Source organism: Nicotiana tabacum, chromosome 8 (assembly GCF_000715075.1).
Source record: "Nicotiana tabacum cultivar K326 chromosome 8, ASM71507v2, whole genome shotgun sequence".
In the NCBI taxonomy this organism is placed as follows: domain Eukaryota; kingdom Viridiplantae; phylum Streptophyta; class Magnoliopsida; order Solanales; family Solanaceae; genus Nicotiana; species Nicotiana tabacum.
The window spans coordinates 99,508,112-99,580,200 of record NC_134087.1 but is presented as its reverse complement, the minus strand read 5'-3'; the positions used below and the strand labels follow the sequence as shown (position 1 = coordinate 99,580,200).

The following is a 72,089-nucleotide window of genomic DNA, read 5'->3' as shown; positions in this document are numbered from 1 at the left end:
GCGGCAAGTGGACATCGGGGAACATACATAGATCCTTGAAGGCAATACTCTTTTGACCTGCCAACCCTTGCATGTTTTTCAACCGTTGTTCTAAGTTTTTCACTCTTTGGGTCATTTCTTCCTATTCCATCTTTCGGGCATGCTTCTCAATGTTTGCAGGAAGATCAAACAAGTACGAGTGGTACTAAGGAGAGTGGTACTGCTCTTGCTGGGTGGCAAATTGTGACTCATGACAGGGCTGTCCTTTGCTATTGGCCCATGCTTGATACATTTTGGTCATTTGCTATTTCAGTATTCTATTTTCCTCAACCACAGTAGACTCTTGTTGAACCCTATGACCCTGAGTTTCTTGAGCACTTGTAACAGCTTCGATATCAGTTGTCAATGACATTTTTCCCTTGGATCATGTGTTGCCAGCTTACCACAAACCGACCACCTCAAACTTTCTTTACAATTCAAAATAAAAGACACATTAGAATGGACTCAGTCGGTCCTTATTATTATCAACTATATTTTTTTGTTACCTTCTTTTCTTTTGTTTTTTCAAAATCATATGGTCGAACCTGATGTGGGTTGCCTACGTATCATGTGGGAACAAGAATCAAATCTTGCGTAGTTCGGGAAGATCAGGAATAAAGTAAATAAACTAACTTTTTTTGGATTTTGATTTTTTTTTGGCTTTTGGTTTTGTTTTTTTTTTGATTTTTTTGGAGAAATACTTCTAGGAGAAAAAAAATACATATTTTTGAATTTTGGTTTGAACTTTTTTGAATGAGAAGAAAATATTTTTTTTTTGTTTTTTGTTTTGGAATTTCAAAAGAAAAACTTCTACATAAGAATTTTTTTTTTGTATTTTGGACTTTTATGTTGAATTTATGAAAGAAATACTTCGAAAGAAAAGAGAAAATATTTTTTTGAATCTTGAATTTTCTTTTGAATTTTCGAAAGAAGAATGAAAATATTTTTGGATTTTGAGAGAGATTAAAAGAAAATATTTTTGTAATTTCAAAAATTGGGGTCTAAAAGGAAGACTTTCTAAAGAAGCAAGTACTGAAAAATATTTTTGGATTTTTTTGAAAATTGTTGTCTCAAAAAAAGACTTTTCTAAAGAAGGAAGTCGAGGAAAATATTTTTGGATTTTTTGAAAATTGGGGGCCGGAACCGATGAAGTTTGCCTACGTATCTCGCATTCGATGAGAATTAGACCCGCATAGTTCGGTCGTTTTGACATAACTGAAAAAAATATGATATTGACTCATTTTGAAATGACTATTTTTCCTTCTTTTTTATTTTCTTTTTTTTTTGCAATGCTTTTTTTGAAAAATTTCAGCAGAATTTCGGGAAAATTTCAAATACCGGAGTTTTCAGAACCGGGCTTTATTTCTGTTACACCCCGTAATATTACGTCGATATTACGTCCCGCAATATTATATTATGTTATGCTCTACAATATTATGTTACGATGATGTCACCCTCCGCAGTAATATATTATGATGATGTTATGTTCAGCAGTATTAAGTTACGACAGTGTTCTACCCAGCAGTATTAGATTACAGTAATGTCACAATTCGCAGTATTAAGTTACGACGATGTTGCACCCCGTAGTATTGTACGTTGAATTTGTCGTAATGTAATTGACATCAGTTCAAGTAAAAGATTATTTGGAGATTATAAGGATTATGCTATTTCACAAGCGATTAGTAAATTCATGAAGGTGAAAGGGGGAGCAAGTCAAAGAAAGTGAATTTTGTCCAAGTTTGGCATTTTTGGGTAAAATACGGCCCGAGCTAAAATATCTGGTATTTATGGATTAGTGCCATACAAGGTACTGCATAACCATACTAGTAAGGTGTATAAGGTATGTGAAAAGTAAGTAATATTTTAAGTAAGTGGGAATAATTCTCAATTTTGCGGGTAATTGATTAATTATCGGGTAACGGAACATTACCTATTTAATTAATAAGTGGTGATGGATCATTTGCACTCTTGGATAAGATAAGCTTGCCAAAAACATGGCAGCCATTAAATTAACAAATTTAAGTGACTAAGAGTCCAAAATGCTTAGGTGGCTACCTAAGGTTATGTGAGAATTTAACAAAAGAAGACTTGTTATAAGTCTTATTTTCCATTGGAATAAAGACTTGTCTTTCATTTGAACTAAGACTTGGACAAGAAAAGTCATAAACGTTCAATACAAAATAAGAATCCTATATACCATTTCCTAGCTTCAAATTGCTTCAAAAGCCAAGTTTGATCAAATGCTTCATAAAGAAGAAGCTTGATTCTTTCCAAATAATTCAATGAACTGGAGCTTGGTTCGTTCAAGGCTTCAAAGACAGAAGCAAAAATTCAATTCGATTTTGGGGTTCTAATTTCAATACACGAAGGTTTCCAACAAAAATTGTTAGAATCGTAGCAACGTAAAATTTTGCGGTTCCAAAAGAGTACGGTGCAATCTTCAAGAATATTATACGAAGTTTTCTTTACTCCAGGTATGTTAAGGCTATCCCTTCTTTCTTTTGCCATGATCCATATGAAACGAACAAAACGTGCAAATGCACAAATTTCATGAATGGCTCTATTTATAAAAGTATTAGAGGTATCTATGTTCTTGAATTTCCATGTGTCATAATATTCTATCATCTGTTCATGGGTCTCTGAAAAAAATACGAAAGTTGAAAAGAGTTTACTTTATGATATTGCTCAAAGACAAAATGGTCTTATGAAATTCCGAAAGATTTTATTAACATACTTTTCATGCATTTCATACATGTGCATAGACCCATGACCAGATGGCGTTATATACGCATATATATGTAAATATATGTATATGGGTTATGTGAATAGGTTACGGCGTTATATACGCACCACCACCTGATCAGTTGGTATATGATGATGATGTTGCCCGCATTGACTGAAATATTATTCAAACGTCGTTATATATGCGTATATATGTATATGGGATATGGGAAATGTTATGTCGTTATATACACACCACTACCTGATCAGCTGGTATACGATGATGATTTTGTCCATAGTGGCCGATATGATATGATGGGATGCCCTTAGAGGCTCATGATGTTATGAAACATGTACCTATGCACAACATGACATTCATACGCATACGCATGATGCTAAAAGTAATTTATGATTTACAAAGATATTCAGACTTACATGTTGAGTCATGTACGTTGTATGTCTTCCATGTCTCTTATGTATTTATTTATGTGCCTTACATACTTAGTACATTATTTGTACTGACGTCTCTTTTGCCTGGGGACGCTGCGTTTCATGCCCGTAGGTCCCGATAGATAGGTCGAGAGCCCTCCAATTAGGCTATCAGTTGGGCGGAAGATGTTGGTGCGCTCTATTTGCTTCGGAGTTGATCGTTTGGTTAGTATGATTTAGACATGTATTGTTAGGTATGGCGGGACTCTGTCCCGACCTTTATGACATTTATGTATTCTTAGAGGCTTATAGACATATGTCGTATATGTAAAAGATTGTAGGACCTATGTTTTGAGTTTATAAAGGATCATGTTGGCCTATTAGGCCCGTATGTCATGTGTATATGATGATGTAATAAGAAAGATACGTTATGCTGGTACTCAGTTGAGTGAGGTACCGGGTGCCCGTCACGGCCCATCGGTTTGGGTCATGACAAAAGTGGTATCGAAGCAGTTCTGTCCTAGTGAGTCTCCATGCCATGTCTAGTAGAGTCTTGATTATGGGTGTGTCGTGCACCACACTTATAAGCAGGAGGCTACAGGGCATTTAAGACTGTCACTCTTTCTTCTTACTCTAGATCGTGTGGTAGAGCTCACTTATAAGAATTCAAGTCTCGAGCATTTTATTTTATTCGTAATAAGATAACACCTACATCTAGAAAGCAGGTTGGAAAGAGAGATAATTGTGGAAGAGCTGAGTGAGAGGAATTGGATTATTGTATGATGCTTACGATAAGTAAATGTGAGGTCTTTAGTATATCATGGGTATACTGAAAGGTGTAAGCTTCCTGATAAGAACCCTTAGGGCAAGAATATCTATCCATCTTTATGGTGAAAGACAATGAGAGATTAAGAAGATAAATACAAGTTTCAACAAGCAGAAGAAGCAAGAAGAAGAAGGGTACAAGGTGCCCAGCTAATAAAGGTTAACAACATTTATAATTGAGGCAGAGGAACATAAGATTTTTGATTTATATTCAATAGTAACAGAGGTATGTGCAATTTGCCGTACCCATCTCAGTTATGCCCTATGGGGGCTAACAGGTGTAGTTTAAGAAAAGGACGGAACATCAGGACCTGGCTGAGGTTAGAGTAAACCAAAATGGTGAATGGATTATTTGTGTTAGTTGATATTTCCGAAAGATATTGCAAGTGTGCTAGTAGATCTCCTTGTGAGACTCCCAGATGGTACACTCTAAAATAGTGTAGCCAGATATGAGTACTACAAAGACATGCACTATAAGCCTTGCAGGGATGCATATTACCTTAGTATGGCTCGCGTCCCTAGTAAAGCAAGAACGTTAAGCAATTTGAAGAGCCACTGGATGGAGCAAAGGGAAGCTAAAAGCAAAAGAAGGTCTTGTTTGAGTTTTTAGAATAAAGTGATTGACATAAATGTTAGCGAGAAATAAGAAAAGAGTTAATGAAGTATAATGAGAAAGATGTGTTACATGGAGGACAACGGTAGATCAAAATATGACTATATTACAAAATCTATAGTCAAGTGAATGAAGAGACGAGAGGTGACAGTCCTTAGGACAACAAAAAAGTATAGGCCATACAGTCATATCCCCATTTCGAGAAATATTTGCGACTCTAACGTGATTAATAAAAGGAAAAGTTAGACCGTAGATAATAGAAATCAGTATGGACTGGTGAGTAAGATAAACTAAATATGAGCAAGGGACTGAGTGATTTGATAATAGTCAGCATCATGAGAATTTCAGATCGCGTTCCGGCAATAATAGGATGGACAACAGAAGAAGATTCATGAGAAATTCAGAGAATGGTCATTCAGGAAGACGCTTCCCTAAAGCAAGCAATGTTAGCAAAGTTAAGCTTAAAGGACTGTATGTACCAGTTACATTAAGTGTCACCCTCGCGAGTAAGGGAATTTGTCATCCTTTGTACAGAAGGATTGCCGCAAGGCAAGTAAGGATCATTGATGTTGAGAAAGACGCCAAAGATGAAGAGGTAAAACATCTATAGGATGGTCGTCATAGCTCAAACTCTCAGTACACCCCTAAAGAGGGAATATGGAGTGATGTAAATGTGACATTAAGTCAGAATTAAGTGGTTCTAATGACTATGGACTGGTAAAGGAAGAATGCGATAAAAATGAGAAAGTGATAAGATTGAACTTATCCAAATACTACAGATATGCTACGATTCTAGAACGTTATGCAAACGCGACGTCAAAGAGAAGAACTAAGGGCTCCTTCCCAAGATGTTATTGATAATTAAGGATCCAGTACGAAACATAAGTTAAAACAAAGCAAATAACCCAAGAAAGATTACGAGGAATATTGATATGAGAATGGGCCAACGAGTAGTTAGTAATTGTCCAGGAAGATCTTAGTTATAGCTAAACAGGCGGTTACAGACGAGTCATCAGAGCGTGTAAGATAAACATAGTAAAACCCAACATGGAGAATTCAGCCTCGGAGAATATCATTATAATACTTGAGATATATTCAAACAAGATTCGGGGTAGTTAAGGTATCATATGAGTGTTACGGGGATAAAAAAAGTGCCACTGGAAAGGCAGTCAAAATATCAGTTCAGAAGCAACCATATAAGCACAAGGGCATGAAAGTAAGCAACTACGGATGATTATAGGAAAGTAAGGATATCAAAAAAAAGGCCGTAATAAGCTCACAACTTTACGAGAGTCGAGGGTTCTCCCTAATACTACAACGAAAGACTAGCTGAGGAGATAAGAAAGAAGGCTTCAACCTAAGTGCAACAACCTAAAGAGGAAATGGTCGTGTAACAACAATCTCGCAACAACATTGTAAGCATTCCAAAGGAAATTGGTACCTATCGCGGCTAATGAACGGGAAGTAAGAATTAAAAGTAATATTCGATATCATATGAGTTGTATGAAAACTCTGGCAAGTGTGGCACTAAGATAAGCTAAGTATGGACGCAACAAGAGGCAGAAAGACCAGGAAAAGTAATAGCTTACGTTGAAAGAAAGCTAAGATGGAACGAAAGAATTATTTGTTCGATGATCCAGAATTAGTACGTTATGGATACACTCAAGATTTCGGAGCATTATCCAGGTAACATATTTGTTGACAGTCATAAAGCCATAGAAAACTCCGGTATAAGCTAAAAGAAAGAATTGAGCCCAGGGAATAGACAAAGGATTTAATTGTTAGAAGATTGTATCATGGATATTCCATAACACCCATGAAAGGCTAAGGTAATAACTGATACCATGAGCCATGGATTGGAAGATAGCTTAAGCCTACGTAAAGGCCGATCAGAAGGAAAAGGAAACTAAAGAATTACATCACCTAAGTAAATTAGGAGCCTGATTATTGGACCTAGAGAAATTATAAACGTTGTGCTTGAGAACATGACAGAATCACTCTTAAAATCAGATGTTTAAGAGAAATAACACAACAACCATAATATATAATGGCTCTATAAGGAATCCAGTTAGAAGAAGTACCAGCCTCATAAGAAGTCAGTACGATGCTCCCATCGGATTGTGTATATACCAGAGGTACGAGTATTATAATAGAGCTTCAAGTTATGGACGTGAGTTACATCCAGGTGGAAGGAAGGTCAGGAAAGAGATAGATGATACGATGCGCGATTTTAAGGTAAGTAAGGTAAAGGTGAACAACGTATGAGTTACTCATAGGAAGAAGATCGTAAATAGTCCATACTTTAGATAAAAGGCCCAGAAGCACGAGGATTCAATGTCCGAGAATGATAGCAGCATCTTCACCGGAATATCTTCCAACCTACAGTTTCTAAGTATCGAGAGGTCTAGTTAAGAGAGTAAATAAGAGTTAGAGATGATATGATATCTCGCTTGATGTTCAAGAATAACACAAGGAAATCTGTGATACAAGCACGTTGAAAGGAGGTTGCGAATAGTATAAATGGATATGCGTAAGTGGAAAATTAAAGTATGGTAAAGCGACAAGGTTTTAGGAAGTCGGGAATAAGGATAAGAAAGGGCGAGTGAGAAGGCGACGAGAATGGATAAGTCCTCACGATTAAGCCTATGAAAACAAGAAGAGCTAATGGTTTCTCTAAGGTATACAAAGCTCAGTATAGCCTGGATGAACTCAAAGGGGTCTAAGACTAATGGCATTTAGAAGAAATGGAATACTGCCCTAGTAGTAGAATGAGGTTGTAGTTGTGATGGATAAAGAATGACGTTTGTACTTTCGATTGAGTAATGATTTGAAGAGGATTTCACGAATTGTACGGGATTAAAATTAAAATAGCCACGTAAGGTAAGCCACACAAGAATGCTATGAAATACCGTTATGGGAGTATAGTATCGCCCTAGGTGGATCAGAAAAATCACTTCAAATATTTCACAATCAACGCAAGGCCCTAGTGATTACATAAGAGGTTTCAAGTTATCAACAATACATTGTAGATCAATATTGAGGTGAATCAACAATGGATGGACAAAAGTTACAAAGTATGAGATAAGATTAGACCGTCATTCTAAAGTTAAACAGTAATGAGGAAACATTAAAGGACTTAAATTTATATATATGGAATGAGCAACGAGAGTAAGCTGGGATATGGTAGCAGACCTCAGCCACGATAAACTAAAGTAAGAGTTATGGCAGTAAATTCATACGGATGGTTAAACGGTCCTATGCAATGAGATATAACAATATTTGTGAATTCAACCAAGTACCGAGCGAAGAACTTCAGTATAGTCATAAAGACCCAAAGGGACGTCTTATCAAGCTCTACATGTGAAGCCTAGAGATTAGGCACACTTACAAGATCAGAACTATACATGCTGCATGATGAAAGGTAGCAACGGTTACGAGATTGGAAGGAATCCGACTAAAAGTTGTGGTGTGAGAAGGAGGCCTATGGGGGGAATGTCCTAGACTTTGGACTTATTCACAGAACAGTCGCCTAGATAGCAAGGAAAGTTCTAAAGTGTTCAGAAGATATAAGTTAAGAAAATGATAAGAGCATTAGCGAACATTCGAGGACGAATGTTCCAAAGAGGGGAATGATGTTACACCCTGGAATATTACGTCGATATTACGTCCCGTAGTATTATATTATGACAATGTTATGCTCTGCAGCAATATGTTACGATGATGTCACCTTCTACAGTAATATATTATGATGATGTTACGTTCAGCAGTATTAAGTTACGACAATGTTCTACCCAGCAGTATTACATTACGGTAATGCCACACTTCGCAGTATTAAGTTACGAAGATGTTGCACCCTATAGTATTGTACGTTGAATTTGTCGTAAGGTAATTGACAACAGTCCAAGTAAAAGATTATTTGGAGAATATTAGTATTATGCTATTTCACAAGCGATTAGTAAATTCATGAAGGTGAAACGAGGAGCAAGTCAAAGAAAGTGAATTTTGTCCAAGTTTGGCAATTTGGGGTAAAATACGGCCGGAGCTAAAATACACAGTATTTATGGACTAGTGTCATGCGAGGTACCACATGACCAAACTAGTAAGGTGTATAAGGTATGTGAAAAGTGACTAATATTTTAAGTAAGTGGTAGTAATTCTCAATTTTGCTGGTAATTGGTTAATTACCGGGTAACGGGACATTACCTAGTTAATTAATAAGTGGTGATGGATTATTTGAAGTCTTGGAGAGATAAGCCTGCCAAAAACGTGGCAGCCATTAAATTAACCAAACTAAGTGACTAAGAGTCCAAAATGCTTAGGTGGCTACCTAAGGTAATGTGAGAATTACAAAACAAGACTTGTTATAAGTCTTATTTTCCATTGGAATAAAGACTTGTCTTTCATTTGAACTAAGACTTGGACAAGAAAATTCATAAACGTTCAATACCAAGTAAGAATCCTATATACCATTTTCTAGCTTCAAATTGCTTCGAAAGCCAAGTTCGATCAAATGCTTCATAAAGCAGAAGCTTGATTCTTTCCAAATAATTCAATGAACTGGAGCTTTGTTCGTTCAAGGATTCAAAGACAGAAGCAAAAATTCAATCCGATTTTGGGGTTCTAAATTCAATCCACAAAGGTTTCCAACAAAAATTGTTAGAATCGTAGCAACGTAAAATTTTACGGTTCCAAAAGAGTACGGTGCAATCTTCAAGAATATTATACGGAGTTTTTCTTACTCCATGTATGTTAAGACTATCCCTTCTTTATTTTGGCATGATCCATATGATACGAACGAAACGTGCAAATACACAAATTTCATGAATGACTCTATTCATAAAAGTATTAGAGGTATCTATGTTCTTGAATTTCCATGTGTCATAATATTTTATCATATGTTTATGCGTCTCAAAAAAAAAATACGAAAGTTGAAAAGAGTTTACTTTATGATATTGCTCAAAGACAAAATGGTCTTATGAAATTCCAAAAGATTTTATTAATGTACTTTTCATGCATTTCATAAATGTGCATTGACCCATGACCATATGGCGTTATATACACGTATATAAGTAAATATATGTATATGGGATATGGGAAAAGGTTACGGCGTTATATATGCACCACCACCTGATCAGCTGGTATATGATGATGATCTTGCCCACAGTGGCTGAAATATGTTTCAAACGGCGTTATATATGCGTATATATGTATGTATATATACGTATATGGGATATAGGAAAGGTTATGGAATTATATACGCACCACCACCTGATCAGCTGGTATACGATGATGATTTTGCCCACAATGGCCGATATGATATGATGTGATGCCCTTAGAGGCTGATGATGTTATGAAACATGTACCTATGCACGACATGACATTCATATGCATACGCATGATGCTAAAAGTAATTTATGATTTACTAAGTTATTCAGACTTACAGGTTGAGTCATGTACTCTATATGTCTTCCATGTCTCTTATGTATTTATTTATGTGCCTTACATACTCGGTACATTATTCATACTGACGTCCTTTTTGCCTGGGGACGCTGCGTTTCATGCCCGCAGGTCCCGATAGACAGGTAGGGAGTCCTCCAAGTAGGCTATCAGCTCGGTGGAAGACGTTGGTGCTCTCCATTTGCTTCGGAGTTGCTCGTTTGGTTAGTATGATTTAGACGTGTATTGTTTGCTATGGCGGGACTCTGTCCCGACCTTTATGACATTTATGTATTCTTAGATGGTTGTAGACATATGTCGTATACGTAAAAGATTGTACGGACTTGTCGGACTATGTTTTGAGTTTATAAAGGATCATGTCGGCCTATTAGGCTTCTATGTCATGTGTATATGATGATGTAATAAGAAAGATACGTTACGTTGGTACTCGGTTGAGTAAGGTATCGAGTGTCCGTCGCGGCCCATCGATTTGGGTCGTGACAATTTCCTTCCTACATAACTCTTAGTTTTTCTCTTGATTTTATTTTCCTAGCATGTCAACATACAAGCCGAAGCAAATAAATGTACAAATAGCACATAAGATGAATCAGAATAGTCTTTCATTTCGGGTACACTTGTCATAGACGGACCCAACCCCTATGTTGAGTCCCCTAAGTCAAATGCACATGATGCAGACAAAAGTTCCTACTAGGGATCCGGCATGAGGCTATGTTATTCTACGTTTAAACCTAGGGTTGTGTTCTTGACCTGGCTTACCTGAGCGGACAACTCGAGCCGAAGAGGGAGCAACGTACTGGGAGCACGAAAGTCTACTTGGTCTTGTTGCTGGCCCAGCCTCGTTCTATTTGGTATAACTTCTAATAGAAAAAGTGGGCCATGCAAACGTGTGCACCATTTTTAGAAGACGCAGAGGGGTGGCGTAAGAAGACATTTTAATACAATTCTAACCATATCGAAATGGTAAATAAACAACAGTTAGCACATTAGGTTCATAAAAATACGGTAATATTAACAATAAATAAAGCCAAATAAAATAATATTAAAAAGCTCGAATTCTTGAACCCTGAACCAGAAGTTCTGGGTTCTTGTCCCCAGCAGAGTCGCCAGAGCTGTCACACCTCCTTTTTTCCGAGGGGGATATAAGGGAGTTTTTTCAATTAAAGTGACATTGATTGCAATAAGATTATTTATTTAAATCAGAGTCACCACTTGGGATAGTTTATTGATGTTCCAAGTCACCGGTTTAAAATCCCGAATCGAGAAAATTTGACTCTATTTATGGTCTGCGAACACAGAAATCTAGGTAAGGAATTCTGTTAACCCAGGAGAAGGTATTAGGCATTCCCGAATTTTATAGTTTTAGCATGGTCGCTTTAATCATACTTGGCTTAAATAAATTGTTTAATTATTCATTTAGAACATATGTGCGTTTGCCTCTTTTAATTAAGAAATTATCTTAAAACAGGTCACACGCATGTGTACCCATTAGTTTGGCGCGTCAAAAATCATGTCAAGCGTACGTGTCCACAAATAAAGAGAGAAAGTTTGGTCGAAGTTGCGAACGCATACCTCGATTTATTTTAAAAATCATTATTATGTCACGCAAACGTGTACACAATCACGATGATAAATTTAAAATGCACATAAAGCATACTACTGTCACGACCCAAAATACCGGTCGTGATGGCGCCTATCCCATTACTAGGCAAGCCAACCAGTCCACTAACCACAACCCATTTCCATTAGTAAGAAAACATTTCCAACACGAGTTTTAAACACCGATTTCATAATAAATGTTTAAAATGACAGAAAATATACGGAAGGCAAAATAATAATAAACTACATAGCCCAACTGATCTGGTGTCACGAGTCTAGAGCCTCTAATGCAAGTCCGAACATCCTACTACATAGATAGTCTAGAAAATGCTGAAAAGATAACAAGATAGAAGGGAGAGAACAGGGTTACGAACGCCATACAGCTACTTCGAAATCCCCGACAAAAAACTGAACCAGCTGAATAATGCTCACTCGGCTGCTCGGGCACCTGGATCTGCACACAAGGTGCAGGGAGTAACGTGAGTACGCCAACTCAGTAAGTAACTAAAGTAAATAAGGTCTGAAAGTAGTGACGAGAAGTTCAAAAATACATAACGGAATAACCAACGAAATAACATGTCATCTTTACAGTTCAAAAATCAGTTTTTGTTATAAAACCACATTTCCAGTTTAAACATTTGGAACCAATTACTTAGCAGTATATCAAACAGAGGCTTATTTAAAAGAAAATGAAATCAGTGAAAACATCATGACAAGGCTTCTCGAGCAAGGAATTACTCAAAATCTGGCCCCTCGGGCAGCCTCTCAGTCACTCGTGACTCAACTCTCGTCACTCAGTACTCACTCTCAGCACTCAGCTCATTTATATCTCATAATAATAGAAATCATAGTAACCGTTGCGGCGTGCAGCCCGATCCATAATTTATAGTCGACTACGCTCATTATATATATCGATGCGGCGTGCAACTCGATCTATATAAGTATCGCTGCGGCATGCAGCCCGATCCATAATATATACATATAATATCCTCACTATTAGGTTCTCAACCTCTCTCAGTCATTAACCTCACAACCTCTCGGGCACAACAACATGAATTAGGGAACTCAGCCCAAACAATCCTCACAATTAGGAGTAAAGCGATAAAACCAATTTTAGCTTTTAAATAGGTAAAACACGACTGAGGATATGCTTTTAGCAAGTAAAGTGAGGAAAAACAATCAAAATGCCACCAAGGGTTTCTACAGGTCGGCACAAGGCCCCAAACATGGCATACAACCCATAATATAGTATAAATATCCAAAATACGGAATAACATAGTATTTCCAAATCAAATACTCGGCTTAGTAGTCGCTACGGGACAGATCAGGTCGCAATCCCTACCGGTTCACACCCACGCGCTCGTCACCTAGCATGTGCGCCACCGCTTTTATCAAAACAATTCAACTATCGGGGTTTTGTACCCTCAGTTCCAGATTTACAATGGTTACTTACCTCAAACCGGTGAAAATACTACTTTGCAATGCCTTTGCCCCTCGAATCAGCGTCCACTCACGTCGAATCTATTCAAAATCAGAATCACGGCGTCAAAATATGCTAAAGGAATGAAGCCCAAGTGAAAACAATCGAAAAATACCAAAAATCCCGAAATTATCAAAACCCGAGCCCCGGGCCCACTTCTCAAAACTCAAAAATTTTCACATCATTAGATTCCTTATCTCCCCACGAGTCTATACGTATCAAGAGTACCAAAATCGGAGTTCAAATGACCCCTCAAATTCTCAATTTAAGGCCTCCTTTTAATTCCTTTAATTGCAGCCTTAATCCATGAAATATTACCATAGTAGTGTGTTTTAGGTCTAAAATCCTTACCTTAATGAAGTCTCTTTGATTTCTCTCATCAAAATTGCCCAAAGCTTCCAATTCCGAGTTTAAAAATGGTTAAACCGTTCAAAAATCGCGAAGGAAGAAATATATACATTTTGCCCAGGCTTTTCCACATCTGCAGCACACCCACCGCATCTGCGGTACCGCATTTGCGGTACCGCATTTGCGGTCAAAACTCCACTTCTGTGGAAATTCATTAATCCAGCCTAAACCGCATCTGCGGTCTACTAGCCACATCTACGACTCTGCAGGTGCGGTCCCTCTACCGCATCTGCGGTTCCAGACATTCTTCCCAAGATCCGCTTTTGCGGACAATCCAACGCATATGCGGCGCCGCACCTGCAGTCCCCAAACCGCAGGTGCGAAAACACCAGAAGCAACAAAACTTCAGCAGCTGCAATTACACTTCAACTTCCCCGTTAACCACACGAAATCATCCCGAGGACCCCCGAGTCCTCAACTAAAAGCACAAACATAACCCAATACCTTATTCAAACTTGTTCCAATCATCAAAACACCCCATACAACATCAACTCTACCAAATCACATCGGATTCAAGCCTAAGTTTCTAAAAAATTTCGAAATACGCTTTTGATCAAAAACCCAACCAAAGCACGTCCGAATGACCTGAAATTTTACACACATATCCCAATTGACACAACGAAGATACTGCAACTCTCGGAGTTCCATTCCGACCCCTATATCAAAATCTCGCCTATCAACCGGAATTCGCCAAAATATCAATTTCGCCAATTCAAGCCTAAGTCTACTCCGAACCTCCACAACCCATTCTGATCACGCTCATAAGTCACAAATCACCTCCCGAAGCTAACCGAACCATCAAAACTCATATCCGAGCCCTCTAACACATAAGTCAACATCCGATTGACTTTTCCAACCTAAGCCTTCTTAAAAGAGACTAAGTGTCTCAAACTTCACAAAACTCATTCCGAACTCAATCCGACCAACCCGATACCACAAAACATGGATAACGAAGCATAAAGAAGCTGAAATGGAGGAAATGGAGCGGTACTCATGAGACGACTGGGCTGGTCGTCACATCCTCCCCAACTTAAACAAACGTTTGTCCTCGAACGAGTCAAAAAACATACCTGAAGCCTCAAATAGGTGAGTATATCTACTCTGCATCTCCCGCTCTGTCTACCAGGTAGCCTACTCCACGGGCCGACCCCTCCACTACACTTTCACTGACGCTATATCTTTTGACCTCAACTTTTGAACCTGACGACCCAAAATGGCTATTAGCTCCATATCATAGGTCAAATCATCATCCAGCTGAACTGTGCTAAAGTCCAAACCATGAGAGGGATCTCCAATATACTTCCGGAGCATAGAAACATGAAATACCGGATGCACACTCGACAAGATGGGCGGCAAAGCAAGCTCATAAGCCACCTACCCAACCCCATGAAGCACCTCAAAAGACCCAATGAACCGCAGACTAAATTTCCCTTTCTTCCCAAATCTCATGACACCCTTCATGGGTAAAACCTTCAACAGAACCTTCTCGCTAACCATGTAGGACACATCTCGAACCTTTCTACTGGCAAAACTCTTTTGTCTCAACTGCGCTGCACGAAGCCTCTCCTGAATCATCTTTGCCTTCTCCAAAGCATCCTGCACCAAATCAGTCCCTAATAGCCTAGCCTCACTGGGCTCGAACCAATCAATTAGAGATCTACCCCGCCTCCCATACAAAGCCTCATATGGAGCCATCTGAATACTCGACTGGAAACTATTGTTATAAGCAAACTCTGCGAGCGGTAGAAACTTATCCCATGATCCACCGAAATTCATGACGCAAGCACGCAACATGTCCTCCAATATTTGAATAGTACATACGTACTGTCCGTCCGTCTGAGGATGAAAAGTTGTGCTCAACTCAACCTGAGTACCCAACTCGCTCTGTACGACCCTTCAAAACCGTGAGGTAAACTGAGTACCTCTATCCGAATGATGGAAACTAGAACACCATACAAACGAACAATCTCCCGGATATAGATCACTACCAACCGCTCTGAAGAATAGGTAGTACACATAGGAATGAAGTGCGCGGACTTGGTCAGCCGATCCACAATCACCCAAATAGCATCAAACTTCTTCAAAGTCCGTGGAAGTCCAACAACAAAGTCCATAGTGATCCTCTTCCACTTCCACTCAAGAATAACCATCTGCTGAAGTAAGCCACCCGGTCTCTGATGCTCATATTTCACCTGCTGACAATTGAGACACCCAGCTACAAATCCCACAATATCTTTCTTCATTCTCCTCCACCAATAGTGCTGTCTCAAATCCTGATACATCTTCGCGGCACCCGGATGAATGGAATACCGTGAGCTATGGGCTTCCTCCAGAATAAACTCCCGAATCCCATCTACATTGGGCACACAAATTCAGCCCTGCATCCTTAACACCCCATCATTACCGATGGTTACATCCCTGGCATCATCATGCTGAACTATGTCCCTAAGGACAAGCAAATGTGGATCATCATACTGGCGTTCTCTGATGCGATCATATAAGGAAGACCGAGAAACCATACAAGGCAACACCCGACTGGGCTACAAAATATATAACCTCACTAACCGATTGGCCAAGGCCTAAACATCAATAGCAAGGGGTCTCTCCCCAACTGGAATATATGCCAAACTCCCCATACTCACTGCCTTTCAGCTCAAAGCATCGACCACCACATTGGCTTTTCCCGGATGATACAATATCGTAATATCATAATCCTTAAGCAACTCCAACCATCTTCGCTGCCTCAAATTAAGATCCTTTTACTTGAACAAATGCTGAAGACTGCGATTATCAGTGAACACTTCACAAGATGCGCCATACAAGTAATGTATCCAAATCTTCAATGCGTGAACTATGGCAGCCAACTCCAAATCATGAACGTGGTAGTTCTTCTCATGGGGCTTCAATTGACGAGAAGCATAATCAATAACTCTACCCTCCTGCATCAACACACAACCAATACCAACTCTTGAAGTATCACAATACACGGTATAGGAGCCTAAAGCTGATGGCAAAAATAACACTGGAGTTGTGGTCAAAGGTGTCTTGAGCTTCTAAAAGCTCTCCTCACACTTGTCTAACCATACAAATGGAGCACCATTGCGAGTCAACTTGGTCAAGGGCGATGCAATAGATGAGAATCCCTAAACAAACCGGCAATAATAGCCTACCAAGCCAAGAAAGCTGCGAATCTCTATGGCTGAGGACGGCCTAGGCCAACTTTGAACCGCATCTATCTTCTTTAGATCAACCTGAATACCCTTGCTGGACACCACGTGCCCCAAGAAAGCCACTGAACCAAGCCAAAACTCACACTTGGAGAATTTTGCATAAAGTTTCTCATCCCTCAATCTCTGCAATACCACTTTCAAATGCTCCGCGTGCTCCTCTTGACTACGGGAATCCACCAGAATATCATCAATGAAGATTATGACAAACGAATAAAGATAAGGCCGGAACACGCTGTTCATCAAATGCATGAACGATGTTGGGGCATTGGTCAGCCCAAAAGACATTACCAAGAACTTATAATGACCATATCGGGTCTTGAAAGCCGCTTAATTATATCTGAATCCCTGATCTTCAACTGGTGATAGCCCGAACGGAGATCAATCTTGGAGAACACTGTCGCTCCCTGAAGCTGGTCAAACAAATCATCAATGTGAGGCAAAGGATACTTGTTCTTAATTATTACCTTATTCAATTGCCTATAATCAATGCACATTCTCATTGTGCCATCCTTCTTCTTCACAAATAGAACAGGCGCACCCCAAGGTGACACACTAAGCCGAATGAACCCTTTATCAAGGAGTTCCTGAAGCTTCTCTTTTAACTCCTTCAACTCTGCTGGTGCCATACGATACAGCAGAATAGAAATGGGCTAAGTGCCCGACACTAGATCAATACCAAAATCAATATCCCTATCCGATGGCATGCCCGGCAGGTCTGCAGGAAACACATCTGGAAAATCCCTTACAACTGGAACAGAATCAATACTGGGAGCCTCAGATCCAACATCCCTCACAAAATGCTAGTTATGAAAGACAACCCTTCCCAACCATACGATGGGCATTCAAAAAAAAGATAACTCTACTAGGAACGTAATCAGTCACACCTCGCCACTCGATCCGTGGCATACCCGGCATAGCCAAAGTGATTGTCTTGGCATGACAGTCTAGAATAGCACGATACGGAGATAACCAATCAATTCCCAAAATGACATCAAAATCAACCATACTCAGTAATAACAGATCCACTTGGGTCTCCAGACCCCCAATAGTCACCACACATGACCGGTACATACGGTCTACAACAATAGTATCACCTACCGGGGTAGATACATGAACAGGTAAAGCAAGAAACTCCCGGGGTGTACCCAAATAATGAGCAAAGTACGAGGACACATAAGAAAAGGTGGAACCGGGATCAAATAATATAGAGGCATCTCTATGGCAGACTGAAACAATACATGTAATGACAGTATCCGAAGCAATAGCATTTGGTCTACCTGGGATAGCATAGAAACGATCCTGACCACCGCCTGATCGACCTCCCCTTCTGGGCGACCCCTGGTTGCCTAACCTCCACCACTAGCGGGCTGGACGGGTGGTGAAGTAACTGGAGCAGAAGTTGAGGGCTGATCCCTCTGCTGAGACTGACCATCACGAAGACAAGGACATTGCCTCCTCATATGCCCAAAACAGCCACATTCATAATAACTCCCCGGTGCTGGAGATGGGGACTGAAGGGAACCCCTGACACCAGAGTGACAAGTAGAAGGACCTGGCATGGAAGAACCCTAGACTGATAGAGCACGAGACGAGCTCTGAGCTGGAAGGGCACTAAGTGATGAGTGGCCCTGATGAGAACTATGAAAGCCATGACCCGATGATACTCCACGGCAACCCGGGCGAGTTGAATGAGCATGCCTGAATGAACAGCCTCTGCCCTACTAGAACTGACCCCTCGAAGGAGCACTACTAAATCTACCAGATCCCTGAGGCCTCTTGGCCTCCCTCTCCTCTCGCTTCTGCCGGTGAACCGACTCAATCTCACGGGCGATATCAACAACCTCCTCGAAGGTAGCACCTGTCACTCTCTCCCTAGTTATGAGAATCTGAAGCTGGTACGTGAGGCGATCAACAAACCTCCTTATCCTCTCTTAGTCGGTAGGAACCATCCAAACCGCATGACGAGCTAACTCAGAAAACCGCATCTCATACTGCGTCACCGTCATCTCCCCCTAGCGCAGCTGCTCAAACTGCTTGCGCAGCTCCTCTCGGTGCTACTGTGGTACATACTTATCCAGGAAGAGAACAGAGAACTGCTACCAAGTAAGGGGCGCTACACCAACAGGCCTACGCCTCTCATACGCCTCCTACCTAGTGAAGGCAGCCCTAGAAAACTAAAATGTAGTAAATACCACACCACTAGTCTCAAGAATCCCTGCTGTATGAAGCATTCGCTAGCACTTATCCAAGAACCCCTAGGCATCCTCGCCCTCTGCACCGCTGAATGACGGAGGTTGGAGCCTACCAAACATCTCAAGTCGACGCTGCTCATCATCTGGCATAACTGGTACTACAAACTTCTGAGCTGGTGCAACCGGCTGGGCTTGAGGTGCCCCCATTGTCTGTAATCCCTTCACTACCTACTCAGGTGTGCGAGCAACGGGAGTCTGGGTGACTCCCCCGGCCTGGGAAGTAGCTGCGGCCATAGTAGCTGAAACCGCCTGAGCCAAACCGGTACAAACTGATAATATCTGAGCTAAAGCCTCCTGGAGACCTGGGATCACAATAGGCACAGCTGGTACCTGAACCGGTGCTGCTATAACATCCACAACCAGGACCTGATCCGGAACTAGGGCAGCTGGTGGATCTGTCGGTGCTACTCTAGCTGCTCTGCCCCTACCACGGCCTCGACCGCGACCTCGGCCTCCGGTGACCCCAGCTGGTGGTACTAGCGATCATCCGCCCTACTCGGTAGCACGTATCCTCACCATCTGTGAGAGAATGGAATATCATATGTTTAATACTCGGATCAAGAAATTTGCACGACAAGAATTTCAAGAATATGAAGTTTTTCTTAAAGGTTCTGCAGCGTCTCGAGGATAAATACAAATGTCTCCATACTCATCCGCGAGACTCTACTAAACCAGCTCATGACTCACGAGACCTATGTAACCTAGGCTCTGATACCAACTTGTCACATTACTAGGCAAGCCAACCAGTCCACTAACCACAACCCATTTCCTTTAGTAAGAAAACATTTCCAACACGAGTTTTAAACACCGATTTCATAATAAATGTTTAAAATGACAGAAAATATGTGGAAGTCAAAATAATAATAAACTACACAGCCCAACTGATCTGGTGTCATGAGTCTAGAGCCTCTAATGCAAGTCCAAACATCCTACTACATAGATAGTCTAGAAAATACTAAAAAGATAACAAGATAGAAGGTAGAGAACAGGGCTACGAACGCCATGTTGCTACCTCGAAATCCCCGACAGAAAACTGAACCAACTAAATAATGCTCACTCGGGCACTTGGATCTGGACTCAAGGTGCAGGGAGTAACGTGAGTACGCCAACTCAATATGTAACTAAAGTAAATAAGGTCTGAAAGTAGTGATGAGCAGTTCAAAAACACATAACGGAATAACCAACGAAATAACATGTCATCTTTACGGTTCAAAAATCATTTTTTGTTATAAAACCACATTTCCTGTTTAAACATTTGGAACCAATTACATAGCTGTATATCAAATAGAGGCTTATTTAAAATAAGAGTGAAATCAGTGAAAACATCAAGACAAGGCCTCTCGAGAAAGGAATCAGACAGAATCTGGCCCCTCGGGCAGCCTCTCAGTGACTCGTGACTCAACTCTCGTCACTTAGTACTCACTCTCAGCATTCATCTCATTTATATCTCATAATAATAGAAATCATAGTAACCATTGTGGCGTGCAACCTGATCCATACATTTATAGTCGACTACGCTCACTGGGGGTGTGCAGACTTCGGAGGGGCTCTTACAGCCCAAGCATCATATTTGCTGCGTGCAGCCCAATCCAATATATATATCGCTGCGATGTGCAGCCCGATCCATATAAGTATCGATGCGCCGTGCATCCTGATCCATAATATATACATATAATATTCTCACAATTGGGTTATCAACCTCTCTCAGTCCTTAACCTCACAACCTCTCGGGCACAACAATAGGAATCAGGGAACTCAGCCCAAATAGTCCTCACAATTAGGAGTAAAGCGATGAAACCAGTTTTAGCTTTTAAACAGGTAAAAAACGACTGAGGATATGCTTTTAGCAAGTAAAGTGAGGAAAAATAGTCAAAATACCCCTAAGGGTTTCTACAGGTCGATACAAGGTCCCAAACATGGGATACAACCCATAATACAGTACAAATATCCAAAATACGGAATAACATAGTATTTTCAAATCAAATACGTGACTTAATAATTGCTATGGGACGGACCAGGTGGAAATCCCTACCGATGCACGCTCATGCGCTCGTCACCTAGCATGAGCGCCACCGCTTTTATCAAAACAAGACAACTATCGGGGTTTTGTACCCTCAGTTCCAGATTTACAATGGTTACTTACCTCAAACAGGTGAAAATACTACTCCGGGATGCCTTTTCTCCTCGAATCGGCCTCCACTCGTATCGAATCTATTCAAAATCAGAGTCACGGCGTCAAAATATGCTAAGGTAATGAAGCCCAAGTGAAAACAATCGAAAAATACCAAAAATTCCGAAATTATCAAAACCTGAGCCTTGGGCCCACTTCTCGAAACTCAGAAATTTTTACATCATTAGATTCCTTATCTCCCCACGAGTCTATACGTATCAAGAATACCAAAATCAGAGTTTAAATGACCCTTCAAATTCTCAACTTAAGGCCTCTTAAACTCAAGCCCTAATCCTCCATTTTTAGAAGTGTGTTTTAGGTTTCAAAATCCATACCTTAACGAAGTCCCTTTGATTCCTCTCCTCAAAATCGCCCAAAGCTCCCAATTTCCAGTTTAAAAATGGTTAAACCCTTAAAAAATCGTGAAGGAAGAAATATATGCATTTTGCCCAGGCTTTTCCGCATCTGCGGCATACCCACCGCATCTGCGGTACCGCATTTGCAGTCAAAACTCTGCTTCTGCGAAAATTCACTAATCTAGCCTAAACAGCATCTGCTACTCCGCAGGTGCGGTCCCTCTACCGCATATGCGGTTCCAGACATTCTTCCCAAGATTCGCTTCTATGGCCAATCCAACGCATATGCGGTGCCGCACCTGCGGTCCCCAAATCGCAGGTAAGAAAACTCCAGAAGCAGCAAAACTTCAGCAGCTGCAATTACACTTCAACTTCCCCGTTAACCACCCAAAATCATCCCGAGGCCCCCTGGGACCTCAACCAAAAGCACAAACATAACCCAATACCTTATTCAAACTTGTTCCAATCATCAAAAAACCCCAAACAACATCAAATCTACCAAATCACATCAGATTCAAGCCTAAGTTTCTAAAATTTTCCGAATACGCTTTTGATGAAAAACCCAACCAAACCACGTCCAAATGACCTAAAATTTTACACACATATCCCAATTGATACAACGAAGCTACTACAACTCTCGGAGTTCCATTCCGACCCTTATATCAAAATCTCGCCTATCAACTGAAATTCGCCAAAATATCAATTTCACCAATTCAAGCCTAAGTCTACTCCGAACCTCCAAAACCCATTATGATCATGCTCCTAAGTCACAAATCACCTCCCAAAGCTAACAGAATCATCAGAACTCATATCCGAGCCCTCTAACACATAAGTCAACATCCAATTGACTTTTCCAACTTAAGCCTTCTTAAAAGAGACTAAGTGTCTCAAACTTCACCAAACTCATTCCGGACTCGATCTGTCCAACCCAATACCACAAAACACGGATAACGAATCATAAAGAAGCTGAAATGGAGGAAATAGAGCGGTACTCATGAGACGACTGGCTGGGTCGTCACAACTATGATGTTCATAAATTATTTAGTTTTCTATGTTTGAAATTATTGTGAGGCCAAAAGAACTTTTAGAAGCATGTGACATTTAAGTGTTGCAATTTCAATTCTTCTACTTCATTTTGTTTTAATTTTCATTTAGACTACATTTTAGACACGTCAGTTTTCATTTGAGGTGTTGCCAGATGCTTGAAGTCACCAAAATTTTAATCTAACACTCATTAAACATCTATACCTTAGTGTAGCAATGAATCGGGGAAACCGAACTCATTTTTAGTCATGAAAATCTATCCAAGAAGATTAAACCAAACCATATATAAACAACAATTAGCGAAACAAAAATAAACAAACCAAATACTAATAGGACACATTCCAAAACATAGGAATAAAGGTTAAACTCAGACGATCAACAAAACAGAACATAGACTGATTAACGAGCCTATCAAAACAAAAGCATGACCTTAAGCAAAAACAATAGCGGAAAGGGAGAAATAAACCTCAAATAAGTCAGAAATTCAATTGTTTGACAGCTTTGAACTCAAAAAATGTGACGAACCGCAGACGAAAACTCGAATCGATGGTGAAGAAGACCAAACTGCTGTGTTTATGGAGTTTGAAAGCTCATTTCTGACTGATAAAGGTTGGTTTTAGAGCTAGATCTTTTATGAAGAAGAAGGTTGTGTTTTCTTTTTTTTAAGATCTTGATTTTATGCTTGGTTTATTCTCTCTACTCTTTCCCCTCTGTTTCTCGTCATTTTCATTTCGTTTATGTTATAGAGGAGGGCATGTTGTCATAGGGTGAAGGGGGATTAGCTTGGTTTTGGGAGGTTGTCGTTCTTGGAAATTAGATGTGGCTGAGCTTTATCAGGGAAGGTGCTCGTTCATTTTATTTATATCCAGCTCCCCTCCTCGTTTTGTTCCCTTTTTTATTTTTGTGTGTGGCTTTGTGTGTGTTTTCTGAAATCTGCCCAACCCCTTTTCCCATTTTTTGTTGTGAAAATCCCCTTTCCCTTGTATTTTCGTTCCCCAGATCAGTCCGTTCTCTTTTTTGTTCCCTTTTCCCTGTTCTCTTTTTCCCCCCAGCCCCTTCGTTCTTCTCTGTTTTCTGTTCTCTACCTTGGTGATTACATATGGAGAGTTGCTTGGAGGAAAAGTTGTGCAGTTATTATTGTGTGGATATATATGGACGGATGGCATGTGCAGTATGTGAATACGTGGAAAAGTGTGTTAAAATAATACCAAAAAAGATTCCTTCCATGTAAATGTGTATGGGTAAATGCAAATTGTGAATATAAATTAGTAAGATGTGTGAATTTTGCATTTGAGTTTGTTAGAATGGACAAAAGAATTATGTGTAAAGCATGGATTGGTCAAAAATATAAAAAAAAATAACAAAATGAAAAGGCTTCTAGAAGAGATAAGGTAACAAGAAAATATCAAAGGTTCAAAATCTCGTGACCAAAATCCTACGGAGAGATCAATACCTTTTATTTTCAAATTACCTTTTTTTTCTTTCTTTGTAATGGATAAAGAGTAAACAAAATAAAATACCACTACTACTAAAATAAATATAATAATAGCTCAATATCTATTTGTTGAAATTTCTAACTTAGGAATCGAACTAAACTAAACGGAAACAATAATATATATATATATATATATATATATATATATATATATATATATATATAATTTTATTTTATTTTTTTTGAAAATTTTCTTTCCTTTGCAAGAATAAAATCTACAACTCTAAAAATTTGACTTTTTTTGTAATTTTTAATTTTATCAAATTAACCTACTAAAAAATTAAATAAAAACTAAAATATCAAGATTAAACTTAATAAATATATTTACATACTAAAGAGTGAGTGAAAATTCAAATATGGTCAAAAATTAGGTACTCACACTATTGAGGTGTCTGATGGAAAACACTGAAACATCCTACGACTCCGACATTGATCCCTTCAAAGGAGCCAAAAGGATAAATAAACAGCAAAGTAGCAATCACAAGCCACACTCTCGATTGCACCCGAGTGAGTGAGCAAAGGACAATACTGCGTCCTCGAAGCAAGCAGTTGAAGAATATTGAGGCTCGAAACGCCATAATTGCTAAGGTATAACCGCCTCCCTTTTCATTTTACGTCTTACACTAACCTGTGTACTAGCGTCCGGTCAGAAGAATAAAAGTACCTCCCATCTTGAAGACCTTAGGTTTTAAAGCACACGTTGCGCTCATTTCCTTCGATCGGATTTTATCCTAAGAAGTGTTTTACCGGCAAGGTTTTTAACTAGGCAACACCTATATGCTACCTAACGAGAACTTAACATGTATTCGAGGCCTCTTTTCAATCAACCTCGAATAATGGGGGGCACCCCCCCGGGAGGTCATCCCCGGAGAAATCAAGACAAGCCAAAAAAGGTCTCGATAGGAAAATGATGTATCGTGCCAAATGGTCGAATGAACCGTGTCCGCATAGAATAATTGAACCATTGACGACGAAAACATGTATACTTGTACCAAGTAATCAAAGGAGTATCTTTTACCACCAAAAACACTTCACGATTTAAAGAAATCTGCTATTTTCACAAGAAACAATCCAGAGCTAGAAATTTCCTAAACACTCGGGGAGTGACATCAAAACTTAAAGTCGTAAGTCCTCCGAGCCGGGAACTTCGAGCTTATAAGCCCTCAATGAGGCAACATAAAAAATGGCTCTAGAGCCAAAAAATCTCGATGTCTCAGGGACTGCTGCCCCATCGAACTATTGAAACTCGAGGCCATAAGACCCCAAGCAGGCCACCTCAAGCTCGAAAGCCCTCCATGTGGTGATGCTAAAAAATTTAAGATGTCCATGAGGCATTATCAACAATATAAGACCTCCATGATGCATCTTGAACTCTATAAGACCTCCGAGCACGCCCAAATCTGTAAGACCTCAAGCCAGGCTTAAATTATACTTGTGCCAAGTAACTTGTCTGTAAGACCTCAAGCAAGGCCTGCCCAAATTTATAAGATGTTACAAAAGTCATAATCCCGATCTTCAAGTCAAGGCTATATATTCGAACTTGTAAGACCCCTAAAAAGGCATACCCTCGATATAGACGTCGAGGCTACCTCAATTGGGGACTAAAGGATACAGCCAAATACAATTAATCTGGTCATAAGGCTCCAACCAAACTAACGTGACTCGGGGATGCCCGACTGTCACCATAAAATCATAGGTCTTCAATTACTTCGAAATGATTCAAAAAGAACCAGTTAACTAGGCTACCCTTAGCATAAACAAAAAGTTTCGATCATATCAGCTCTACATAATAAAAAGGCTTCGAAATAATTCAGCCATCGAGCAAAACCTCCCGAGGTGCTCGACTATCGTCACATAACATCTCACAATTAAGGTTGTTATCAAAACCGTCGAAGAGTCGGACGAACACAAAAATTTCAATGAGGAAATAATAAAGCCTATACTAGAGGTGGTACTGACCCTATGCGTAAGAGCCACTGTCGCTAGCCTAAATTAAGAGGTCGTGCTGACCCTATGCGTAAGAGCCACTACCGCCAGCCCAAATTAAAAGGTCGCACCGACCCTATGCGTAAGAGCCATTATTGCCAGCTTAAGTTAAAGGTCGTACATACCCAATGCGTAAGAGCCACTATCGCCAACTTAAGTTATAGGTCATACCGACCCAATGCGTAAGAGCCATCGCCGCCAGCTTAAAATGGCCTCAGGGCCGATCTCTAGACCTAATGGTCGATAATCTCCAATCAAAAACGTGACTCGTGGACTAAGTCCCAAATGGTCAACTTTCGACGGTCACAAATCGCCCAGCAGTAGCAAGAACCCAAGGGTTTAATCTAAGGTCCGAATTCCCGGACCAGTCGTCGAAGCAAAGGAAAATCGAGAAATAATGAGAAACAAAAAGCTATTCATATATATTGCTCACAAGGGTACATTTACAAGTCCTATAAAGCCCTTACAAGGGAGAGAACAAATAAAACCCTAATCTACCACCAGGTCTATTTCTTTGATGGCTCCCTCAGAGGTTGTGCCTCCAATGGCTCCGGCCGTGGTCCCGGGGTCTTCAACGGCCTCTTCCCCTTTGGAGATTTCTCCTTCATCCTTATCATCTCCTGAGCCACTGATTGACTCACTTTCAGAAGCAAGCAGGGCCGTAGCCTTCTCCTCTAGGGTCTTCGCTATCTCGAGCTCGGCAGGCAGATCAATGCCTCTTACATGTATATCCTCGAGAGTCCGCCACCGAGATTCTGACCGAGCATGTTCCATGGCTCGAGTCAATTGCAACTCGGTCCTTTCGAGCACTCTTCTAGTCTCGAGCATTTGCTGCAACAACACCCTCTTTGTGTGAGGATACTAGGAAACCAGCTTCAGATTCGATCCTGGATAACGCAGCAACTAATTCAGTATGAAGATCTTTATACTTATTACTCTCCGCCCTCGCATCATGAAGTTGATACCCGACTAAGACCACCTTCCCCTGGAGGATATCTCTCTCGGAAGCAATCTCACTCACGTGCCATTTTAGTTCGAGAATTTCGGAGTCTCTAGCTCGGAGCTCCTCCCTCATAAGGACATCCTGCTTCTCGAGCTATGTATATAAGCCTAAACATGTTAAAACTCACGTATCCTATCCATCTCACTGAACGTAAGTGAGGCGTCGAGCTCAGGGTTTTTCTCAAGCGCAGCCGAAGGCCCTTCAAACGCATCTTTATCTCCGATGGGCGCCCCCACATTGGAAGGTTCTTTATCCTGAGCATCCTGCATCTCCCCAGGAGGTAAAGTCAGTATTGGAGGGGAATATTTTGGTCATCAACCGGCTCGAGGACATCACCCGATGCACCCTCGAAGGCCTCTTCAGCCCGAGGTAAGACAACAACAACATGAAGTTCCGACTTGGAAGCCACTGTCTCAGCAGTATGAGGGACAATCAGGGTTTTCCCTCCCTCGGATGCTACCAAGGAATCATCTTTCTCCTCACCTTCAACCTGGGGACTCTCCGCTACTCCTGGAGTTAAGGCTGCTGAACCAACCTTAGGTTCTTCCACTTTGGCTTTCTTGGATTTCGTAGGCTCAATCGATGATTCCCTTCGTCTTTTCTCCTTTTTGTCAGGTTTCGGAGTATCCCTTCCCCAAGCGGTGCTTCTCTCATCAAGGAGGCTCTCCTAGACCTACACAAATACAAAATATAAACACAAGGAATTAGGGTGCAATTGGCGATAGTTCTTCTGAGAGATTCAAGTACAACGAAAGTGAGGGCTCACCGAGGTCCTTTACCTCCCATCGAGCCCTAGACAGGTTGTACCACACACGCTCGACATATGGGCAAGTCGAATCCAGCCCGAGAGATCCCTAACCACGCCGGGGTATACCGCGTTAGCTGCATTAGTGAAGGAAGTTAGTTCATGGGGAAATTGATCCTAAAGGGAAAGAAAATACTTAATTAGCGTATCCACTTACGTTTCGTGTTCCACCTTTCGGGGAACGACATCTTCTCCACTAGGATCATGTTCGAGGTCCTAACTCGGACGAAACAGCTCATCGACCCTCAGTACCTAACCTTGTCAGTACAAGCAAAAAAGGTTTTTTAGGCCCGACATCGGAGCTTAATTAGGCCCCCTCAGAGAAGTCGGGGACTGTACATTCTGATCAGGTGGTCGAGGGTGAAAGGCATCCCCTCAATCATGTTTGCATAATATCTAGTCATATAAACAATACGCCAGAACAACGGATGAATTTTGATGAGAGTCACTTGATATCGTTCAGAAAAGTCGATGATCACGGGATCTATTGAAGGCGAGGACGGCTCCATCAGGCCGAGAGTAAATGGGTAAGTATACACACTAAGGAAGCCGACCTTATATGCTGTTATGTCCTCTCCTCGAGAAGGAAGCTCCAACAACACTGAATCCCCCTAGCGACAGTCAGTCTTCACCTTCTCACCATCCGCTACTAAACTGATATATCGGGAAACGGGCTCACACCGTCCCGGTTTCGAAGAAGGCTTCTCGATCTTGAAATCGGAGATCATTTCGCAAGATCCTGGGATGAATTCCTCAAGATTAGGGGGTGTTGTTGCCTTACCCTTAGACGAGCATAAAGAAGGGGGAGGCACATCATCATGAGGTACAGAGATGGAAGCCTTCACCATTCTTGTTTAAAGGTTTTAGAGGAGAGAGGAGATCGTAATCAGAGAAAGAGCGCAAGAGAGAAGTAAGAAGAACTCTTTTTTATAGTGAAATATATGGGATGAAGGAAGAAGTATTTATAGAGGCCAAACACGCACGTTGGAGCAGGCCAAACGGTAGCCAACCGCTATAGTAAATTCAAAGGCTCTTCGAAGGCTGTATGGATGCAACTTTTTAGTCTTCCTTTTTTGTCACATAAACTGCTTGATATGACGCAACTGATGTCATGATGGGTGTATCAAATAGGTGGGAATTCAAGTCCGTTTATTATCATTTTCACTCTAATAAATGCGGGGACTATCTGTAAACGGATAACATCGGAAGCTACGATTTTATGATCGATATGACATTCTGTAGCCCGGTAGGCTCGAGTCACCGGTCAAGGTTCAACACCGAGGGTTCCCTATGCTCGACCTCGGGGTACCGCAAATTGATTACCATCATAGACAAGTTCTGCAAGAATAGTACAAGCCTGTACCAGACCTTTAAGTAGCTGTACCAGCTACTTTCCCTTGTAATAAATGCATATGTACTATGATGGGATTCCTCCTCCTATATAAAGGGGACCCTTATTATTTTTTGCACACATGATATTCAATACAAGAACAAGAACATTCTCTGCTCTCTGTCGCGCACCCATTTTTCCCTTTCCGATGGGGAAGTCCGGGTTTCGACATTCATGGGGAAAATAACTCGTTTCTTTTTGGTAATTGGGTATTTGAAGAGTCGTCACCTAACGGATTATGGTGTGTTAGGGCACCTAGAGTGATTAACTCTTGGACTAGTTTGCATTACCAGAGTTTTAGGGTAAAGGCTCGAAATAACTTTGAGAGAAATGTGTTAGGCACCCCTCACAGTCCACAATGTTGGATCCCAGCCGAACTTATACTATGTGAATTAGTCATTTTAACAAATAAACACATACTAGAATGTAAAGGCATGTTTTGACATTCTAAGTACATGTATGGTTCAAGTAATGAAACAAGGAAAAGGTTTGAACAGGTTGCACATATCTAAAGAAAAGTAAATTCATTTAAACAACGGGAGTTGGGAAAGAAGGGTCCTAGGTTGGTTAGCCTACAGGATCATACCCACACAATGCCCAGTAATCAATCCTCAATGAGGGGTTACACGTGACATTAGTGCGTAGTCATCATATCCTTACTACCCAATTCCCTCCCCTTGGTCATAACCTAAAGCGTTCTAGCAACCTTGAAAGATATTCTATGCGTGCACTACTCGTCCCTTCCTTGTGGCCCTATAAGTATTTAGGACCTCTAATTTAGGTTGTTCTAGACCATCCTAAAGTACTTAAAGGAGAAAAATCTAGGCGTCAATCAAAACAGTTAGGACTGTATTAAAAAGAACAATTAAAGACTCACATTTACCTCCATAACATAGGAAGTAAGTGCATGTCTCAAAAAAACAGTTTCAAGTACTCAAGAGAAAACCTTAGAACATGATATCTAGGTGAGCAGAGATAATATAGTATTGAATCAGGACCAAACTGTCAAAGACCTATTCAGCTTGCCTACTGATTTTAGACCTATTTGAATATGAGCAGTCACAGATAACAGAAAATAGTTTTATAGTTGCAGGATTTTTAAGCGCCATATAGGCTTGCCTAGGCATATAATAGTGATGTCCTATGAGTATGGTATCAATTATTGATTAGGAAGGTAGTAAATCAGCAAACAATTTTAAACGGGTAATTTGGATCCTATAGGCATGCTTTCTAGTGATATTGATTAACACGAAAAGAGTAGGTTATTTAATTAAACTGATTCAGAACTTACCAGTATAAGCCTAGAGTTGTACTGATTTTAGGTCTAACTAAACTGGATTTAGTTCCTATAGGCATGATTTCTATTTGAACATAAGGTGAAGCAGGTGGGATTTATTTGTTCAAAGTGAAAACCCTATAGGTATGATATCTATTAAAACTGATTTTAATCCTATAAGCATGATTTCTAAGGAGACGAATTTGAATGTATGTTGTAATGGAAACTGAACTTCAATTACTTTACACCCAATAGGCATGATATCTAATTGTAAAGCTGATTTAGATCCTATAGGCACGGCTTCTAATTGTGTGAAAGTAAAGCATGCGGAATTTATTTAACCCAAAGTAGATCTTATAGGCATATTATCTAACAAACACATTTGAATCGAAATAGATATTATAGGCATGTTATCTACCCAATTTTACCCACAATATGCAATTATCCACCTTATTACAGTCATGGTGTACCAAGCCCTTACTGGTCTCAAATGCCCAAAGTTCCATAGCCCAATTCATGTCTAGGTGTGTCAGAGTTCCCTAAGGACCTCAAGGATCTCGGGCAGTGCTCACATCCAGACTTTCCTCAAACAAAGACTGATTAAGTGCAGTATGGAAGTACCAGCCCTGATATACCAGAGTTCAGAGAGATCTCAAGGGTCTCAAAGCAGTACACATATCCGAGGGGCAGAACTTAGTAATCTAAGAGTAATGTGAAAGTGCATAATGATTTGAAAGAGTTTGGTAAATAGTATAAAGAAGGTCTTAGGAATGCAAAGAGTTTTCTAAAAACCTGCACTAGTTTGAGTGGAAAATAGTTTGAGAAAACATGAAGAACATTTTGAGATCAGGGAGGAAGTCACAGGACACACAGTTTCAGAAAGCATTTTGTGCAAACAGACTCTACATAGAGGGAGAGAGGGACTGAGGGGACCCGTAAAATACAACCTAGTGTATCAGCAAATAGATATGCAAATGAGGTTGGGTAGTTGACAAATTATTTACAAAGATCACAATAAAGACATATTGGTAACACACAAGTCCTAGGTACTACCAATACACATGACTAGAATACCTTTGAAAGGGCTAGATGGCGTAGCAGGATCTCATTAGTGAGGTAGAGTAAGTAAGACTTAGATTAACAAACTAGACAAACACTTCATGCAGCATTCAATGTTTTTAGAACTACTAATCACATATAGAACAAGTAGAATTCAGGCATGCTGGGTGAGACAGTAAACAAACAATGTAGTTAGGACATACTAGTGAACAGATAGGATTCATGCAATTGTCTAAAGCAGGATTGGACATGCTAAACATTATACTAGTTATAGCTTTTAATAGGACAAACTTAAACATGTTGTGTGATACAATAATCTAGGCATGATGATTGCATATTGAATAGAATAGCAAATAGAACTGGAAATCGCAACTAATAAACTACAGTAACAAAGAAAAACACATAATTTGGGAATGTGAATTGAATCAGGACATACTAGTTAAGGAGAGAATACAGAGTATAGAATAGAGATGGTGCAAGTAGCCGCCTTGGCTTACAGCTGGCTGGATTAGTAAGAATGACATGTAACAGAAGAGAATAGAGAGCTTTTGAGAGTGTGAGAGTGTAGATGAACTATTGTTCGTGTTTAAGAACCAGAATGAGAGTGTATATATAGCCCTTAGGGAGGTGAAACAAATAAGGTAAAAATGATCTAGGGTTCATAAATAAAGTAGGTAAATATAATCAACCAGTTTATTGGGGCTAATCCACATTAATTTGCACAAACAGATCAGGGAAGGTTACATTAGTACAAAAAGAATCCATTACCATCCCTGATTGGGGCTTAAATAAGGTAACAAAATCATAAATTGACCATATATTAATCAATCAGTCGGAATAAGGCGAATAACACTAATTACAAGCCTCAAATAAGGAAAGTGAGTAAAACCCCCCAAAGAATACTGATTTTAACGGAAAAATGGGTTAAATTCCCTAATAGAAATCAATTAAGCAAAAATCCCAAAGAATACTTGTTTTAGCAGGAAAACTGGTTCAAATCCTTAGTAGAAATTAATTAGTGCATTGGGTTGACAGAAATAAACAAGTAACGGAGAAAAAATGGAGAAAATCCGTGCAACAAATAGAAACATCTAGGCTTTAAGTATAGACACAAGAATCAGTCAAGATGGTAAAGAAACAATTAGTTTAAACACTGAAAAGTTAGAAAAATCCTTTTGAAAAACACTTAGGGAGAACCCTAATTTCGGAAGAACGCAAATGGAATCAAAATAGTTAACCAAAATAGGAGATCTTCAAGGGAAAATGTCAGATAATACTCGAACCCTTTCAGATCTACAAAGTTCTGAACGGATTCGAGTGGTTGTAGAACTAGGGTTTTCAGAAACAACTGAGATGAAAGAAACTTGTTTAAAAGCCATAGATTCGAACTTAAAACAGAAGGAAATCAGCACTCACAGACAAGGATGGCCTTAGACTGGCCTGCAAACAACCTTCAGACGGAGGAATAGGTTGAATCTCCTTGATATTCTTTAGGGATCCATGTAATCAACAACCAGAGGGTATAGAAGGCCGGTAGTGGTCGGAGAATACTCAGAATCTCCATAGACGAGAGTTCTCGCCGGTGATAATGATTAGGGTTAGGCTTAGGACTGAGAGCTTTTGAGAGAAGACAGGAACAGATGACGGCGGTGAAAGGAGGAAAATGATCAACGGCCAGGATCTAACAAGAACCGGGTCGGGTAAATTTGTTAGGGTCAGATGGGTATTCGGCCTGGGGTTTCTGGACTGGTTTAAGGGGTTAAAACTAGGCTTAGTTAATAGACTAAGTTTTTAAATGAAAAGGGGCTATTTGTTAAATACGTAATTAATTGTTAATCAATTTTAAAAATGGCAAATAAATTATATAAAAATGATTTTTAATGCATGGAGATATTTTAAAGTAATTACTTAATATTTAAATAATATAAAAGGATATTTTCTGGTAAAATAATGTAATAATGCATACATAGACTATAATTTCAAAGTAATTGCAATTATATCCTAAAAATACAGATGTGGCTATTTGTGCAATAATTGAAATTTAATACAAATGAAAATAATAAAATTAAGCCAAAAAATTATTAAAACGTTTTTGTGATGCAATTTAATGATTGTTTTATAAAATAAATGCTGGGAGAAATAAGTTAAAATATTTTTAAAATGCAAAAATTGTATGGAAAAATACTAATTGATGCCCACGCATAGTTTTGAAATATTATGGGAAAGATTGGGTATCAACAACTGCCTCTCTTTACCCGGAAAGGATGAAAAGAGTTTTCGGGTAAAGAAATGATGGCCAATTTTGACCGGATGGGATGTTTTGAAAGACAGAGGCCGGACTCGAGTCTTTGAGCTGCCTACATATTCCTAGTTTTACAGGAATCAGGCCACGTGTAGTTCTGGATTCATAGGCAGAATATACCGATTAAGTCGTTACAAGAACGGACGCGAGATTTTGGAGTGGATGCAAGAGTGGTTATGGTGAACGGTCCAGGTTTGAGATAGTTGAAGGAACTGGAGCGAGGTCTCTCCTGCTAGGATAGCGGTTTCTTGCTGGTCACCTGTAGATAAAGAGGTGCTATGATATTGTATTTGTACGATAATTTAAACATGATGCTGATTCCCTTTGGACCATGAAATGTCTTCGGACGGTTTAAGGATGACGTCCTCAGACCATGATGTCATGGTCCATAATTGTTCAGTGACGGATTCGCATGCCATGAAATGATGTTCTCGGGCCATGAAGATGGTGCCTCTGAACCATGACGCCTTTGAATAATGATATGCAAATTTGAGAGATCCTCAGGCCATGGCATGGTGTCCTTCGACTATGTGGATGATGCCTTTTAGACTATTATGCCTTTGGATAGGTTGACAATATTTCAGCCCATGAGATGCAAATACATGATGCAACCAAGACAAGGCTTAGACTTGTGAAATGTAGTGCAGGGCTTAGCCCGATTGAAAAGCAAATAGATAGTACTGGAATAGAGCAATATTTATGCAAGGAGGGGCAATGCTTAGTCCCATGCAAATGTGGAGACAGAGATTAGCCTCATGAAAATGTGGAGGCAGGGATTAGCCTCATTCAAGTGTGGAGTCAAGGATTAGCCTCATACCGGTATGGAGGCAGGGATTAGCCTCATGCAAATATGGAGGCAAGGATTAGCCTCATGCAAATATGGTGGCATGGATTAGCCTCATGCAGCTGCGGAGGCAAGGATTAGCCTCATGCAAGATATGGAAGTATGAATTAGCCTCATTCAAATATGGAGGCTGGGACTAGCCTCATATAGAAAAAGAGGCAAGGATTAGCCTCATGCAGATATGGAGGCAAGGATTAGCCTCATACAGATATGGAGGCAAGGATTAGCCTCTTGCAAATATGGAGGCAAGGATCAACATCATGTAAGTATAGAGGCAAGAATTAGCCTCATGCAAATATGGAAGCGGGGATTAGCCTCATGCAAATATGGAGGCAGGGACTAGCCTCATGCAGGTATAGAGGCAGGGATTAGCCTTATACAGACATAGAGGCAAAGATTAGCCTCATGCAGGTATAAAGGCAAGGATTAGCCTCATGCAAGTATAGAGGTAAGTATTAGCCTCGTGTGAATATGGAGGTAAGGATTATCCTGATGTAAATATCGAGGCAAGGATTATCCTCATGTAAGTAGGGAGGCAAGGATTAGCCTCATGCAAGAATGGAGGCAGGGATTAGCCTCATGCAGGTACGGAGGCAAGGATTAGCCTCATGCAAGATATGGAGGCAGGAATTATCCTCATGCAAATATGGAGGCAGGAATTAGCCTCATGTAGGTATGGAGGCAGGGATTAGCTTCATGTAGACAGGGAGGCAACGATTAGCCTCATGCAAGTATGCGGGACAAGGCCTAGTCCTATGCAAAGAACCAGTAACAAATAAGAGTAGTATATTTCTGAGGTGGAGATATATGTTCGGTCCCTGATGGCCTTATTGGTAGTGCTCTTGTTACGTGTGTACATATTTGTGAATGCTATTGCTACGTCAGATGTGCCTGCGCTCAAAGAAAAATTGTAAGTTTTGTGAGGGGGAGGTTGGTCCGTGCCTTCGTCCTCTGGCCTTGCTTTGCCCCGTTCTTAAGGCCTTTTCGAGTTTCCCTAGGTAACACCTGACTATTACGAAAATAGAGTTTTCGAAAATATGTAATTATTGATAAAAATAGAGTCATTTTAGAAACATATTGATATATCAAGGGATTTTTAGATGAACTAATGACTAAGACACATTTCAGAGACATTGCAGTTTTTCTCATGCTAGAATTTTGAGGGTCCTCCTCAAAATTGTGCCCCAGTTTGGTAGATGATCCCTAGGCCGTTTGCGAGTAGCGAGACTTATTGAACCTTCTTCGAAATTTTGAGAATCCATCTCAAAATTCTGCCCTAGTTTCTTAATTGATTTCTGACCGTCTGACATATGTTGGCGTCGGCTGGACTTGCTCCGGAATTTCGAGGGTCCTCCTCAAAATTCTGCCCCAGTTTCTGATTTTGGGGGAAATAGAAATTTTATTATGATATGACCGAACCCATAAGGCTGCTTATGTATCCCCTCTTAAACGAGAATTAGGTCAATCGTAGTTCAATTACATCAAATGAAGAAATGTAAACAGTCTAAGGGTAGTATCTCTTGACCATGTCTGAATTTATTAGTTTTGGCCAGATTTCTCCATCCATCTATGCGAGTATGAGTGCTCCTCCTGTCAGCACCGTGTGAACCATGTACGGACCTTGCCAGTTGGGAGAGAATTTCCCTATAGCTTCATCTTGATGTGGGAAGATCTTATTCAACACCAACTGTCCTGGTGCAAATTGTCTTGGTTTGACCCTTTTGTTGAAAGCTCTAGACATTCTATTCTGGTAAAGATGACCGTGATATACTATGTTCATCCTTTTTCCATCTATGAGGGCCAATTTTTCATAGCGAATCCTTATCTATTCTGCATCTCTAAGTTCAGTTTCTTGTATAATTCTTAAAGAAGGAATTTCTACCTCGGTAGGGATAACAGCCTCGGTACCATAAACTAGCATGTAAGGGTTTGCTCCGGTTGATATGCGAACTATAGTGTGGTATCCCAACAAAACAAAAGGTAGCTTCCCGTGCAATTGTTTGTGGTTTTCTACCATCTTCCTTAGTATCTTCTTGATGTTTTTGTTGGCGGCTTCTATGGCTCCATTCATCTGAGGTCTATAGGCTGTGTAATTCTTGTGTTTAATTTTGAAAGTTTCACACATGGCTTTCATCAGATCACTATTGATATCGGCAACATTATCATTAACAATGGACTCGGGAACTCCGAATCGACAAATGATACGATCTTTGACAAAATCTGCGATGACCTTCTTGGTTACAGCTTTATAAGATGCAGCCTCTACCCATTTTGTGGAGTAATCAATGGCTACCAGAATAAACCTGTGCCCGTTTGAAGTAGTGGGCTCGATCGGACCGGCAATATCGATTCCCTAGGCGGCAAATGGCCAAGGTGAGCTTGTTGCGTTGAGCTCATTTGGCGACACCTTTATTATATCCACGTGCACTTGGCATTGGTAGCATTTGCGAACATACTGGATGCAATTTGTCTCCATGGTCATCCAAAAGTAACTAGCCCTAAGTATCTTCTTAGCTAAGACAAAACCATTCATATGTGGGCCACAGGTCCTAGCATGTATCTCCTCAAGTAGCTTAGAAGCCTCTTTTGTGTTGACACATCTTAGCAGTCCCAAATCAAGAGTTCTCCTGTACAATTTTCCTCCGATGTAGAAGAAGTGATTGGGCAACCTCTGGAGTGTGCGTTTCTGAGTGTGGTTTGCATGCTTTGGATATTCTCCTTTCGCCAAATACTCCTTGATGTCATGGAACCAAGGTTTTCCATGTGTTTCTTCTTCGACATGAGCACAGTATGCAGGCTGATTATGAATTCTCACTGCGATAGGATTAATGTAATTCTTGTCTGGATGCTGTATTATGGATGATAAAGTGGCCAATGCATCGACGAACGCATTCTGAAATCTGGGCACATGTCGGAACTCTATCTTTTCAAACCTCTTTCTGAACTCCTGCACATGGTGCATATATGGCAATTTCTTGTAATTCTTAGTGGCCCATTCTCCTTATACCTGGTGCACGAGCAAATCTAAATCACCGATTACCAGCAACTCCTAGATATTCATGTCGATTGCCATGTTGAGTCCTAGTATGCAGGCTTCATATTTTCCCATGTTGTTGGTGCAAGAAAATCTAAGTGTAGCAAATATCGGATAATGTTGACATGTTTCTGATACCAAAACTTCTCCAATACCCACTTCTTTAAAATTTGCAGCTCCGTCAAAGAACATCCTCCAACCGTCGTATGCTTCGGTAATGTCCTCTCCTATGAATGACGCATCTTCATCAGGAAAATATGTTTTCAAGGGTTCGTATTCTACTCCCAATAAATTTTTAGCAAGATGATCCGCTAATGCTTTCCTTTTGACCGCCTTTTGAGTTACATAGACGATATCAAACTCACTCAATAGTATCTGCTATTTGGCTAACTTTTCCAGTCGACATGGGTTTCTGAAATATGTACTTCAAAGGGTCCATCATAGATATGAGGTATGTAGTATAGGCACAGAAGTAATGCCTCAATTTCTGGGCCGTCCAAGTCAAAGCAAAGTAAGTGCGCTCTAGCAGAGAGTACCGTGCTTCATAAGGTGTGAACTTCTTACTCAAGTAGTATATGGCTTGCTCCTTTCTTCATGTCTCGTCATGTTGTCCTAGAACACATTCGAAGGATCCATCTAATAAAGATAGATAGAGTAGCAAAGGCTACCCCGGCTCTGGCGGGACCAAAACTGGTGATGTGGATAGGTACTCCTTGAGTTGTCGAAGGCTTTCTGACAATCCTCAGTCCAGCTTGTCTCAGCATCTTGAAGATAGGTTCACATATGATTGTGGACTGTGCTATAAAGCGACTGATATAGTTGAGACGTCCTAGGAAGCTAATGACGTCCTTTTTGCTCCTAGGTGGCTGTAATTCCCGAATCCCTGACTTTAGATGGATCCAGCTCGATCCCTCGATGACTGACAGTGACTCCCAGTAACTTTCCTGTGGGAACCCTGAATGCACACTTTGCGGGGTTTAGTTTCAAGTTGTACCTCTTAACCTATCAAAGAACTTTCTCAAATTTGCTATGTGATTTGCGACCCTCTTGGATTTGATTTTGACGTCTTCCACAAACACCTCTATTTCTTTGTGTATCATATCATGAAAGATGGTTGGCATTGCTCTCATGTAGGTAGCTCCGGCATTCTTGAGACAAAATGGCATCATCTTGTAGCAGTATACCCCCCCCCATGGTGTAATAAAAGAGGGTTTTCTCTGCGTCTTCTTCGTCTATTCAGATCTGGTGATAACTCGCAAAGCAATCTACAAAGGATTGTCGTTCATGCTTGGCACAATTATCGATCAGGATGCGTATATTTGGCAGTGGGAAGTCATCTTTGGGACTTGCTCTGTTTAACTCCCGATTGTCAACACATACTCTGACTTTCCCATCTTTCTTCGGTACTGGCACAATGTTGGCTAACCATGTTGGGTATTCAACAACCCTAAGAACTTTGGCATTGATTTTCTTGGTAACTTCCTCCTAGATTTTTAGGCTCATATCTGGTTTAAACTTTCTGAGTTTCTGTTTCACCGGCGGACACATGGGATTAGTAGGAAACTTGTGAGCCACTATGGACGTGCTCAAACCAGTCATGTTATCATATGACCATGCAAAAATGTCATCATATTCCTTTAGAAAATGGATATACTCCTCTTTCTCTATTGGTGATAAGTGAATGTTGATGTGAGTCTCATTGAATGTCTCGGCGTCCCCCAAATTTACTGTTTCGGTCTCGTCCAAGTGGGACTTAGGCTTATTCTCGGAATTTCAACTTCCCTTACAACTTCCTCAAGTATATCGTCTTCTTTATTCGAATCACTATTCTCATGTTGCGTTGCCTCATTACATGTCACAGTCATTGATTCATCAGGAAAAGTAACAATAACAATTTAGAAAGAAAAATAAGAAAGATAATAATTAATAATAAAGAGCAATGCATTTGATTAATACTTAAAACATCCAAACGAGTACAACTCGATAAATCGAGCATTTATTTTGAAACAAGTGAATGTTAAAAACAAATTACTGAAAATCTTAAATGCTTAGAATGACTATAGGAATAAAATTTGCCAAGCTACCCAGGGTCTCGGCTGGCCCGGGATGGTGTAGCCGTCCAGTTCCTGAGAATAACTCCCTTCTCCACGGTCTAAATGGTGAGGCCTTCTTCCTCCTCCTCAATTATTGTGCTGCAGTCCATGTCTTCATCATCCCAAAACAGATTCCTCAGCCCCGCTAAAGATTCTTCTTCTACAGTTCCCCATATTGTATCAGCTTGGTGAAAAGTCTGATCCAGATGCGGCACTGGTTGCTCGAGAGGGTAATAAAGTCTGCTTCATGGAGGCGACCAATCATCATACTTCTGCCATGTATATTGGTATCTGAGACCGAAGGTAGTACGGTGACGCTTCAGCTGTATCGGTTTGGTAATACTCTGGAGATTCTTTCGAAGCCCGGAACCGGGATCATACCCAGACCACGCCAGTATGCTTTCTATTTTGTTGCTCCACCATTTGTCCTTTTCGACGGCATTGACACGTTTGATATGATGGTAGGTTTCCCCTCCTAAACTTCTTCTGTTTCTAATAACCAGGATGGTTTGACTGGTGTAAATGGTGTTACTCCCATCTCCGTGAATGATCACCTCCTAATGGTTCCATTCAAATTTTACGGCTTCGTGTAGCGTAGAAGCCACAGCCCCAGCGGCATGTATCCATGGTTGACCCAACAGAAGATTGTATGAGACTGATATGTCGAGCACTTGAAATTTAACGTCGAACCAAGTTGGCCCCATCTGTAGACAAAGGTTAATTTCCCCAATCGTGGCCCTTTGGGACCCATCTAAAGCTTTCACATTCATGCTCTCTGCCCGTATTTCATGGAAACCTTTACCCAGTCTTTTCAGAGTATCCAACGGACAAATATTGAGGCTTGAACCTTTATTAATCAAGACCATGGCGATGAACTTGTCTTAGAATTGCACTGTGATATGCAATGCTCTGTTGTGATTCAACCTTTCAGGTGGCAACTCATCTTTATGGAAGATTATTTTATGACTTTCCAGCACCTGCCCTACCATATTGGCCATATCTCCATAAGTGATATTGTTGGGTACGTAGGCTTCACTCAACACTTTCATCAAAGCATTCTTATGTGCCTCTAAATTTTGCAACAATGACAGTATGGATATCTTAGCTGGGGTTTTGTTCAAATGATCAATGACGGAATATTCCCTTGTTTGCACTTTCCTCCAAAGGTCATCTGGTCCTATTTCAATCACAGGCTACTTGGCAGCAGCATCCTTACTTTGTCCTCCAAAGTGTTCGGGTGTATAGATTCTCCCTGTCCTGGTCATTCCTTGCGTAGCATCGGATTCTTCCATCTTTGCCTTCCCTTTTTGCCTAGCCTCGGCAGCATAATACAAGGGTATTGCTTTTGAGTCGAAAGGAGGTGTGGTTGATATTGTCACCATGAAAGGTGTGGCCACTTCCACTTCAAATGGAACAGGGTTGGCCACAGGCGGAGCTACCTCTACCTCAAATGGAATTGATGCAATTATCTCAACTTTGATCGGTGACTGAGTCTGTACTGCAATGGGAGTGAGTGTGACTGCAAGTTTAAAGTCTTCGCCTTCTCGAATAAGACCGATTGACCCCTCAGGATCCCACTCTTTATTCGTCTCTATCACATGTACCCCACCACCTCTATGATCAGGGAGGGGGTTGTTGCGTACATTGGGTGCGGCTTCCTTCACCTGTATGACCTTGTTGTCAATCGGCATCTGGATCTTATCTTTCAAGGTTTGACACTCGTCAATGGTGTGCTCTTTCATACCGGAATGGTATGCACAGGTTTTGTTTGGGTTAACCTATTGGGATGGGTTCTCTAATGCCACAGTAGGAATAGGGGTGACATAACTAGTGGCTTTCAACCTTTCATACTGCTGGTCGATGGGTTTAAAAATAGCAGTGTACTGTTTGTGTGGCTTACGGTCAAAGTTTGGTCGTGGTCTTGGAAAATTTTGGTGAGTCAGAGGTGATAGGAAATGGGATGGTTGGGAATTATAGGTATGGTAAGCAATGGCTAGTTGGGAATATCTGGGAGACGAGGGTTGATATGTGGGTCGTGGTGATTGGTATATGGGTGGAGGTGTTTGATATGTGGGTGGAGGTGTTTGATATGTAAGTGGAGATTTTGGGCCTTGAGCTACCATTACTGCCCCAACGTCTCTTTTCTTTGATATGCCGCCTGATTGGAATGCTTTATTTGTGGCCTGTAATGCCTCAAAATTTGTTACCATCCTACTTTTGATGTCTTCCTCAATTCTTTCTCCAAGCTTGATAATATCAGAGAATTTATGATTTTCAATAACCATCAATCTTTCATAATAATACGGGTCATGTTCTCTGACGAAGAACTTGTTCATTTGTTCCTCGTCCAAAGATAGTCTGACCTTGGCCGCTTCCGACCTCCAACGAGTAGCACACTCACGAAAGGTTTCGGTGGGATTCTTCTTAAGATTCTGGATGTAGAAAACATCTAGTGCATTCTCTGTATTGAACCTGAACCGGTCCATGAAATCTGATGCCATACTCACCCAATTGGACCATTTCTTGGGATCTTGGCTGATATACCAGGACAAATCATCTCCAATAAGACTCCTCATAAAGAGTTTCATCCGAATCTTTTTGTCCTTCCCGACCCCGACAAGCTTGTCACAATAGCTCCTCAGATGAACCCTGGGATCACCTATACCGTCAAACATCTCAAACTTGGGAGGTTTGTATCCCTCTGGCAATTCTACATCTGGTTGTATGCATAGGTCTTTATAGTTCAAACCTTCTATTCCCTTGCCTCCTTCGATATCCTGAACTCGACTCATCAACTTCTTGAGTTCTTCAGCCATGTTTTGAATGAGCAGGTCCTTCTCGAAGGATTCTGGTGTATAGGAGATTGGTTGGATAGAGTGAGGTACAATTTCCGATTATATGGGATTGTTTTGGTGAGTGCCCGGTGCCTGGGTGTAATGGTGGTCGTTGGTAGAGTTTTGAGGGTTAGGAATGGGTTGTGGTGTGTTCTGGGGAGTGTGATAACTGGCGGTTGGTGGGTAATGAATTGGTTGATGGTGGTGTTGTGGAAGAGTTGGTATTGGTGGGGGATTGAGATTTTGGGGTGGGGTTGCATATTGATGCGGTGTAGGAGGGTTTTGCGGATGTTAGTTTGGTGTGTTTTGAGGAGGTACTGGGTTCTTTGTGTTTTTTTGGTTGATGTCGGGGACATTCAGGGTGAGTGATAAGTTTTCCAAGTTGCGGACCTGCTCAAGCTCTCCCTGTAGCTCCAATATCTTTTGTTCCAACCTCAAGACTAGATCATTTGCGGTCGGAGTACTCCGACCATCTGAAGCTTCTGCGTTCTCAGCATTCTCCTTTCGAATACCACTTAAATCGTCCATTTTTTCTTTTTCTTTGCCTTTTGTATTACTTGGAGGAGGAGGAGGTGAAGGGCCTCTAGATCTGGTGTGATATGTTGATGATGCCAGTATAAGAGAACCAACCTTAGGGGATGGGAATAAGAAATAAAGAAAAACAAAAAGGTAAACAAGTCAGCAAGGATTCTGAAATATTTGCCGTATTTAAACACAATATTGCGGGAATGTAAATTTGTGTCCTAATTTGGAAGCCTCGTTGTGCCCGAGGTAGGCCTAACGACAAATAAATTTGGAGAAATTTAGTGCCAATAATTGCCTCATTTTAATGTAAAAATAAATGAACCAACGCGAAACTAAATAAGATAATGTCACTAATGACTCTTGGCCTTATTACATTTGAAAGTAAAGCAAATAAATCTAATCTACTTGGTCCCAGAAGGACCCTCTCCAGACTGGATGCTTTTGTCGATCAACTCTCCCAACTTGCGCAGATTCAGCAGCAGGAATGCCCTTGCAAGATGCCCTCCTTCATTTCCTTCAGCGTTTTGGCAATCAGTTACCCTTTTTCTCATCTTCCCTTCCAACTCCATTAAACTATACTCCAAGTATTCTAGCCTCTCGCGGGATTTAACGGCTCTTTCTTTCCATTCGTTAATCATCTCCATGTCAGCCTTATGCAGTGCCATATGCTCAGCTTCAGAATCTCAAACTTTTTTTCGTAGCTTGTTGTACTTCACCTCTGCTTCAGCAACCTCGTCTATGACCTTGTTTCCTGGCCAAGCCCTCAGCTCAACGACCCCTAGTTATGTTTTCCTCCAACCATGAAGGGTAAAGGTATGAGTGGCCCGCGTGATATCGGTCTGGCTCAATAGTATCCTTCTCCATAATAATCTTTAAGGTCTACATGTGTTGTGCTTCATTCTTATACGGGATGGCATCACCTTGGAAATTGGCTCTGAAGTGACATATTTTTGCGACCCGTGGTATGATTTTCTCCTTTCTACTTGTCTCATAACCTTGATAGGTACGTAAGGGTATATGACCCTCAACCCAATCAACACCAAGTGTGCAACATCATTGGATCTAATGATGAATTCATCGGTAGGGAACCACTCGAACATCCACTAGACTTGATCCTCAGTCAAATTTTTTAAAAGCTGTATGCATCCCACAGCGTCCTCTGCGTGAGCAAACATGTCTGGAATGTAGTTCATTCTTTCGGGGTGATGGAAGGTTATATGATCATTCCACAGCCTTCGCGGAAATTCTTGACGATATTGTCCTTTTTGGAGATGTTCCAACAACCAGACCTGTAGCAGCAAGTTACAACCCTCGAAGAACCTGAACCCCTTCTGACATCGCTCCAAAGCCCGGTACATGTCTGCAATGATCATAGGGATGAGAGTGTGTGTCTCTCCCTCGATTCCATCTATCAGAGTTTTGGTCACCATGGCCAACCTAGTATGGATCTTGTCCTCTTAGATTAGGAATACCAGCATGCCCAAGAAACACATAATAAACACAATGACCCTACAATGAATCCAGCCTAAAGAAGTGATTGAGAACTCATCATCAAAAATACGGTAGGAGCTGTTGTGATTGTATCTTTCATAAAGGAACTCAAAAGGTATGCAGGAGTCCCTTAGGCATTTCAAGTTGTCATTCTTCTTCAGCCCCACCATTTTCAGAAATCCCCTAGCCGTGCAATTTTCAGGTGCTAACAGATTAGGGCTATCCCAAGGTAACCCAGCGAATCCTCCTATCTCTTCTAGAAGGGGTGTCATTTCTATGTTCCCAAAATGGAACACAGCCCTTTCCTTGTCCCAAAACATAGTTGCAGCCTCAATTAGCATTTTGTTGAGCTGAAGATCCATTAGAGAAGGCATGTTTCCTAAGACTCATTTCACATGGTTTTGGTCACATGAAGGAAGTTCCCTCCAGCAATCTAGAAAAAGTGAGGTTGTGCTAACCATACCGAATTTGGGGACTTCGTGCCTCATTTTCTGCAAAACAAAGAGATTATGCCATTTCCCCCTCTGGGTTCGTCTATTTATACAGTAATTATTAGCATATTGGCACTTATTTCTCCAAACTAATGCACATAATCGTGGTCACGTCCGTTGGGATTATGGAAAACCTGATGGACTTTGGAAAAGGCTTGTCTTAAAAGGTTATTATATGGACAACATATTAACCCGACTAGGTTTGACCATGATGCATGTATAATGTAATTAGAGTAAGGTTACTATAGAGGTTTAGACTAGGACCCTCAAGCGGATAACTTGAGGGGGAAAGGCATTGAACTGTCGAATGCACCGCTGATCGACTAGTTTTACCGCAAATACGCCTTTTTGAATTTAAAGGTGATATATAGGAAGAACCAAAATACTCATCAAGCATAGCTATAGGATTAATTATGCACGAGTGGAATATGATGTTGAACATAATTTATGCAGTAATAAAGAGCATGTTGTCAAGTATTTGCACATACGAAAATAATAAATGTATTATTTAAATAATTGAAAGACAGTTACAAAAAAGAAAACAAAGAGTCAAGTCAGTTTCAGGAAATAGAAGAAATCATAAATGCTTAAAAATAGACAGTTAAATTCAAATAAGGGGAAAGGGTACGTGGGATAGAGCATGCTTGGACTAATTCACAAAAATAACTTTGTTATGGTAAGAGCCTAAAAATATCCCCAGCAGAGTCGCCATGCTGTCGCATCCCCCTTTTTTCCCTTTTTGACGGGGAAGTCCAGGTTTCGATATTCATGGGGGAAATAAATTGCTTCCTTTTGGGAATTGGGTATTTGAAGAGTCGCCACCTAACGGATTATGGTGCGTTAGGGCACCTAGAGCGATTAACTCTTGGACTAGTTTGCATTACCAGAGATTTAGGGTAAGGGCTCGAAATAACCTTGAGGGGAAGGTGTTAGGCACCCCTCGCGGTCCATAACGATGGGTCCCGACCGAACTTAAACTATGTGAATTAGTCATTTTATCAAATAATCACATACTTGCAAGTAAAGGCATGTTTTGACATTCTAAGTACATGTATGGTTCAAGTAATGAAACAAGGAAAAGGTTTGCACAAGGTTCACATATATAAAGAAAAGTAAATTCATTTAAACAATGGGAGTTGGGAAAGAGGGGTCATAGGTTGGTTAGCCTACATGATCATACCCACACAATGCCCGATAATCACTCCTCAATGAGGGGCTACACGTGACATTAGCGCATAGTCATCATATCCTTACTACCCAATTCCCTCCCTTTGGTCATAGCCTAAAGCGTTCTAGCAACCTTGAAAGATATCCTATGCGTGCACTACCCGTCCCTTCCTTGTGGCCCTAGAGGTATTTAGAACCTCTAATTTAGGTAGTTATAGATCATCCTAAATTACTTAAAGGAGAAAAATCTAAGCGTCAATCAAAATAGTTAGGACTGCATTAAATAGAACAACTAAAGGCTCACATTTACCTCCACAACATAACAAGTAAGTGCACGTCTCATACAACAGTTTCAAGTATTCAAGAGAAAGCCTTAGAACATGATATCTAGGTGAGTAGAAATTATACAGTGTTGAATCAGGACCAAAGTATCAAAGACCTATTCAGCTTGCCTACTGATTTTAGACCTATTTGAATATGAGCAGTCAGAGATAACAGAAAATAGTTTTACAGTTGCAGGATTTTTAAGCGCCCTATAGGCTTGCTTAGGCGTATAATAGTGATGTCCTATGAGCATGGTATCTATTATTAATTAGGAAGGCAGTAAATTAGTAAATAATTTTAAATGGGTAATTTGGATCCTATAGGCATGCTTTCTAGTGATATTGATTAACACGAAAAGAGTAGGTTATTTAATTAAATTGATTCAGAACTTACCAGTATAAGCCTAGAGTTGTACTGATTTTAGGTCTAACTAAACTGGTTTTAGATCCTATAGGTATGATTTCTATTTGAACATAAGGTAAAGCAGACGGGATTTATTTGATCAATGTGAAATCCCTATAGGCATGATTTCTAAGGAGTTGAATTTGAATGCATGTTGTAATGGAAACTGAACTTCAATTACTTTACACCCTAGAGGCATGATATCTAATTATATAGCTGATTTAGATCCTATAGACATGACTTCTAATTGTGTGAAAGTAAAGCATACAGAATTTATTTAACCCAAAACAGATCTTATACGCATATTATCTAACAAACACATTTAAATCAAAATAGACAGTATAGGCATGTTATCTACCGGATTTTACCAACAATACGTAATTATCCACCCTTTATCACTAATCACCTTAATGTTTGTTTACAATAATTATTACATACCAAGAACCGAATATAAATTACATATATAAAATAGAAGCTAAGCTATATGGAGCCTAAAGCAGGCCCAAAACAGTCATGGTGTACCAAGCCTTTACTGGTCTCAAATACCCATGGTTCCATAGCCCAATTCATGTATAGGTCTGTCACAAATCCCTAAGGACCTCAAGGATCCCGGGCAGTGCTCACACCCAGACTTTTCTCAAATAAAGACTGATTATGTGCAATGTGGAATTGTCAGCCTTGATATGTCACAGTTCAGAGATCTCAAGGGTCTCAAAGCAGTATACATATCAGAGGGGCTGAACTTAGTAATCTAAGAGTAATGTGAGAGTGCATAATGATTTGAAAGAGTTTGGTAAATAGTATAAAGAAGGTCTTAGGAATGGAAAGAGTTTTTTGAAAACCTGTACTAGTTTGAGCGGAAAACAGTTTGAGAAAACATGAAGAACATTTTGAGATCAGGGAGCAAGTCACACAACACACAGTTTCAGAAAGCTTTTTGGGCAAACAGACTCTATATGGAGGGAGAGAGGGATTGTGGGGGACCCATAGAATACAACCTAGTGTATCAGCAAACAGATATGCAAATGAGGTTGGGTAGTTGACAAATTAGTTACAAAGATCACAATAAAGACATATAGGTAACACACAAGTCCTAGGTACTACCAATACACATGACTAGAATACCTTTGAAAGGGCTAGATGTCTTAGTATGATCTCATTAGTGAGGTAGAGTAAGTAAGACTTAGATGAACAAACTAGACAAACACTTCATGCAGCATTCAAAGTTTTTAGAACTACTAATCACATATAGAACAAGTAGAATTCAGGCATGCTGGGTGAGACAGTAAACAAACAATATAGTTAGGACATACTAGTGAACAGATAGGATTCATGCGATTGTCTAAAGCAGGATTGGACATGCTAAACATTATACTAGTTATAGCTTTTAATAGGATAAACTTAAACATGTTGTGTGATACAATAATCTAGGCATGATGATTGCATATTGAATAGAATAGCAAATAGAACTGGAAATCACAACTAATAAACTACAGTAACAAAGAAAAACACATAATTTGGGAATGTGAATTGAATCATGACATACTAGTTAAGGAGAGAATACAGAGTATAGAACAGAGATGGTGCAAGTAGCCGCCTTGGCTTACAGCTGGCTGGATTAGTAATAATGACATGTAACATAAGAGAATAGAGAGCTTTTGAGAGTGTGAGAGTGTAGATGAACTATTGTTCGTATTTAAGAACCAAAATGAGAGTGTATATATAGCCCTTAGGGAGGTGAAACAAATAAGGTAAAAATGATCTAGGGTTCATAAATAAAGTAGGTAAATATAATCAACCAGTTAATTGGGGCTAATCCCCATTAATTTGCACAAACAGATCCGGGAAGATCGCATTAGTACAAAGAGAATCCATTACCAACCTTTATTGGGGCTTAAATAAAGTAACAAAATCATAAATTGACCATAAATTAATCAATCAGTCAGAATAAGGCGAATAACACTAATTACAAGGCACAAATAAGGAAAGTGAGTAAAAAACCCCAAAGAATACTAACTTTAACGGAAAATATTGGTACAAATCCGTAATAGAAATTAATTAAGCAAAAATCCTAAAGAATACTGGTTTTAGCAGGAAAACTGGTTCAAATCCTTAGTAGAAATCAATCAGTGCATTGGGTTGACAGAAATAAACAAGTAACGGAGAAAAATTGGAGAAAATCCTTGCAACAAATAGAAACATCTAGGCTTTAAGTATATACACGAGAATCAGTCAAGATGGTAAAGAAACGATTAGTTTAAACACTAAAAAATTAGAAAAACCCTTTTGAAAAACACTTAGAGCGAACCCTAATTTCAGAAGAAAGCAAATGGAATCGGAATAGTTAACCAAAATAGGAGATCTTCACGAGAAAATGTCATATAATACTCGAACCCTTTCGGACTACAAAGATCTGAACGGATTCGAGTGGTTGTAGAACTAGGTTTTTCAGAAACAACTGAGATGAAAGAAACTTGATTAAAATCCATAGATTCGAACCTAAAAAGGATAGAAATCAACACTCATAGACAAGGATGGCCTTAGACAGGCCTACAAACAAACTTCGGACGAAGGAACAAGTTGAATCTCCTTGAGATTCTTTACGGATCCATTTAGTCAACAACCAGATGGTATAGAAGGTCGGTAGTGGTCGAAGAATACTCAGAATCTCTATAGACGAGAGTTCTTGCCGGTGACAGTGATTAGGGTTAGGCTTAGGACTTGAGAGCATTTGAGAGAAGGGAGGAACAGATGACGGCGGTGAAAGGAGGAAAATGATTAGGGTTTGGGGGTGTATAGGTTAGTTTATTTTAGGTAAGGGGAGATCTGGACTGTTGATCAAAATGATCAACGGCCAGGATCTAACAAGAATTAGGTCGGGTAAATTTGTTAGGGTCAGATGGGTATTGGGCCTGGGGTTTCTGGGCTGGTTTAATGGGTTAAATTTGGGCTTACTTAATAGGCTAAGTTTTTAAATGAAAAGGGGCTATTTGTTTAATACGTAATTAATTACTAAAACAATTTTAAAATAGTTAATAAATTATAAAAAATGATTTTAATGCATGAAAATGTTTTAAAGTAATCACTAAATATTTAAAAAATATAAAGGGCTATTTTCTGATAAAATAATGTAATAATGCATATATATGCTATAATTTCAATGTAATTGCAATTGTATCCTAAAAATATAGATGTGGCTATGTGTGCAATAAATGAAACTTAATACGAATGAAAATGATAAAATTAAGCCACAAAAATTATTAAAACTTTTTTGTGATACAATTTAATGATTTTTTTATAAAATAAATGCTGGGAGAAATTAGTTAAAATATTTTAAAAATACAAAAATTATATGGAAAAATACTAATTGATTCCCAGGCATAGTTTTGAAATATTATGGGCAAAATTGGGTATCAACACTCTCTAACTTAAAACATTCTCCATTATCTCTTACTTTGATTTATTGCTTACATTTATTGTGTTTCATTAATTTTTCTTCATTTATTACTCATCATTGATCATAAAGAGCCCTCATCAAAGCTATTAAAACTGTTAGTCCTTCATTGGCCGTCTCCAATTGAGCTCATTAGCTTAATCCCGAGGCCTAGTATAGACCAGCTCGAGGCCCCAATCCTCGACTACTCGGTTTGCATAGTGTTCTATTTTCGAGCTCTTATCTTATTTTCTAGTCTCACACTTCGCATCTATTGCCTAACAACTAGCATAAAAATAAAATCACATATTTTTAGAACCACAAAATTAAATCTAATTATTATTACCAGTTTTGAGGTAAACATATATTCATATGCAACAACTAAACTTTCATACATGTAATTCCATCTAGTTGGACAAGCTTTAGGAACCTTTCTTTTTCTTAGGGCAAATTCATCGCATCTTTTAAAATATTCTCTAAATCTACTTCTACGGTTTGAATAAAAAAGCCAGTTAAGAGCCATTTTAACCTTTTCAATTTCAATATTTAAAATTCTCATACCATCATCCACAATTAAATGATAAATATGACAAATACATCTAACATGAAAAATATTACTAAATGCATGATTTAGTATAGTGGTGAGCAAGGTTACATCATTAGTGTTATTAGTAGCATTATCCATTAAAATTGACATTATTTTATCACTAATGCAAAAATATCTACAAATATCCGTAATAGTGCTAGAAATAAACTGCCTGTGTGACGTGAATTAATTATTCTATAAGCAATAATGCGCTTTTTCATTATCCAATCCTCATCAATCCAATGACTGGTAATATTAAGATAATCACAGTCATTACTACTTCTACCAATATCAGTAGTAATAGCAACACGATAATTTATGTGAGTAAAAATAGCGCAAATATTGTTCATATTCATGTTTATATTTATAAATATCGCTCGGTTGTGAGAGGCCATCCTTTATAAGGAGGATTAAAAACTTTTTTAATATAATGCGCAAACTAAGGGTTAGAAGGAAAAATATAGGGTAAGCACATAACAGTAACCATTTTTGCCAATTCTTCCCGATCTTTTCTTGGATCATAATATAAAATACCACCGGTAATAGTGTTAATTCCCGATTGAAATTGATTTGACCCGGTACTAAGGTCAGCCTGACTAGGTACACTTGTCCCCTCGGTCAAAGCTTACATACGAAGATATTTAACTTTATCTTGAGGGTGCAGCATTAGGTGTCTCCTCAAACTTCTCATCCCTCTCCCCCCCCCCTCCACCAACCCCTAACATATTTAAAAGCTAACTCTTTGCCACAAGTTTTATACTTAGCCCTATTGTTTTCTCTTAGTTTTGTAAAAAATGGCCAAACAAGAGATGTTTCGCTCCGTTTGGAAGGTTGTCTAGAAAAAATAGGGGTAGTAACAGGAGGGTCAGACGGGGCATCATTTGGATTATTATTAGTTGGGGTTAAATTCAGCAACATGACTTGTGAGTATATCGTCATCTGATTGTGTTTTATCAAAATCTATTTCTTCCTCATCATCTTCATCAATAGTTGGATTATCATAAAGTGCATTCATATATTCATGGTTTAATTGTTCACTAGCTCCAATATTATGGCAAAAGTAACTCTCAGTAAATTGTAATAAAGTATTAACACTATCAAGAATAGCATCAGGTGTAGGATGGGTATGGGATCTGGGTAGGGGAGCCCGGTCAATTGGAGGAGGAATAAATTGGCCACTAGATTCAGCACTCTTAGATTTTCCCTTATTTTTACTAAATATTTTTTTCACGAAAAATCCATCTTAATTAATCAAACAATACAAAGTAAATAAAATAAAACAAAACTATAACATTAAAACTTAAGAGTTGGAATGAGTTTACCGAATTGACGAACAACTTATTGAAAATTAATTATCATTAAAGACTTGAAGACTTGAATACTTCAATTCACCAACTTCACAATTTTTCACGCAAATTGCAACAATAAAGTAAGCAATTATAGAAGAAAAGTAGAGAGAGATTGATGATTTTATGAGAAAAATGAAAGAATGAAGGGGTATTTATAGTTGAAAATAGGGGAAAAGTGTAACTATAAAATCAACAAATTTAACCATCACAAATAGGATTACTTTTTTTCTCTTCTTTTCTTTTTTATGAATGGGAGTAATAAATTTAGCCTCCAATATTATGAGAGATGCAACTTTTTTTAAAATTTGGAGCATACAGCCCGTTTAGGACCGGTGAACCGGCCCACTTCACAGCTGGTCCCAGTCCCAAACGGTCCCGGTCTTGCGGGCCTCAAGCAAAGATTGGCCCACTTCCAAGCCCACCACCCATCGGACCTGGTCCTATCCTGTTAGGACCGTTTAGGCCCGCCGCCCACTTGGGCTTGCGGTCCTAGGCCGAACCCAGTCCTAACCAGCCCACTTGCCACCCTTACCCTCAGATGAACCCTTAAAGAATGAGGACTTATCAACCAAATGCAATCTCCCGGGAATTGTTTGGGAATTTGTTGGGACTGGAATTCTGGCTGTGCTTGCCTGGAGTTTCCTTCAGAAGCTTTCCCGGAGACTAGTCTCATAAGTGTCTGGGGCTCTAATGGCGGTTGCTTTATTTTTGATTTTCTTTTGAACTGACAGAGGTATGTTGGATTTTCCTCGACCCCGACTTCGGGAGAGTTTTGCCCTCCCTTTGGAAGTATCACCTCGACCTCAGGAACTCACCATTGTCTGCAATACACCAGTAGTGAAATTCAGTTAGAATTGGGGTTCAACGTTTGTTAAAGCATTACATATGTAATGAAAGACAATGCTTTTCAGAACAGGGCAGCGCGGACCGCACAAAAGTGAATGCGGTCGCGAACTGCCCATCGCAGTCCACATAAAAGTGAATGCGGCCACGAAGAGACCAGGCTCAGACTAGTGGTTCTCTGAAGTTGATCAACCGCGGATCGCACAAAAATAAGTGATGCCGCAAAAGAACCATCGCGGACCGCACAATTTTGGGTGCGGTCGCGAAAACAAATGACTGAGTCTCTGAAGTTCAAATGCGCGGACTGCACAAAATTGAGTGCGGCCATGAAAGATCAATTGCGGACCGCAAAAAAGTGACCGCAGCTACAAAATCTAAGCAAATATTAGTGCCTTGAAACTAGGGTATCACGGACGGCACAATTTTGTACGTGGCTACATACCCTATCGCGGACCGCACAAAAATGTGTGCGGCCTCGAAGTTCAAATTAGTTCGGCACTGATAAACATTTGTTACTAGGGTTTTCACTCATTGTACAAGATTTATGGTAATTAAGCAAGCAAAGCTACTAACCCCAGCCCCCCATTATGCATACAAACACTACCCAAATATTTTTTTAAGCAAAGATTAAGCATCATTTTGGCATTATGGCATGAATCTAACCCTAACTAAAAAGGAAAATTAAAACAAAGAGAAAAAAAGAAAAAGATGAAATTAAATCATTGAAATGAACATACAAGTTGTGAAAAGCACTAGGAAATGAACACTTGATGAAAATTGGATGAGATTGAAATAAGAAAAAGTGCACAATGCTTTAAGCGTGTTTGAGAGGTCAGGGTTCGTAAACTATGAATAGTTCAAAAAGATATATTTATACTATGAACCAGTGACACCCACCGACTTACCTGAGTGCGGCCACGAAATTTTGTCGCGGTCCGCACTCTTTACCTTTTTGTAGCTCAGCATCAGACTCTTGGGCGCAGTCCGTAAAAAATTAGCAGCGGCTGCACAAATTGTGCAGTCCTCAAAATTTTGAATGCGTCCGTGAACTCTTAAGGATTTTTGACAAGCCGACTTCAGAGAGTTGGCAATTTCCATCATCCTGGTGCGCGACCGTGCACAGATTTGTGTGGCCGCGAAGTGCTTGCGCGGTCCGCATAATTTTGGGCGCGGTCTGCGAAATTTCACTACTTAGCCAAATTTTTCCTTGTCAATTTCCTGCACTACACAACCAATTCCTACATACACTTCACAACCAGTTAGTCCAAAACAATGCCTAATCTAAGAAGAAAATAAAAAGAAAGAAAAACACATGGGTTCCCTCCCAAGAAGCGTCTGATTTAACGTCGTGACACGATGCCTGTTACCATTATTCACTCGAAATAGATCAATGACACAATGTGGCCATCATCAACCTTACCAAGGTAGTTCTTCACCCAGTTCCCATTGACTCTAAAGATCTCGCCGTTCTTGTTTTTCAAATCTAGAGCACCAAAAGGAGTCACATGCACCACTTCTAAGGGATCGCTCCACTTTGACTTTAACTTTCCCAAAAACATTTGTAACCGAGAGTTGAATAAGATTACAGGGTCACCTTCTTTGAATTCTCTGTTCTGGATATACTTATCATGTAGGTACTTCATCTTGTCCTTATACAAGGACAAACTGGAGTAAGCATGGAATTGGAACTCATCAAGTTCATTCAATTGCTCTACCCGAAGATTGGCAGCTACATCCCACTCAAGGTTTAATTTTTTCAATGCCCACATGGCCTTATGCTCTAATTCCACCGGGAGGTGGCATGCTTTCCCGAATACAAACTGATAAGGAGACATACCAATTGGAGTCTTGTAAGCTTTTCTATAGGCCCATAAAACATCGTTAAGTTTCCTTGACCAATGCATTGACAGTCTTGGATAGAATACTCTTGATCTCCCTGTTGGAGACTTCGACATGTCCACTTGCCTGGGGGTGATAGGGGTTGACATCTTGTGAGTGACACCACACTTGGAGAGTAAAGTGTCAAAGGCTTTGTTGCAAAAATGAGAACTCCATCACTAATGATGTCCCATGGGGTGTCGAACCTTATGAATATGTTTTTCTTCAAGAAAACCACCACACTTTGTGCTTCATTGTTAGGAAAAGCCACAGCTTCAACCCATTTGGAAACGTAATCCACAACAGCAAGAATATAGGTGTTCCTATACGAACTCAAAAATGTACCCATAAAGTCGATGCCCCACTCATCGAAAATATCAATCTCAAGGATGCTAGTGAGAGGCATCTCATTCTTCTTGGAAATCCCACCGGCCCTTTGGCAATCATCACACCGCTTAACAACCTCGCTAGCATCTTTTGTACAAGGAAGGGAAATAAAATCCATAGCTTAGGACCTTTGTAGCAGTTCTCGCCCCACCATGGTGACCACCATAGGTCAAAGAATGGTAAGCTTCAAGAATATTCAATTGCTCTTCTTTTGGAAAAGATCTCCGGATAACACCATTAGTGCAAATTTTAAAAAGATATGGCTCGTCCAAATAATAATCCAAGCAGTCCTGTTTGAGCTTGTTCCTTTAGTTTGAAATGAACTCATTTGGGACAATTCCACTCACAACATAGTTAGCCACGTTGGCAAACCAAGGCATCCCAGTCAAAGACATGGAAAGGAGTTTTTTATCCGGAAACGAATCATTGATCTCAAGGCCATCATGGGGCTTCCCCTCCTCTTCCAAATAGGACAAGTGGTCCGCCACTTGATTCTCACTCCCTTTCCAGTCTATGATTTCAAGAACAAATTCTTGTAGAAGAAGTACCTACCTCATCAATCTAGCCTTTGAGTCCTTTTTACTCATTAAATAACGAAGTGCCGCGTGATCAGTGTGAACAATCACTTTGGTACCCATGAGGTACGGGTGGAACTTTTCCATAGCAAAGACAATGGATAAGAGTTCTTTATCGGTCACCGTATAGTTTACTGGGGTGTCGTTCATAGTCTTACTAGCATAGTAGACCGAATGGAATATCTTGTTTATTATTTGCCCCAATACAGATCCTACCACCATGTCGCTAGCATCACTCATGAGCTCAAATGGTAAGCTCCAATTTGGTGCGGTAATGATGGAAGTGGTAGTCAACTTATACTTGAGTAGCTCAAATGCCTTCATACAGTCATCATTGAATACAAATTTGGCATCTTTTTCCAACAACTTGGACAAGGGGTTCACCACATTTGAGAAATTGTTGATGAACCGACGGTAAAACCCCTCGTGACCTAGAAAGATCCTCACTCCTTCGGCGGAATTAGGAGGAGGGAGTTTTGATATCACATCAATTTTAGCTTTATCCACTTCAATACCATTCTTGGAGATCTTCTGGCCGAGGACAATGCCCTCCTCGACCATAAAGTGGCACTTCTCCCAATTAAGCACCAAGTTGGTCTCTTCACAACGTTCCAAGACCTTATCAAGATTATCCAAACACTCTTCAAAAAAATCCCCTACAACAGAGAAATCATCTATGAAAACCTCGAGGAAGTCCTCCACCATATCCGTGAATATTTCCATCATACACCACTGAAAAGTAGCTGGTGCATTACATAAACCAAATGGCATCCTTGAGAATGAAAATGTGACATACGGACAAGTGAAGGTGGTCCTTTCTTGGTCTTTAGGTGCAATAAGAATCTGGTTATATCCAAAATACCCATCCAAGAATCAATAATAAGCACGCACGACTAACCTATCCAACATCTGATCAAGAAATGGAAGCGAAAAATGATCTTTCCGAATCACTTTGTTGAGATTCCTATAATCCATGCATACTCTCCAACTTATGACAGTTCTTGTGGGGATCAACTCATTGTTGTTATTTGTAATCACAGTCATGCCCCCCTTCTTTGGGACACATTTTACCGGCGAAGTCCATGAGCTATCATAAATGGGGTAGACAACCCCAGCATCCAACCACTTGATGATCTCTTTCTTGACTACCTCTTGCATGGCCTCATTCAACCTTCTTTGACATTCCACGAAGGGTTTGGCATCCTCCTCCAATATGATTTTGTGCATTTAAAAGGCGGGGCTTATACCCCAAATGTCCGCCAATGTCCAACATATTGCCTTCTTCTTCCTTTGGAGCACCGAAAGGGTGGACTCTACCTGCACGTTAGTTAAGCACGAGGAAAGAATAACAGGTAAAGTGGAACAAGGACCTAACAACTCATACCTAAGGTGTGAAGGCAAGGGCTTCAAATCCAATGCGGGAGGCTCCTCGATTGATGGCTTTGTTGGTGGAGTCTTCCGGTTCGCAAGGTCCAAAAAAGTTTTCGGGGCTCATATGTATATGAACTCATTCCTTGCAAAGCATTGAAATATTTTATGAAGCCTTCCTTCTCATCCTCATCATGATTCAATAACATAGCTTCCAATGGGTCTTCAATGTTCATCATGGCACTTATGTCATCAACAACTACTTCGGTCACAAGATCCACAAACGAACACACTTTGTTGCTATTAGGCTGCCTCATTGACTTGCAAACATGGAACACAATGTTTTCATCGTCCACCCAGAAGGTGAGTTCCCCAGCTTCCACATCAACTAAGGCCTTCCCTATATCTATGAAAGGTCTCCCAAATATGATTGGCACCTCATAGTAACCCTCACAGTCAAGTATCACAAAATCTGCTGGAAGTATGAACTTGTCGACCTGAACTAGAACATCATCAATTATCCCCAATGGCATCTTCATTGCCCAGCCCGCCATTTGTAACCTCATGGATGTGAGTCTTGGTTGCCCAATCCCTAATGTCTAGAACACAAAATATGTATCAAGTTAATGCTTGTCCCCAAGTCGCACAAATCTTTGGCGAAATTGGCACTACTAATAGTGCATGGGATTGTAAAGGCACCGGGGTCTTCTAAATTTGGAGCCATGGAGTGCACAATGGCACTCACTTGATGTGTCATTTTGATTGTTTCGTAGTTCATTGATCGCTTCTTTGTCACCAATTCCTTCTTGAACTTGGCATATCCACTGCATTTGTTCTAAGGTTCAACCAATGGTATATTTATGGACAAACTTTTCACCATATAAATGAATTTCTTGAATTGCTTATCATTGTTTGCTTTGCAAGCCGTTGAGGATATAGTGGAGGAGGCTTGGCTAAGGAGCCTTGGCTTTGGGCACTACTGGATCCGGTATGTCTATCACATGTCCCCTAGAAGGGTTCACATCATCATAGGTTTTGTCACGACCCAAATCGATGGGCCGCGACGGGCACCCGGTACCTTACTCAACCGAGTACATCATCATATACATGTGACACACAGGCCTAATAGGCCAATATAATCATTTATAAACTCAAAACATAGGCCGAAAAGGCCGTACAATCTTTCACGTACACGACATATGTCTACAAGCCACTAAGAGTACATAAATTTCATAAAGGTTGGGACAGAGTCCCGCCATACCAAGCAATACACATCTAAATCATACTAACCAAACAAGCAACTCTGAAGCATATGGAGCGCACCAACATCTTCTGCTGAGCTGATAGCCTACTTGGAGGGATCTCGACCTGTCTATCAGGACATGCGGGCATGAAACGCAACATCCCCAGGCAAAAAGGACATCAGTGCGAATAATGTACCGAGTATGTAAGGCACATAAATAAATACATAAGAGACATGGAAGAAATATAGAGTACATGACTCAACCTGTAAGTCTAACTAACTTTGTAAATCACGAAATAATTATAGTATCATGCATATGAATATAAATGTCATGTCATGCATAGGTACATGTTTCATAACATCATCAGCCTCTGAGGGCATCCCATTATATCATCTTGGCCACTGTGGGCAAATCATCAACGTATACCAGCTGATCAGGTGGTGGTGCGTATATAACGCCATAACCTTTCCCATATCCCATATACATATATATACATACATATATACGTGTATATAACGCCATCTGATCACGGGTCAATGTACATGAATGCAATTCATGAAAAGTACGCTACTAAAATCTTTCGAAATGTCATAAAACCATTTTGCCTTTGAGTAATACCATAAAGTAACCTCGTTTCAAATTTCGTATTTTTCTAAGACCCGTGAACAAATGATAAAATATTATGACACATGGAAATTCAAGAACATAGATATCTCTAATACTTCTATGAATAGAGTCATTCATGAATTTTGTGCATTTGCACGTTTCGTTCGTATTGTATGGATCATGCCAAAAGAAAGAAGAGATAGCCTTAACATACCTGAGTCGATTCTCTTGAAGATCCCTCTAACACGCGTTAATTGTGACAAAACATGTAGACAACAAAATCGGAGTAGGAAAAAATCCATTTGATGTTCTTTAGAAATATTGTATCGTGCTCTCTTAGAAATTCAAATCTTGTTGCTATTACACAACATATATGATATATCGTGTGAAATTTTGAAGTTGCAATAGCAGATCCGTATGAATCATTCTTAGAAAATGAATAAATGAATTTGAAGTTGTAATAGTCAGATCCGTATAAATCATTCTTAGAAAATGAATGAATAAATTTGAAGTTGCACTAGAAGATCCGTATGAATAATTCTTAGAAAATGAATGAATGAATCTTAGAAAAGTCCATTTTATAGTGGTGTGGGTCCCACTTGGTAAAGGCCTACTTTAGCCACTCAAATACCTCTTAAACGCCACCTTTTATGTGACTTTATGAGTCACTTAATTGATCCTTGTATGACTGACACGTTATGGGGGGTGGGGTTTAATCTTATCCAAATATATCCCCAATTAGTTAGGTAATGTCCTGTTACCCGGTAATTAATCAATTACCCATAAAATTGAGAATTATTCCCACTTACTTAAAATATTACACACTTTTCACATACCTTATACACTTTAATAATGGTCATGTGGTACCTCGTATGGTACTAGTCCATAAATACCGAGTATTTTAGCTCGGGCCGTATTTTACCCCAAAATGCAAACTTGGATAAAATTAATTTTCTTTGACTTGCTCCCCCTTTCACCTTCATGAATTTACTAATCACTTGTGAAATAGCATAATCCTTATAATCTCCAAATAATCTTTTACTTGGACTGATGTCAGTTACCTTATGACAAATTCAACGTACAACACTACAGGGTGCAACATCATAGTAATGTAGTACTACAGGATGTGACATCTCACTTCCGGGCTCTCATTACTTTATGGCTTATTTTTATGTACGAAAATATGGGGTGTAACATCATTCCCCTATTTGGAACATTCGTCCTTGAATGTTGACTGATGCGCTTATCGTTCTCATATCCCATAGCTCTTGCGAATACTTTAGTAGTCTTTTTTCCATCTAGGCAACTGTTCTGTGAATAAGTCCAAAGGCCAGGGCATTCCCCCCTTTAGGCCTCCTTCCCACTCCATGACTTGTGATCGAATTCCTTCCAATCTCGTAACTGTTGCTACCTTCCATAATGCAGCTTCTACGATACTGATCCTGTAAGTGTGCCTATGCGACTCTCCTCTACTTTTTCCTCCAGCTTTTAGCCAATCCTAAAGTTCTTCGCTTAGTATTTGTCGAACTTACAAATATTGCTATATCTTATTTTATAGACATAGTTATCCATTCGTATGTCTTTATTGCATCTACATAGGTCATACCATACCATAACTCTTACCTCAATTTCTCGTTACTGAGGTCTGCTTTCAAATCTCAGATTACTTTTGTTGCTTATCTCATACGTATAAATCTATGTCCTCTAATGCCTCCACATTACTGTTCATCTTTAAGAATGACGGCCTAATCTCCTCCCATACTTTATAACTTTTATCCATCCATTGTTGATTCACCTCAATTTATATCCATAATCTACCCCTGATAACTTAACCTTTTATGTAATATTGCTACTAGGATTCATGTTTTATCGGGGAACATCTAAAATGATTAGATTGATCCACCTAGGGCAATACCCTCCTTTCATAACCGTATCTCACGGCATCCCAATGTGATTCACCTTGCATGGGTATTTTAATCATGTCCAATTCATGAGATCCCTTTCTTTTATTCGTTAGATCATTACTCAATCTGAGGCCCAAACGTCATTTTTTTGTATTAACAGAGCAACATTCCATCTCTTTTGAATGTTATTAGTCTTAGACTCATTTGAGTTCATTCAGGTTATACTGAATTTTATATAACTTAGAGAAACTGGTAGCATTCTTGTTTTCATGGGTCTTAATCCCGATGACTTATCCGTTCTCGTCATCATCTCACTCACCCTTTCTTGTTCTTACTCCTGTCATAAAACTTTATCGCTTTACTATACTTTAGTTTGGGACCCGTACATTTCTATTTATATTATTCACGTCCTTCCTTCAACTTGTTTGCAACATAGATTTCCTTATGTTGTTCTAGAACATCAAGCGAGATATCATATTGTCTCTAACTATTCTTTACTCTCATAATCAGGCTTTTCGATACCTAGACCATATTCTAGAAGATATGCTACTGACGTTGCTTCTATCATTCCTAGATATTGAATCCCCATGCTTCTAGCCTTCTATCCCAAGTATGGAATATTCCTAACCTTCTGCCTTTGAGTATCTCGTTCATTGTTCACCTTTACCTTACTTTCCTTAAAGCCTCACATCACATCTTCTATCTCTTTCATGACCTTCCCTCCACATAGATATAATTCACATCCATATCTTGAACTTCTATCATTACATATGCACCTTTTTACACAATCTCGTGAGAGCTTCATACTAACTTCTTATGAGGTTGGGACACCTCTAACTGGCTTTATCGTAGAGTCGTTATAGAATATGGCTACTGCATTATCTCTCTTGTACCTTTGATAGTAAGACTGATTCTGCAATGTTTTTAATCACGATTTCTATAATTTTTAGGGTCCAATAATCAGATTCCTGATTTACTTCGTTGATGTTTGTCTTTAGTTTCCTCCTTTTTTTTATCAGCCTTTATGTAGGCTTAAGCTACCTACCGATATGCAGTTCATGGTATTAGTCATTACTTTATCGCTCCATGGATGCTATGGAATATCCATGATACAATCTTCTAATTATCCATTCCTTTGTCAATGACCTGGGCTCAATTCTTTCTTTTAACTTATACCGGAATCTTCTACGGCTGTATATGCTGTATGTATAAAACTCCAAACTCTTAAGTGCGTTCATAACATAACTAACTCTGGAGCATGAGTCCAATAATTCTTTTTGTTCCATCTCAGCCTTCTTCAAACGTAAGCAATTATTTTTTTTCTTGGTCCTTCTGCCCCCTTCTTGCGTGCATACATAGCTTATCTTGGTGTCCACACATACTGGAATTCCATAGAACTCATATGATCTTGAATATCACTTCTGATTTTACTTCTCGTTCCTTAGCCACAGTAGGTGTCATTTTCTTTTAGAGTGCACACAATGTTGTTGTGAAACTGTCATTATAAGACTATTTCCTCCTTAGGTTACCCAGCTTAGGTTGAAGCCTTTTTCCTTATTTTCTCATCTAGCCTTTCTTTTTAGAACTTAGGGAGAACCCTTGACCCTTATAAAGTTGTGAGCTTATTACAATCCTTTTGATATCCTTCCTTGATTATAATTATTCATAGTTGCTTACATTAGTGCCCTTGTTCTTATAGGGTTGCTTCTGAACTGATATTTTGATTGCCTTCCTAGTGGCACTTTTTTTTATCCCCGTAACACATATATGGTACCTTTGACCACCCCGACTCCTATATGAATATATCTCAAGAATTATAATGACATTACTACGAGGCTGAATTCTCCATGTTGGGGTTTACTACATTTATCTTGCATGATCTACTGATTTGTCTGTAATTTCTTGCCTAGTCATGACTAGGCTCTTCATGAACCGATGACTAACTACTCGTTGGCCTATTCTCATATCCATATTCCGTGTAATCTTTCTTAAGTTATTTCTTTTGTCTTAACTTACCTCTCGCACTAGTTCCTTATTTATCAAAAACATCCCGGGTAGGAACCCTTACTTCTTTTTCTTGGAATCATGCTTACATAGCATATCTGTGATATTTGAATAAGTGTGATCTCGTCCCTTTCTTGTTTCTATCGCATTCTTCCTTTATCATTCCATAGTTACTAGATCCATTTAATTCCGACTTAATGCCACATCACTCCATATTCCCCTATTTTAGGGAAGTATTAATATTTAGCACTATGAAGATCTACTTATAAATGCTTTACCTCTTCATCATTGGCATCTTATCACACTATCGATGACCCTTACTCGCCTTGCGGAAATCTTTCTGTACCAAGGATAAGAAATTTCCTTACTCACGAGGGAAAACACCTAGTGTTACTGGCACTTACAGTCCTTTAAGCTTAACTTTGCTCACATTACTTACTTTTAGGGAAGCGTCTTCCTGAATGACCATTTCTGAATTCCTCATGGATCTTCTTCTGTGGTGCATTTTATTATTGCCGAAACGCAATATGAAATTCTCATGATGCTGACTATTATCAAATCACTTAGCCCCTAATTCATGTTTAGTTTATCTTCTTCACTAGCCCATACTAATTTCTATTACTCTGGGGATTAACTATCCCTTCTGGTATTCGCGTTGGAGTCACGAACTTATTTCTTGAAAAGAGGATATAACCTTATGGCCTATACTCTTTTGCTGTCTTAAGGCCCATCACCTTTCGTCTCTTTCTTCATTTGACTATAGGTTCTGTAACACTCTACCGTTGTCATCCATGTATCACACCTTATTCATAATGCTTCCTTATCTCTCTTCTCATTACTCTGCTAATATTTCTGCCTGTTACTTTATTCTGAAAACTTCAACAAGACATTCTTTTGCTTTTAGCTCCCCTTGCTTCATCCGTTGGCTCTCCGAGTTGCCAAGAATTCTCGCTTTACTAAGGACAGGAGCCATACTAAGGTAATATTTATTTTTTTAAGGCTTCCAGTGCCTATCTTTGTAGTACTCATATCTAGTTGTACTATTTTAGAGTACACCATTTGGGTGTCTCATAAAGAGATCTATTACTACATTTGCAATACCCTTTAGAAATGTCAACTGACGCAAACAATCCATCCATCATTATTGGTTACTCTAACCCCAGCCAAATCTTGATATCCTATCCCCCTCTTAACTATCTGTTAGCCCCCATAGGGCAAAACTAAAATGGGTGGGACCAATTATACATACCTCTATTACTGTTGAATATAACTCAAAAAGCTTATATTCCTCTGCCTGAATTATAAACATTGTTAGCCTTCATTAACTGGGCGCCTCGTACCCTTCTTCATCTCGCTTCTTTTGCTTGTTGCAACTTGTATTTATCTTCCAAATCTCATTGTTTTTCACCATAAAGGTGGATAGGCATTCTTGCCTTAAGGCTTCTTATCAAGAAGCTTACACCTCCCAGTACACCCATGATCTGCTAAAGACCTCACATTTACTTATCGTAGGCATCATACAAAAATTGAATTCCTCTAACTGAGCTCTTCCACAGCTATCTCTCTTTCCAACCATCTTTCCGGATGTAGGTATTGTCTTATTACGAATAAAATAAAATTTTGGAATTTGAATTCTTATAAGTGAGCTCTACCACACGATCTAGAGTGAAAAGAAAGAGTGACAGTCCTAAATGCCCGGTAGCCTCCTGCTTATAAGTGTGGTGCACGACACACCCATAAACAAGACTCTACTAGACACGACTTGTAGACTCCCTAGGACAAGACTGTTCTGATACCACTTTTGTCATGACCCAAACCGATGGGCCGCGATGGGAACCTGGTACCTTACTCAACCGAGTACCAACGTAACGTATCTTTCTTGTTACATCATCATATATACATGACATACGGGCCTAATAGGCCAATATAATCATTTATAAACTCTAAACATAGGCCGACAAGGCCGTATAATCTTTCACATACACGACATATGTCTACAAGCCTCTAAGAGTACATAAATGTTATAAAGGTCCAGACAGAGTCCCGCCATACCAAAAAATACACGTCTAAATCATACTAACCAAACAAGCAACTCCAAAGCAAATGGAGCGCACCAACATCTTCCGCTGAGCTGATAACCTACTTGGAGGGCTCTCGACCTATATATCGGGACCTGCGGGCATGAAACTTAGTGTCCCTAGGCAAAAGGGACGTCAGTACAAATAATGTACCGAGTATGTAAGGCACATAAATAAATACATAAGAGACATGGAAGAAAATAGAGTACATGACTCAACCTATAAGTCTGAATAACTTTGTAAATCACGAAATAATTATAGTATCATGCATATGCGTATGAATGTCATGTCGTGCATAGGTACATGTTTCGTAACATCATCATCCTCTGAGGGCATCCCATCATATCATCTTGGCCACTGTGGGCAAATCATCAATGTATACCAGCTGATCAAGTGGTGGTGCATATATAACGCCATAACCTTTCCTATATCCCATATATATATAAATACATACATATATATGTGTTATAATGCCATCTCGTCATGGGTCAATGTACATGAATGCAATGCATGAAAGTATGTTACTAAAATCTTTTGAAATGTCATAAGACCATTTTGCCTTTGAGTAATATCATAAAGTAACCTCGTTTCAACATTCGTATTTTTCTGAGATCCATGAACATATGATAAAATATTATGACACGTGGAAATTCAAGAACATAGATATCTCTAATACTTCTATGAATAGAGTCATTCATGGAATTTGTGCATTTGCATGTTTCGTTCGATATCGTATGGATCATGACAAAAGAAAGAAGGGATAGCCTTAACATACCTGAGTCGATTCTCTTGAAGATCCCTCTGACATGTGTCATGGTACTACCTTCGGGCTCGGATACCAATACACATGGCAAGAGTATAATGGTTGGTCGCCTCCATGGCACGGGCCGTATTACCCTCTCGAGCAACCAGTGCCACATCTGGATCAAGCCTTTCACCAAGCTGATACAATATGGGGAACTACAGAAGAAGAAGCATTAGCTGGGCTGAGGAATCTATTATTGGAGGATGAAGACATGGACTGCAGTGCAATAATTGAGGAGGAGGAAGAAGAAGTCCTCACTATTTAGACTATAGAGAAAAGAGTTGTTCTCAGGAACTGGACCGCCACACCATCTCGGACCCGCCGAGTCCTTGGGTAGCTTTGCAGGTTTTATTCCTATAGCCATTCTAGGCATTTAAGATTTTCAGTAATTTTGTTTTTAAAGACTCACTTGTTTCAAAATAAATGCTCAATTCATCGAGCCGTACTAGTTTGTATGTTTTAAGTCTTAATAAATGCATTGGTCTTTGTTAGTTATTATTATCTTCCATATTTTTTCTTTCTACAGCATTACTGTTACTTTTCCTGATGAACCGGTGACTGTGACATGTAACGAGGAAATGCAACATGAGGATAGTGATTCCTATGAAGAATATGAGATACCTAAGGAAGTTGTCAAGGAGGTTGAAAACTTTGAGAATAAGCTTAAGTCCAACCTGGACGAAACTGAAGCAGTAAATTTGGGGGACGCCGAGACCGTCAAGGAGACTCGCATCAGCATTCACTTATTGCCAATAGAGAAACAAGAGTACATTCACTTCTTAAAGGAATATGAGGACATTTTTGCATGGTCATATAATGACATGATCGATTTGAGCACATCCAAAGTGGTCCATAAGTTGCCCACTAATCCCATGTGTCGCCGGTGAAGCAGATACTTAGAAAATTCAAACCAGACATGAGCTTGAAAATCAAGGAGGAGGTTACTAAGAAGATCAAAGCCAAATTTCTTAGGGTGGTTGAGTACCCAACCTATTTAGCCAACATTGTGCCAGTTCTGAAGAAAGATGGGAAAGTTAGAGTATGTGTTGACTATCAAGACTTAAATAGAGCAAGTCCCAAGGACGATTTTCCACTTCCAAATATACAAATACTAATCGACAATTGCGCCAATCATGAACTCCAATCCTTTGTAGATTACTTCACAGGTCATCACCAGATTTAGATGGACGAAGAAGACACAGAGAAAACAGCTTTTACTACACCATAGGGGGTATACTGCTACAAAATGATGCCCTTTGGTCTAAAGAACGCTGGGGCTACTTACATGAGAGCCATGACAACCATCTTACATGATATGGTACACAAATAAATAGAGGTGTATGTGGACGACGTCATTATCAAATCTAATAGGGCCGCGGGTCAGATAGCAGACTTGAGAAAGTTATTTGACAGGTTAAGAAGGTACAACTTAAGACTAAACCCTGCAAAGTGTGCATTAGGGGTTCCCGCATGAAAGTTACTGGGATTCATTGTCAGTCATCGGGGGATCGAGATGGATCGGTCTAAAGTCAAGGCTATTTAGGAGTTACCGCCACCTAGGAGCAAAAAGAAAGTGATAAGCTTCCTAGGACGTCTCAACTATATCAGTTGCTTCATAGCACAGTCCACAGTCATATGTGAACCCATCTTCAAGATGCTGAGGAAAGATGCCGAGACAAGCTAGACCGAGGATTGTCAGAAAGCTTTTGACAAAATCAAGGAGTACCTATCCACACCACCCGTCTTGGTCCCGCCGGAACCTGGACGACCTTTGCTACTCTACCTATCTGTATTGGATGGAGCCTTCGGATGTGTTCTGGGACAACATGATGAGACAGGGAGGAAGGAGCAAGCCATAACTACCTAAGTAAGAAATTCACACCTTACGAAGCATGATAGTCTCTGCTAGAACGCACTTGTTGTGCTTTGACCTGGACGGCCCAGATCTGAGGCATTACTTCTATGCCTATACCACATACCTCATATCTAGGATGGACCCTTTGAAGTACATATTTCAGAAACCCATGACAACTAGGAAGCTAGCCAAGTGGTAGATACTGTTGAGTGAGTTTGATATCGTCTATGTAACTCAAAAGGCGGTCAAAGGACAAGCATTGGTAGACCATCTTACTGAAAATCCGGTGGGAGGAGAATATGAATCCCTTAAAATGTATTTTTCTGATGAAGAGGTGTCATTCGCGGTAGAGGACATTACTGAAGCATACGACTATTGGAAGATGTTCTTCGACGGAGCTGCAAATTTCAAAAGTGGGCATTGGAGTAGTGTTGGTATCAGGAACAGGTCAACATTGTCTGGTATCTGCTAAACTCAAATTTCCCTGCACCAACAATATGGGAGAGTATGAAGCCTTCACACTAGAACTCAACATGGCAATCGACATGAATATTCAGGAGCTGCTGGTAATCGGTGATTCAGATTTGCTTGTGCACTAGGTACAAGGAGAGTGGGCCACCAAGAATTACAAGATATTTCCATATCTGCACCATGTACAGGAATTGAGGAAAAGGTTCACGAAGATAGAGTTTCAGCATGTGCCCAGAGTTCAGAATGAGTTTGCTGATGCATTGGCTACTTTGTTATCCATTATACAACATCTAGACAAGAATTTCATTGATCCCATCCTAGTGAGAATCCATAATTGGCCGGCTTACTGTGCCCACATCGAGGAAGAGACAGATGGAAAACCTTGGTTCCATGATATCAAAGAGTACTTGGCGAAAGGAGAATATCTGGAGCATGCAAACCACACTCAGAAACGCACACTCCGATGATTCTCCAATCACTTCTTCCACAGCGAAGGAAACTTGTACAGAAGAACTCCTAATTTGGGATTGCTAATATGTATCGACGCAAAATAAGCTTCTAAACTACTTGAGGATATACATGCTGGTACATGTGGCACACATATGAATGGTTTTGTCTTGGCAAAGAAAATACTTATGGCCGGTTACTTTTGGATGACCATGGAGGCAGATTGCATCCAGTATGACTGCAAATGCTACCAATGTCAATTGCATGCCGATATGATAAAAGTGTCGCCAAATGAGCTCAATGCAACAAGCTCACCTTGGCCATTCGCTGCTTGGGGAATAGATGTCATAGGTCCGATTGAGCCCACTTCTTCAAACGGGCACAGGTTTATTCTAGTGTCCATTGATTACTACACAAAATGGGTAGAGGTTGCATCTTACAAAGCTGTAACTAAGAAAGTCATCACAGATTTTGTCAAAGATCGTATTATTTGCTGATTCGGAGTTCCCGAGTCTATTATCACTGACAATGCTGCCAATCTCAACAGTGATCTAATGAAAGACATGTGTGAGAATTTCAAAATCAAGCATAAAAATTCCATAGCCTACAGACCTCAGATGAATGGAGCCGTAGAAGCCGCCAACAAAAACATCAAGAAGATACTAAGGAAGATGGTAGAAAACCACAAAAAATGACACGAGAAGCTACCTTTTGCTCTGTTGAGATACCTCACTACAGTCCGCACATCAACCAGGGCAACTCCCTACATGCTAGTTTATGGTACCGAAGTTGTCATCCCAGCCGAGGTAGAGATTCCTTCATTAAAAATCATACAGGAAGTTATACTTAGCGATGCAGAATGGATAAGGAGCCACTATGATTAATTGGCCCTTATAGACCGAAGGAGAATGAATGCAGTATGTCACGGTCAGCTTTATCAGAACAGAATGTCCAGAGCTTTCAACAAAAGGGTCAAACCAAGGCAATTTACACCAGGACAGCTGGTGTTGAAGAAGATCTTCCCACATTAAGATAAAGCTAAAGGGAAATTCTCTCCTAACTAGAAAGGTCCTTACATGGTTCACAGGGTGCTAACAGGAGGAGCACTCATATTTGCATAAATGGATGGAGAAATTTGGCCAAAACCAATCAATTCAGACGCAGTCAAAAGATATTATGCTTAGATGTTTCATATTCACATGGTGTAATTGAACTACGCTTGACCTGATTCCCGTTTAAGAGGGGATACGTAGGAAGCCATATGGGTTCGGTCATATCATAATAAAATTTCTATTTCACACAAGATCTAAAACTAGGGCAGAATTTTGAAGAGGACCCTCAAAATTCCAGAGCAAGTCCAGCCAATGCCAACATGTTCCAGACGGTCAGAAATCGGTTAAGAAACTAGGGTAGAATTTCAAGAAGGATTCTCAAAATTCCGAAGAAGGTTCAACAAGGCGCATTACCCGCAAACGGTCGAAGGATCATCTACCAAACTGGGGCAGAATTTTGAGGAGGACCGTCAAAATTCTAACATGAGAAAGCTACAATGTCTCTGAAATGTGTTACAGTCACTAGTTCATCTAAAAATTACTTGATATTTCAATATGTTTCTAATATGACTCTATTTTTATCAGTAATTGCATATTTTCGAAAACTCTATTTCCGTAACAGTCAGGTGTTACCTAGGAAAACTCAAATAAGGCCTATAGAACTGCATAAAGCAAGGCCAGCGGACAGAAGCACAAACCAACCTCCCCTCACAAAAATTACAATTTTTCTTTGAACGCAGGCACATCTGACGTAGCAATAGCATTCGCAAACATGTATACTCAAAGCAAAATCGCTATCAAATAGGCCACTAGATACTGAACGTATCCCCAGCAAAGAAACATTTTACCCTTATTTGCTATTTGTTCTCTACATGAGGCTAATCCCTGCCTCCGCATCTGCATGATGATAATCCCTACCCCGCATCTGCATGAGGCTAATCCCTACCGCCGTATATGCATGAGGCCAATCCCTGCCTCAATATCTGCATGAGGCTAATCCTTGCCTCCATATCTGCATGAGGCTAATCACTGCCTCCATATTCGCATGAGACTAATCCCTGCCTCCATATCTGCGTGAGGCTAATACCTGCCTCCATATCTGCATGAGGCTAATTCCTTTCTCTATATCTGCATGAGGCAAATCCTTGCCTCCATATCTTCATGAGGCTAATCCCTTCCTCCATATTTGTATGAGGCTAATCTCTGCCTCCATATCTGCATGAGGTGAATCCCTGCCTCTATACTTGCATGAGGTTAATCCATGCCTCCATACTTGCATGAGGCTAATCCCTACCTCCATATTTGCATGAGGCTAATCTCTGCCTCCATACTTGCATGAGGCTAATCCCTGCCTCCATACTTGCATGAGGCTAATACATGCCTCCATATTTGCATGAGGCTAATCCCTGCCTCCATATTTGCATGAGGCTAATCCCTGCCTCCATACTTGCATGAGGCTAATCCCTGCCTCCATATTTGTATGAGACTAATCCCTGCCTCCATTCTTGCATGAGGCTAATCCATTCCTCCATACTTGCATGAGGCTAATCCCTGCCTCTATACTTGCATGAGGCTAATCCCTATCTCTATATTTGCTTGAGGCTAATCTCTGCCTCCACATTTGCATGGGACTAAGCATTGTCCCTCCTCGCATAAATATTGCTTTATTCCTGTACTATCTATTTACTTTTCAATCGGGCTAAGCTCTGCCCTTCATTTCACAAGACTAAGCCTTGTCTTGTTAACATCATATTATTGCATCTCATGGGCTGAAATATCGCCAATCTATCCAAAGGCACCATAGTCTAAAGGCATCATCCTCATAGCCGGAAGACACCGTGTCATGGCCTGAGGATCTCTCAAATTAGCATATCATTATTCAAAGGCGTCATGGTTTGGAGGTACCATCTTCATGGCCTGAGAATATCATTTCATGGCCTGCAAATCCCTCACTGAATAATTCATAGCCCAGGATATCATGGTCTGAGGACGTTATCCTTAACCATCCAAAGACAACTATCATGGTCCAAAGGGAATCTGCATCATTTTTAAATTTTTGCACAAGTGCATGTAGCATCTCTTTA

The 72,089-nt window shown here is 40.0% G+C and overlaps 1 long non-coding RNA gene across 1 annotated transcript; it reads right to left on the bottom strand.

Annotated features, from left to right (window-relative positions):
• Nucleotides 1–11,830: 11,830 nt before the first annotated feature.
• Nucleotides 11,831–23,862, bottom strand: LOC107819180 (uncharacterized). Its single transcript, XR_001655646.2, has 2 exons — nt 23,066–23,862; nt 11,831–12,113 (listed from the first exon to the last, which is right to left on the bottom strand). It is a non-coding gene; the product is annotated as an uncharacterized LOC107819180 (long non-coding RNA).
• Between the last annotated feature and the right edge of the window lie 48,227 nt (nt 23,863–72,089).